This window comes from Benincasa hispida, chromosome 2 (genome assembly GCF_009727055.1).
Source record: "Benincasa hispida cultivar B227 chromosome 2, ASM972705v1, whole genome shotgun sequence".
NCBI classification, from domain to species: domain Eukaryota; kingdom Viridiplantae; phylum Streptophyta; class Magnoliopsida; order Cucurbitales; family Cucurbitaceae; genus Benincasa; species Benincasa hispida.
In genome coordinates this window covers 10,788,076-10,859,931 of record NC_052350.1, presented here as the reverse complement: position 1 = coordinate 10,859,931, position 71,856 = coordinate 10,788,076, and the positions used below count along the sequence as shown (strand labels likewise).

General features: G+C 36.5%; 5 protein-coding genes and 1 non-coding gene across 6 annotated transcripts; 3 read left to right on the top strand and 3 right to left on the bottom strand.

Annotated features, from left to right (window-relative positions):
• Positions 1–31,036: 31,036 nt before the first annotated feature.
• Positions 31,037–34,651, bottom strand: LOC120071004 (CBBY-like protein). Its single transcript, XM_039022987.1, has 8 exons — positions 34,273–34,651; positions 33,932–34,002; positions 33,600–33,758; positions 33,105–33,171; positions 32,788–32,883; positions 32,504–32,550; positions 31,623–31,703; positions 31,037–31,406 (listed from the first exon to the last, which is right to left on the bottom strand). Exons 1-8 carry the CDS (start codon positions 34,588–34,590, stop codon positions 31,283–31,285), a joined length of 963 nt encoding a protein of 320 aa, XP_038878915.1. The 5' UTR covers positions 34,591–34,651; the 3' UTR covers positions 31,037–31,282.
• Positions 34,652–35,046: 395 nt separating this feature from the next.
• Positions 35,047–38,891, top strand: LOC120072353 (elongator complex protein 3). Its single transcript, XM_039024836.1, has 9 exons — positions 35,047–35,578; positions 36,103–36,172; positions 36,245–36,417; positions 36,637–36,811; positions 37,237–37,403; positions 37,573–37,792; positions 37,912–38,016; positions 38,153–38,305; positions 38,557–38,891. The coding sequence occupies exons 1-9, from the start codon at positions 35,106–35,108 to the stop codon at positions 38,713–38,715; spliced, it is 1,695 nt and encodes a 564-aa protein (XP_038880764.1). The 5' UTR covers positions 35,047–35,105; the 3' UTR covers positions 38,716–38,891.
• Positions 38,892–39,797: 906 nt separating this feature from the next.
• LOC120071607 (heme chaperone HemW) lies at positions 39,798–42,409 on the top strand. Its single transcript, XM_039023956.1, has 2 exons — positions 39,798–40,823; positions 41,239–42,409. Exons 1-2 carry the CDS (start codon positions 40,018–40,020, stop codon positions 41,864–41,866), a joined length of 1,434 nt encoding a protein of 477 aa, XP_038879884.1. The 5' UTR covers positions 39,798–40,017; the 3' UTR covers positions 41,867–42,409.
• A 204-nt stretch (positions 42,410–42,613) lies between these two features.
• Positions 42,614–48,691, bottom strand: LOC120071608. Its single transcript, XM_039023957.1, has 9 exons — positions 48,432–48,691; positions 47,364–47,389; positions 45,919–46,003; positions 45,621–45,830; positions 43,797–43,919; positions 43,651–43,708; positions 43,447–43,520; positions 43,034–43,122; positions 42,614–42,953 (listed from the first exon to the last, which is right to left on the bottom strand). The coding sequence occupies exons 1-9, from the start codon at positions 48,537–48,539 to the stop codon at positions 42,887–42,889; spliced, it is 840 nt and encodes a 279-aa protein (XP_038879885.1). The 5' UTR covers positions 48,540–48,691; the 3' UTR covers positions 42,614–42,886.
• A 1,192-nt stretch (positions 48,692–49,883) lies between these two features.
• On the top strand, positions 49,884–49,955 carry TRNAE-UUC. The gene has a single exon. It is a non-coding gene; the product is annotated as a tRNA-Glu (tRNA).
• Positions 49,956–51,459: 1,504 nt separating this feature from the next.
• On the bottom strand, positions 51,460–58,429 carry LOC120071591 (kelch domain-containing protein 4). The gene is made up of 20 exons (XM_039023939.1): positions 58,298–58,429; positions 57,797–57,880; positions 57,628–57,696; positions 57,400–57,532; positions 57,267–57,313; positions 57,063–57,149; positions 56,918–56,979; positions 56,587–56,629; positions 56,400–56,480; positions 56,189–56,305; positions 55,510–55,615; positions 54,779–54,845; positions 54,572–54,614; positions 54,173–54,418; positions 53,913–54,074; positions 53,447–53,581; positions 52,956–53,102; positions 52,639–52,725; positions 51,869–51,937; positions 51,460–51,777 (listed from the first exon to the last, which is right to left on the bottom strand). The coding sequence occupies exons 1-20, from the start codon at positions 58,427–58,429 to the stop codon at positions 51,688–51,690; spliced, it is 2,007 nt and encodes a 668-aa protein (XP_038879867.1). The 3' UTR covers positions 51,460–51,687.
• Positions 58,430–71,856: the final 13,427 nt, after the last annotated feature.

The following is a 71,856-nucleotide window of genomic DNA, read 5'->3' as shown; positions in this document are numbered from 1 at the left end:
TATTCGTGAGTGCAAATGATCGCATAGCCTTGCATTAACGCAATCTCTTAATGCGCTCGGCCGTTGATTTCTGTGGATCACATTTTTCGCCTTGCATCAACGCATTTTCTGCACAAAAATACATGAGTTAACTGTTTTCATGCGATGGACGCATGCGATCGCAATATTGTGAACTTAATGCTTTTGGATGCAATATTGTATATTTTTATCATCGCAACCCTACATTGTTTTATAACTTTGCGTTGTAATAATGTGCATTTCTGCCCGTTATCACACCCTCAAATTTAAACAATGCTTATCCTCAAGCATAAGCTAAAGATTTCCTTTAGAAAGTCGACCGTCTTCTCTTTCCTAGATTTCTCAAGGATGCCTTATTCAGATCCTATACACCAAAATTTCCTTAATTCTTATCCAGGTCTCTTTTTAAAATATTTCTAAAATTTAGGGACCACAAGTTTAACCTTCAAAAATACTTTACTAGATTCCCAGACATCGCATGATTTATTTCATAAAAAAACTTTTTTACTGGGGTATTTTCAAATGATTTTTATCCTAGCATATTTTAGACATTTTTTTTATGATCTTGCACTGATCCAAGTGCCTAGCCTTCGTTTTGGCTTGCCCCTACATGTGTCATGCGGACATCTAACTACGAGAAAGGCGCTCTTTCTCAGTCTAAACTCATGCCCATTTGGCAACGAAGTTGCGATCATTTTATTTATGCGTTGATCACGATTCCTACCTTCGTTTTGGCTTGCTCCCATGGTTGTCATGCGAACATCCAACTACGAAGTTTCATATCGCATGCTATGATTTTCTTTAAATTAAAAATAGCAAGGTCGAAAAATGAATATCGCACCCCCAAATTTAAAATGTCCTCATTGCTAAAGGGTTGAAAAAAGTCATGTGATGCTCTTAAGAAGTTTCATAAAGGGTCATGTTCGCCGTTACTGGAAGGTACTCGACTCCTTCTAGAAAAGTCAACCAAACAAAGACCGTTTGAAGTGGTATATGGGTTTGAAAGAAAACTAACAAACCACTAACTTCTAGAAATATATCATGAGATGACTATCCTAAAATTAAGTTGACTTTAGCATATATGAAAAAAAATATAGGCATGCGTTTCAACATTGAAATCATAATTGGCAAAGGGAAATAATGCGGTGTCTTACTAAATTAATCAATGTTAAATGATTGTGCCAACCAAAGAGGATGCGGGGATAAAATTTTCAAAATTAGAATGCGATGCGATAGTGAAAAATTTGGAATAAAGTCAAGGAAAGATACAACCCCCAAATTTGCTCTATCGTCCGCATTATTTGTATATGCATCCTGCTTTGCGGTGATCTGCTTTCTTTTGATTGCGGTGAAGAAATAAGTAGTTGCATCTTCGAGTAGCGCCTCCGCAATCATTCACCTCGATCATTGCAAAAAAAAAAAAAAACATTGAGAGGGTCAAATAATAATAAAACAAAGTTAACAAAATCGTTTACCATGATCATTCAACACGATCGCATTCCTCCTTTTTTTTTATTTTTTTAATATAAAGACAAATATATGATAACAGTTAAAAGACAGGTAATGAAAGTTTATGAAGCATTAGTATAAAAAGGATATTTCCAAAAGAATGCATCCCTAATGAGTTTGAGTCGCATAGTAATATAGGGACTGCTTATTTTAGGCTAGACTTTTTACGTCCACGATGACTTTTTCTTTTTTTCTCGGTCCTCTAAGATTTTGACTGCCTTAATCCGTAGCTTTTCCTTGTTGACATTCATTACAATTTTCCCTTTGCGCACATCAATTTGAGTGCGACCGGTCGAGAGGCATGGTTGTCCCAATATGATGGGCGCATCTTCATCCGCTTTATAGTCCAAAATGATGAAGTCTGTCGGCAAGATGAATTTGTAAATTCAGATTACGACATCTTTCAACTCTCCTTCAGGATGTATTCGGGACCTGTCCGCGAGTAGGAGAGTCTCCATCGTGGGCGTGAGTTTACCCATATTCAATCGGTTGAAGATTGATAGCGGCATTACGTTTGTACTCGCTGGCCACTGTAGACCCCTCTAATTGAGCATGGTATTGTGACGATTCCTGGGTTGCACATTTTTGTGGGATCATAGCATTTTGCGTTACTGCCACTGTTGCGATCTTTTCTTCATCATTATGTTTCTTTTTCAGTCTTTGTAGGAATGGTGGTAGTTGGGCTTCTTCTATCTCATGTTTTAGAGGCTTAAGGGTTGACGCAACTTCTGGGTTCATCTTCTCGGGCTCTTCTGAATTATAAGTCAGAAGGTCCTTGGTTGTTACCGCATTCAAGTTGGTCGTGATGGGTTCCTCCCTTACTTCCGCGAACATTTTTTCGCTTAGCAAGGAGACTGTAAAGCATTGTTCCTTTCCCATACCTCTAGAGTTGCGCGGGAGCTTAGTTGAGCTCAGCAACGCTCCTTGCTGTCTATTTTTGAGTTTGCCCACAATCTGTCCTAGCTGAATTTCCAGATTTCTGATGGACGTTGCTTGATTATGAAGCACTGATTTGTTCTTCTCAATATATTGCTTCAACAAGCTCTCTAAGGATGAAGATTGTGGTGTCTGTGAACTGCTGGCTTGGTTATGTGCTGGACCGTTTGTTCGCGGGAAAAACCCTAGTGGCCCTTCCTTTTGCGCCACTAGTTGAAAGTTTTGTTGTTGATTTTTTGACGTGAAATTGGGGTGGTTTCTCCACCCGGGGTTGTACGTATTGGTATAAGGGTTGTTCTTTATGAAGCATACTGACTGCGGATTTCCTAGGCATTCTTCCATCGGATGTGCTTCTCCACAGATGACACAACTTGTGGTCGTTTGAGCAATTGCGTTGACCTGCCCTTTCTTCGCTCTCATGCTATTAATTGCAATGCCTTGTATTAAAATCATCATTGCAGTCATTTGGTTTTGAAGGGATGTGATGGCCCCATTGTTCGTGTCACTGTCTTTAATTCTTAATCTTTGATCGCTTTCTCTCTAGTCTTCGTGATTTTTAGAAATGCGATTAAGGATATTTTTGGCCTCCTCATAAGTTTTGTCTAACAGACCTCCAGCTACTGCCATATTGGCAGCCGTCTGCGATGCAGGGGTTAATCCTTGGTAGAAAATCTCCATCTGTAAGTAGTCTGGTAAGCCGTTATGCGGGGAATCTCTTACTAGCCTTTTAAACCTCGCCCAAGCATCGCTGAGCGATTCGTCAATATTCTGTTCAAAATTCGTAATTAACTTCCTCCTTCTTGCATTCTCCGTGGGAGGGAAGTATTTCTTCATAAACTTCTCTACTACTTGCTCCCATGAGGTAATCTCCACTGGTTCGAGAGAATAAGCCCATTTTCTTGCTTGATCGCGTAAGGAAAATGGGAACAAAGTTAGTCGAACTTCCTCGGTGGAGATATTAGGGAACACAAAAGTGTTGCAGATCTCTATAAAGCTTCGGAGGTGGGCATGCGGGTCCTCGCCACGCCTCCCACCAAACTGTCTAGTAGTCTGGATCATCTGCAACATCACCAGTTTCATTTTGAATCTCGATCCATCAAGAGCAGGCCTCATGATTCCTGGGGAGATCTCTTATACACATCTAGATGTGTATAAGAGACAGATCAAGAGCAGGCCTCATGATTCCTGGGGAGAAATCGTAAAGGTTGGGCGACGCATAGTCTCGAATGGGTCTATTGCGATCGTTCACCAATAGGATGGGATTCGCCATGACATTATTTTCATTTGGTGCTCCATTTCCTGTTGTTCCGTCATGTTATCTTTCTCTTGTTGTTGTTATTGGCGGCTATCTCTCAGTCTTCGTCGGAATGTTCTTTCAATCTCTGGGTCGTAATTCGCCAGAGATTGAAAGCTACAAACAAAAATCAGAAAATTACTGTTAGCACACTGTATTACCGAAGTCCCCGAAAACGGCGCCAAAAACTTGATGCATTATTTTATGCGATGAAATAATGATAGGGGTTTCGGTGATGGAAAATGCATTATGCAAATAAGTTTTCTCAGTAGAACCCAAGTATAAATCCTACTGAGTTTCCTGGTAAGCCCAGGGTCGAACCCAGGGACTAAGGAAAACAATATGCGGTGGTAATTTTTATATCACTTTGCGGTAACAATAAATCAAATAGTTAGTTGTTGTTGTTGACAGTATGAAATGTATGTGGCAGAGTTAAGAAAAGAGTTAATAATACGGAAGATGCGATCAATATGCAGGAGAACGGGTTGAGAAGGGGTTCAACTAACACTTCCTAGGATTTCGTTCATGTTATGCGATCATGCTACACACATACAATAGCAAATCATCTCTCAACGCAAATGCTACGGCTTCTAGTTTTAAACACATGCAATATATGCGATGATGTCTATAGAACCTACACATAAGCCTCTATTCTTGTCTATGCAATGACAATGGACACACATACATACAAGGCGACGACAACCTATCTCTAGGGTGCATGCAATGTATGTTGACAAACAGAGCTTATCTCTAAATCTCTATCTCTTGCTTATGCAGATCTAATCTTGCTCTCTTGAGTCTAGATTCTAACCTAGCTCTCTCAAGTCTTAGGTTCTTTCTTTAGACTCTCTCTCGAGTAGCTCTAAAGGGTGTTGGGCACAACATAAGACAAGATGATCGCATGTAATAAAAATCCTAGGTCACGTTAGCTAAGTTCTTCTCAACCCATTCGATAGATTTAGCTACTCATGTACGCTTTAAAGAGAGTGAACAGATGTAGATAAGCAAGTTCCATTTTATAGATATATAATCAAAATACAGAATGATAATACAGAATAAGAATAAAAAGTCTGGTAGCAATTTCTTGCTTCCCAAGGTTTTTACACTATTCTTCTCTACTCTACTCAAAAGATAATTTTGCTCTCGCAAGAATCAACCCTCTCTCTGTTTTTTCACGCCTCCTGGGTTCTCTCTCAAGCTGACTAGGGAAATGTTCCAGCGTCTCTTCCCTTCTCTCGCTTTGCCTTCTAAGTAAAAGAAAACTATGGACAAGGCTACTTCTATCTAAAGGGAAAATTATCTAATTGAACGAAATCTAAAAACTGGTTGAACTGTTGAACTCTTTTACTGAAGGTGGCCTTCAGTATTTATAGAGCTTCGGGGTGAAAGGCTTTTTCTCTCTTATGATTGCACTGATGGGATGGCATTAATTCTCTGTCTGATGCGCCGAATATTTGCCACTGAAAAGTTGAGTGTACTTGCTATAGTAGGTCATTAACGGCTTGTCAACTTAATTCAGAATCGACCGTCATCAGCTTTCTGTCCCATTAAGTAGATATTCGTGAGTGCAAATGATCGCATAGCCTTGCATTAACGCAATCTCTTAATGCGCTCGGTCGTTGATTTCTTTGGTTCGTATTTTCCGCCTTGCGTCAATGCATTTTCTGCACAAAAAATACATGAGTTAATTGTTTTCATGCGATGGATGCATGTGATCGCAATGTTGTGAACTTAATGCTTTTGGACGCAATATTGTATATTTTTATCATCTCAACCCTGCATTGTTTTATAACTTTGCACTGTAATAACGTGCATTTCAGCCCATTATCAACAGCTCAAGCATGAGGCTTTAAAATGCATCTTTAGCTCCAAAATAGAGGAAGGCACCTCTGTTTATGAACACGTGCTGAAAATGATGGTCCACTTTAACGTGGAAGAGATGAATGTGTCTAAAATTGATGAGGGCATTCGGGTTAGCGTTATCCTGCATTCATTGCCGGAGAGCTTCCTCCACTTTGTTAGCAATACGATTGTTAACAAAGTGGACTACTCTCTTACCACTCTCTTCAAAAAGTTACATACTTACCAATCCTTGCTGAAAAGTAAAGAGAAAAAGGGAGGTGAGGCAAATGGTTTCTCGTCCTCTAAAATTTCTATCAAGGTTTGACCTCAGGATCAAAGTCTGCACCTTCAATTTCTAACTCTGAAAAGGGGAAGAAGAAGAAGGGTGGTAAAGGGAAAGGGAATGCGCCTGCTAACCTGCCATCTGTCGCCCAGAAGAAGCGTCCACCGTCGGTTGGAAAAGGAAAATGTTTCCACTGTAACCAAGACGGACACTGGAAAAAGAATTGTCCTCGTTATTTGGAGGAAAAGAAGGCTGCCAAGGCTAAGGCCAAGGTAGAAAAAGGGGATTAGATCCTGCCGACAGTTAGAGGCTGGTGAGATGATGTTGGAGTAGGTACCGGGCACGTCATCTCAGTTGTGGCAGTGGGAGACATCCATACAGAATAGGTTTTTTATATTAAAAGATATCTTTGTAGTTCCTGAACTATAAAGGAACTTTATTTCTGTAAAGTGTATGTTACAATACAATTACACTATTTCTTTTAAAATGAATAAAGCGTTTATTCGTAAGGATGGTGTTGAAATTTGTACAGCTAAACTGGAAAATAACTTGTATGTGCTAAAACCTTTAGCTGTAAGTGATGATGAGAAATTAGAAGTCAATTTTACTCGACAACCAACTTCCCTTGGATGCGTTATGCGATGCATGTTCCTAAGATATGCGTTGATAGTCATGCGTCGATGGTCATGTGTTGGAATGAAAAATGCTTAACAAATGTATGCGATGACCATGCGTCCTGCCACAAGTTTTCTTGTGTTCACACCAAGTATAACATGAACGCAAGTTTCTCGGGTAATCCGAGGTCGAACACAGGGACTTGTAACTATATGTTTGCGGTGATTGTGCATGCGACGGTTGAATAAAAGAATGGAGGGGAAATTGTTAAGTTAATCCTACTTCTACTCCTATCTATCAGACAACGCAATGAGAATATGCATGAAAGGTAGAGATGCGGCAAACCTTGACATGAAATAAATGTGTGGGAAAATAGATAAAATGCTGAGATATTTTCATTGCAAAACTTAAGAGTGATCGCAAGGGTAACCCTAGTCAATGCAAACTAATGCGATCATGCAACACTCATACAATAGTAAACAACCTCTCGGTGCGAATGCTACGGCTTCTAATGCTAGAATGCATGCGATGTATGTGCAGAGGTGTCATAGGGCCTATACATAAGCCTCTAATTCTTGTCTATGCAATGATACACAAACAAGGCGACCACATATCTCTAAGTCCCTATCTCTTGCTTATGCCGATCTAATCTCACTCTCTCGAGTCTAGATTCTAACCTAGCTCTCTCAAGTCATTAGGTTCTTTCTTTAGACTCTTTCTCGAGTAGCTCTAAAGGGGTGTTGGGCACAACATAAGACAAGACAAACGTATGAACTTGGTTGACGCAAGATTGTTACTATCCCTAGTGAACAACGCATACCTTGCTTAATGCGTCCAATCACTTACCTTCCTGGGCAGTTGATTGTTGCTGACTTCACTCATAGACAAGCAATGTGTTAGCCTATAGACAGGCGTTGCAGTAGCTTCACACTAAGCAAATAAGATTACTCACATACTCGCACAACGCACACGTCTCGATTGGTTGCTATATACTTCATATCCCTAATCCACATGACTAAGTATGCAATACCCAAGCACTCCTATTAAGTGTTGCAATGAAAGTAAATATGCTAAACAAGAAGATGAAGATGGAGTCGAAGGAATAGAGAAATGCATTGAAAATAGATTGTATTAATTTCTTAAGTCAAAATGTCATACAATACAATATAGAAAAGAAAGGAAAAAGAAATGACCGGATGGAAGCAAAACTTTGTTTCCAGTGGATGCGCGTCAAGGCTGTCGGTGGTGCCATGGATGGGCAGAAGAGTTGACTCTCTCGAGATCTAACTTCGGTCGAAAGCTCCGGTCGTCACTCGGAATGGATGAAGGAGGTAAAGTACTCTTAGCCATCTTCTCACGCGTTTGTCTTGATCGCGGGGAAAATCCCCGGTTGAAGGATAATCTCTGGATGATCGAATTTCAGCTCTTCGAACTCTACTTACAGAGCTTGGGTCGCTGGCAACATTAATTGGACTGTTATGAGTCTGACGTTCGGCGCATTAGTCCTTTTCTGAACCTCTGCCACTAACGGCATGGTAAGTGAAATGTCAACATCAGCTTTGAATTTTCTTGAGGTAGATGCATTGATGCGTTCATTCCACCTACCTTACGTTGATCCCATTAGAATGCATTGTCACGTAGCCGCAATCACTTAATGGTCGCATTCGCTTAACACCATAACTCTACATGTTGATCGCAATCGCTTGTTGAGCGCAACTCTCATGCGATGGACGCATACGACTAATTACCGCAACATCCATGTGTTGATCGATGCGTTTGCCTTGCGATGGAGTGTTTCTCCATATACGGTCGTCTATGCGATGGTCCGGTTTCCACGTTTGCATTCATTTCCTGCATTGGCTATACAAATAGAACATTAAACGCATAATTAACGCAAAATAATGGGTTAGCTTAGATTCGACATGCTGATCGATGCAAGCTCATATTCTTGTGAATTCCTATCATGATTGATACATATTCTGCCTAACAACCTTCATAATTCTAAGTAAAAAGCCTAAGATGACATGCATTTCTACATGTCATCAGTAAGTTCCCTCCATAACATAGAGATGTTTAAATCTGCCGTAACTCAATCTAAATGCCAACAAATTTCTCTAGAACCTTGTTGGACATGGTTTGTTCAATGATGAGTTATGCTTCCTGACCGGACTCGCTTTGGGGTTTCGCAGTGGAGATTGCGGTATACGTTCTCAACTGTGTTCCTTCTCAGAATGTTGCAAGAACACCTCTGGAGTTGTGGAACGGGCGTAAAGCTTGTTTATGTCGCTTCCGCATATGGGGTTGCGCAGCACATGTGCATAAGTCAAATCCCAAGAAGTTGGAATCAAGATCGAGGTTGTGCCTCTTTGTAGGCTACCCCAAAGGTACACGAGGAGGTTACTTTTATGATCCATCCGAAAACAAGGTGTTTGTTTCCACAAACGCTACTTTCTTAGAGGAGAATCATATTAGGGAGCACAGTCCACGTAGTAAAGTCGTGTTAAGTGAGCTTTCCAAAGAAACTACTGAAACTTCAACAAGAGTTGTTGAAGGATCTGCTTCATCAACAAGAATTGTTGATGATAGTTCATCTAGTAGGTCGGTTCCACCTCAAGAGTTTAGGGAACCTCAACATAGTGGGAGGGTTACAAACCCGCCTGATCACTATCTAGGTTTCACGAAAATCCCAGCTATGGTGTGAGATGACGATGTTGAGGATCCATTATCCTATAAAAAGGCAATGGAGGATGTTGATCGGGATGAATGGGTCAAAGCCATGAATCTCGAGATGAAGTCGATGTACTTTAACTCGGTATGGGATCTTGTAGATTAGCCTTATGGGGTAAGACCTATAGGTTGTAAATGGATCTACAAGCACAAACAGGGTGCTGATGGGAAAGAGCAAACCTTCAAGACTCGGCTTGTGGCAAAGGGTTATACCCAGGTGGAAGAAGTCAACTATGAGGAGACTTTATCACCTGTTGCCATGTTAAAGTCGATCCACATGATAGTGCATCGAGGTGATGTGATCGTCACGGAGATCGCCTCGGAGAAAATCGTTTCTGATTCATTTACGAAGGCTCTCACGGCTATAGTGTTTGAGGGTCACCTTCAGAGCATGGGTCTACGGGACCGCCTGCGGTTGAACTAAGGCAAGTGGGAGATTTTGTTGCATTGGGTTTTTATGCCTTAGTTAATTGTTTTGTGCTTGTCTACTTGTACTCCCCACTTCACTTTAGGACTGGGAGACTGTTGGGGTTTGTGGCCTAAAGTCTCGTGTCTGGTACTTTGTAAACAACTTTGTACGAACACTTGTAATGTATAATAAAAATGATATTTACTTCACTACTTGACTTTGCACATTTAGATGTTTTTCATTTTACCATAAACTAATAAACTTAATATCCCTGGTTATCTATATGTAACTTAAGCATGTATGTGGTGACATACAAGTGGATCATGTCTTGAGTGATAACCAAAATCTGTCTCTTATACACATCTAGATGTGTATAAGAGACAGGGACATGCGAGTGGGGGCATCCTATACAAAGAGTTTGTATAAGACCTGACCTCGAAGTGTTAATGTCTTGTCATATAACACCGTTCATGACTAAGACTTCACTTCACTAGGATGACCATGAGTAACATGACCTCAATCCTGAGTGAGATGGGAACTCCTGTCATTGAGGGCGGTCATTTGATTTGCATGGGTGGGAGCCTGTCTCTTATACACATCTAGATGTGTATAAGAGACAACCGTTCATGACTAAGACTTCACTTCACTAGGATGACCATGAGTAACATGACCTCAATCCTGAGTGAGATGGGAACTCCTGTCATTGAGGGCGGTCATTTGATTTGCATGGGTGCGAGTGGCCAGAACGCCGACTTAAACCTACCATGTTGAGGATTCGTTTGATTTGGGAGCTGGGAACTCAGCTACACGATGGAATTCACTCCTTCCCTGAGGTAGGGGTATGTAGATAGATAGCTCCCTTAAGGGCTGATTCCAGGGCTTGAACGATGTGGTGCCATGCACCTTCTCATGGCTCGAGAGGTGTTCACACTTAGTAGGACTATGTTGTATTATTCATTAGAGGGATCGGTGGTTTTTAAGAGGAAAATTTAATTACAAGGGCAAAACGGTAAATTGGTCTACAGTAATTACGAGCATCTGTGAAAGGTCATCGTACTGATAATTGGTTATATCCAATGAACATAGAAATATATTTATGGCAAGAAAAGTTCAATTGTCGGTCTTTAGTAGAATGCCTGGCAGTTAATAGATGGTGGATATCATGACTAAAGAGTTTAGTAAGCTATTCACGTACCGTTGGAGCTTCAAGCCATAGGTCCATAAGGTCCCCTTGGTAGCTTGGATACAAGTTGAGAGTTAGTTTTTGGGTCAATTTGAAAGGTTCAAATTGACAAGAGGGAGTTCGATTATATATGATATAATTGAACGAGTTAATTAAATATGATATTGTTAACTTTATGTATGAGATATATTAATTTGGAGAAAATTGGATATAAATAAGATTTATATCTAGTAGAGGAAAAATATTATAATTAATATTTGAAGAAAATTGGATATAATTAATATAAGATCACATTCATTGGATGGTTATAAAGAAAATGGGAAGGCGCCTCTTTGTTCTAAATAACGGATGAGTGCATTATAAATAACAGACAGTGTGTTGATCTCGGGGTGCGTGGATATTGTGAAAAGATAGAGTCATCGTTTAGAAAATTAGTGCCTATACGATAGTGACTGCACGATCGCTTGCATATACAATATTGCTAAGCGATCGCATACCGATTACACCCTCACGCGCTATATCTAAACGATGGTTTACCTTTTTCCTAAGCGATCGTTTAGCTCCTGATATTTACTAAATGATCGTATAGACAATTGCTTAGTTTTTCCTACGCTATCGTTTGGACGATCGCTCACCCTTTTCCTACACGATCGTTTACCTTTTCCTACACGATCGTTTAGACGATTGCTTACTTTTACTACACGATCGTATACTTCACCTAAACGATCAAGCTGAAGGAAATCAGAAGTGTGATTTCCATGAGCAACGGAACAAGACTATTCCAAATTACAATCATGAATTAACAAAAATTTATAGTCGACTTCAAAACAAACGGTTATAAAAATAAATCTAGAAATTACAGCATGAACAATACAAATGTATAAAGGGTAAACTTTACGCACATAGGTAGCAACGTCTCCACGCTCCGTTGCACACTCTGATCGCTCGAACAATAGAAACCACAAATGCCCAATCTACACAACCGCAATGCCGTACGAACACCGCACGAACACTTCACACTCGTCCTCAATGATTTCCTCAGTCACGAACTCCTCCACAGCACGAACGGCCTCCACAACATCACGAACGACCTCCAAAAAACCTCGACGGTGTCAAGTTGAGTCTGACACCACCAACAAGGCAACCTTGGTATTCTCAGTGTGAGAATCTAGAGGGTGGGCTTTGTTCGGACTTGGTATGAGGAAGATGAACGGAGGAAACAACGATCACGTACATGACTGGGCAAGTGGGAGTTGATGGAGACCTATCTTATAGGTCGATGCCTAATCGTTTAGATAAAGCTATGCGATCGTCTAGTAAAAGCTATGCGATCGTTTAGCTCGCTCTGTCGCCTACAGACACTACAGGATCGTTTACCTTGGGCCATCGATCGTCTAGCAAAGCTATGCGATCGTTTAGTAAATATTGCACGATCATTTAGCTCGCACCTGTACGATCGTTTAGCTCGCCTAGCCGTCGTTTAGTAAATCTGAATTTACTTGACGACTTCGTGAGTTTCTTTTTCACGAGAGAAAACTCAAAAACCTTTTCTATCTTTTGTAAAAACCTTTTTTCAAAATAGGAAACCACTTTCCTTTTAAACTCACGGTTACCATGATCCAATAACCACTCACTACTTTGGTTATTTAAAAGAAAAAGAATTAATTATCTAATAATTAATATTATTAAAAACATAAATGATAACCAACTTATCATACTATATTTATAACCTATAGTTTTAATATTTCATCTCACGAAACATATAAACCATATTTCTTTTTCTATTCCATGGTACTTAATGTAAATCTCATTTACATCAATCCTCCACTATATGTATCTTATACATCATACCAATTATATCAAATATAATCAAAATACCTCTTGTCAATTTTAACATTTCAAATCAACACCAAGAACGGATCCTTAATAGAATCCAAGCTACCAAGGGGACCTCATGGACCTGTAGCTCTGAAGCTCCAACGGTACGTGAATAACTGACTAAACTCTTTAGTCACGGGATCCACCATCCGTTAACTGCCAGACACTCCACTAAAAACCGACAGCTGAACTCTCCTTACTACAGATATATTATGTGTCCATCTTAACCAATTAGCAGTGCGATAACCCTTCACAGATCGCTTGTAAGTACAGCTGGGCCAATAACCGTTATGCCCCTACAGTTACATCTGTCTTCTTAAGTACCACTGATCCCTCTAATGAACATAAGTCATAGTCCTACTATGACTGAGTCTTCTTTTCCAAAGAGAAGTTGTGGCCACTATGTTCAAGCCCCGAAATCAACCTTTAAGGGAGCAATCTCTCTACTTATCCCTACTTCAGGAAATGAGTGAATTCCATCTTGTGGATTGAGTTCCCAGCTCCCAGATCAGACAAGTACCCAAAAAGATAGACATGTTGATTTGGAAATCTGGCCACTCTTACCCATACTAATCAAAGAACCGCCCTCAAAGGCAGGAGTTCCCAAAACACTCAGTATTGAGGTCGTGTCACCTGTGGTCATTTAGGTGAGATGTAAGTCTCTAGTATCAACGACGTTATATACAGAGTCTAATCATCTTGTGGTCCAGGTCTTATACAAACTCTTTGTATAGGACACCCTCGCTCCACGTCTTCACATGAATGGTTAGGATCTACCATCTGTAGTTTACAATACTTGCAAACCTCTACGAAGCGGGCCGTATCCATAGTGTCACCAGGATTAGATATTCCACCTTAATCCTTATACTACAGACCGATTTAGGTTATCACTTAAGTCATGATCCACTTGTATATCACATATACATGCTTAAGTTTACATAAGATAACCAAGGAGCTTTGTTTATTGGATATGAGTAAATGCCAGAATTAAATAATATTTATTTTATTCACTGAACAATGTGTTTCTTAACAAAACAACGAGACTCCGGGAGAATTAAGACACCAATCCCAACAATTTCCCACTTATCCTAATGACTCGGGAGACTAATGTACAATACAATATAAAATTGTATAATATATAATAAACTATATAATATATAATAAACTAAGGTATACCCCAGTATCATTTCCCACTTGCCCTAGACAAGATGTCGCATGTCCCGCAGATCCAGAATATCTAGGTGACCCTCAAACACGTTAGCCGTGAGGGCTTTTGTAAAGGGATCAACAACGTTGTATTCCGTAAGGATCAGATCCTTAGCTCCATACATAAATATGTAGACCCTCGTTCTCCGAAGATACTTGAGGATCGTCTTGACCTATTCATCTTTGTCAACATCCTCCATTGCTTTCTTAAAAGACAATGAATCCTCGACCCCATCATTCATAATGACGTTTTGGGCTTTAGTTAAACCCATGTAGCGATCCGGTGGGTTCATAACCCTCCCACTACATCAAGGCAGTCTCAACTTTTGAGCTGGTTAACTAGACGTTCCGACTGCAACAACTCTTGTTGATCTATTGGCCTGTTCAACAACTCTTGTTGAACCCTCAGCAGTCTCAATCTCACTTGAGATCTCACGTAAAACGAGCTTACTTCATGGCTTATGATCCCTCATGTGATCTTCTTCCAAGAAGATGGCATTAGTGGAAACAAACACTTTGTTCTCACTTGGATCATAGAAGTATCCTCCTCTCGTTTCCTTGGGGTAGCCTACAAAAAGGTAAACCTTGAATGTGGTTCTAACTTCTTTGGGTTAGTCACTGGCACATATTCCGGATAACCCCAAATCCTGAAGTGGCGTAAACTACCTTTACGGCCTCTCCATAACTCAAAAGGTATTTAAACACTTTTCGAGGGAACGTTGTTCAAGATATAACATGCAGTCTGCATTGCATAACCCCAAAACGAGTCTGGAAGATGAGCATATCTCATTATAGACCGAACCATGTTCAACAAGGTTCTGTTTCTCCTTTCAGATACACCATTATGCTGAGGTGTACCTGGGGCTGATAGTTGGGACACAATCCCATGTTCTATCATATAGTTCTGGAATTGGAGGTCTATATACTCTCCACCATGATCAGATCGTAGTGTTTTTATCTTCTTACCTAACAAGTTTTCAACTTCAGCCTTATACTTCTTGAACTTGTCAAGGGCTTCAGACTTACGTTGCATTAGGAAGAGATACCCAAACCTTGAATAATCATCTATGAAAGAGATGAAATATTCATACCCATCTCGAGCTCTAACATTCATCAGACCACAGAGGTCTGAATGTACAAGCCCCAAGGCTTCCTTGGCTCTGTAACCTTTTCCAGTAAAAGGTCGTTTGGTCATCTTACCTTCGAGGCATGATTCACATACTGGCAAGAAGTTTTCTTCTAAACTCTTTAGAAGTCTAATTTTCACCAACTTCTCAGTCCTATTAAGGTTGATGTGACCTAACCTAAGATGTCAAAGATGGGCGTTTTTCTTTGGAGAAACCTTTGGTCTTTTAGTTGTTGTTATTGTACTGAACATTTCAATGTTAAACAAGGCTTTTATGACTAACGACCTTAGTACATATAAGTTAATTTCCATTGAACCATAACCAATCTCCATTCCATTCTTGAAAATAAACACTTTATTCTCATAAAAGAAGATGGTATAGCTTTGTTCAATGAGACAAGAAACCGAGATTAAGTGCTTCTTAATATGAGAAACTACAAAAACATTATCCAGTAACAGATAACGTTTCTTGTTAATAAATAACTTTAGCCTGCCTACAACAACAGCTGAAACAACCTCACCAGTACCGACTCGAAGAGTCATCTCTCCCTATGGCAATGTTTGCCAGGAATTGAATCCTTGGTAAAAGGAAATAACATGATTGGTAGCACCTGAATCAAGGATCCAGGCAGAATCATCATTCGTTACCAAACATATCTCCAAGACCAATAAATCATATTTACTGTATTGTCTCCTCTTTTGAAGAGTAGTGGGATGGAGGTCATTTTCCATGAAATTTGTTTCACACGATTCTTTCCACTGTAAGTAATCGGTCATTTTTAAAAGCTTTAAACAGAAACAGGAACGAGTTGCTGAAAAGAAAAACACATTGACCTATGTTAGGTTTTAAGCATATACCCATTATAAAACAAAACAACATCCAATAAGGTTTTAGCAAAACTAACATGAACCCTGTGTGACATCTAGTTTCGCAATGACGCTTCAAAGGTTTAGGACAAAAGCCGCCGAAGGGAGGTCAGTTATCCCTCCTCTGAATTGAGAACTTCTCAACCAGTCATTAATACCAGAACAACTCTTGCTCCTATAACGATTAGCCATCATTGATTTGGCCAAGAGATCATTAACTTACTTAACAATCTGCCGTAAGTGTGACTCGCCATTTTAAGCCCGAAAGGTCTGTCCCAAAAGGCCAATCCGAAGGGAAAAAATCCGATTGGGGCAAAACCTAAAGCGACCCTATCCATTTATGGAGTTTACCTTGATATTGACTAACTGCACAAAACCCATCCTAAGGGGGCCACTTCTAGGGCGACACGAGGGCGTACAAAATGATCTCACGGTGTGAACCAATAACAGAGACCATAGGACGTGTTGACACATACCGTTCACCCACTTACTATAAATACTCTCTCCGTCCACCTTGATATTGACTCATGCAAACACCATCCTAAGAGGGATGCATCCTGGGTATCTCGAGGCTAAGTATAAATCTCACGGTGTGAATATACAGGGAGAAACGTGAGTGGAATCGTAGACATATCTGATACGCCTCCTCCTCCCACTGAGTATTTTATAACCTAGGGTTTAGCTTACTTAGAAAAAACATGGCTAAGGATTTTAACTAAGTGACTTTTAGGTTTTCTCAAGAGTAACTTTTACCTTGGATAGTTAATAACTTTTGATCATCATCCATTAAACTATTTAACAGAGTCTTTGACCAAATCGTCGCATGCTTGTTGAAAATCTATCTAATTCACCTTTCTAGGTAGGTTCCCAGGTAGGGTGTTACGTTTCCGTCAACTTAAGAACCCCAGCCTAGCCAGAACCCACCTTAGACAAAAAGGTCCTTTATAGATAGGTTTACAACAAATTTAATCTTTTATTCCAACCAATTTAATCCTATTAAACCAGTTTTAAAAGACTAATCTAGGTTACTAAATTCTTTAGAACTATTTGAACTTAGGTCTATCTCAATCCAATTTTAAAACCCTTTTAAAAAAAATTAAGTTCACCCTAAGTTTGCATGCAACTCTGAATTATTGATTTTTAGGTCTAATTTCCTTTATAACACTTATAAACGGAAACAACCACAATGCTAAGCTAACAAATGCAAGGCCTTCATAACGATTATAAACAGCCTAAGTGTCATGCTCAATGCATTGTCCATTCATTGCTACTTCTTTTATATAACACTTATACAAAACCACAATGAAACAAGCAAAACATGCTTCCATTCACCCTTAGACTATAACATTTATAATAAAAGGATGATGCATGATAATGCTCACTACATGAAAAATATAACTCTTATATTTCATGATACATGTGCATGCTTTCAAGTAATTTCGTCATGCTCAATTATAACATTTATAATACATGATGCATGAGTAATTGCACAACCTAAGGTGAGTTTTTAACTATATGAAAAATACTATGACATATAAGTATCATACATCACATGTATAAGCTATAAAAGTTGATGAACCGAGTAAAATTGCCTTAAAAATACAAAAAGGAAAGCTAACTATTACAAAGACAAGGAGTCTCCGGTCCAAAAAGACGAACCGGATCTTCAATCGCTCAGCAAAGTATCGCTTCTCCAACCATCCATCGTGTACTAAGCACCCCGCGATCGTCTAGACGATAAAACAAACTCTTTGCTCTATCACTTACCAGCGCTCCCAGAGTTAAACGATCATTTAGCATTTTCTATACAATCGTCTAGAAAAACCAAAACGATTGTTTAGCTATTACAACACAATCATGTACCGTAACTAAACGATGAAGCCTAAAGTACATGATCGCTTAGCGCGCTATGCACGATGCCTGCGTCCGCGATCATCTAAGCGACTACGATGTCGCGAAGCACCATCACCAAAGCGATCGCTTAGCTATTGCCTTCGTATCGCATACGCACGATCGCATAGGTAGTAACTAAGCGATGAAGCTTGCTAACTACGTGATCGTCTAGCACGCACCTTCTACTAAACGACGAGCATCGCATGCTCCTACTACGATCGCCTACCTCTAGCGCCTATGCGATCGTGCCACCAACGCCACGTGATATGGTAAACGATTTACCCCATCACTTAGCATTAGCTAAACGATCGATTAGAAAATACACGATCGTCTAGAACGAAAAATCTAAATGATTGCTTAGTAAAATCCCTACGATCGTTTACCTGAGGCTACACGATCCGACCAAAGCTTGGTCTTCTTCTTCATTGAGAACTGCATCGCCATGCATCAAAGCTTCATCATGAACGACTCAACGAACTCGAACTTTTCGAATTACAGACTCGATTGCAAAGTTAATTTTGCCCAAAAACACAGCGGCCCTTACAATTAACAGTTTGTAATACCGAAAGATTTAGCAAAAAGGCAATCAAACCCGAAATGTTCATCAAAATGATCCACAAATGCAGAAAACGGTTAACCACAAATGCAGAAACCCACCGCGACTATAAAAAATGCTCAATTCAGATCTATAATTTGGAATATCAAAGATCCTGGCTCTGATACCAATTGAAGGAAATCGAAAGCGAGATTTTCATGAGCAGTGGAATAAGACTATTCCAAATTACAATCATGAATTAAAAAAAATTTACAGTCGACTTCAAAACAAATGGTTATACAACTTAATCCAGAAATTATAGCATGAATAATACAAATGTATAAAGGGCAAACTCTACGCACATAGGCAGCAACGTCTCCACGCTCCGTTGTGCACTCTGATCGCTCAAACAACAGCAACTACGAATTCCCGATCTACATGACCACAACGCCGCAACGAACACCGCACGAACATTTTGCGCTCATTCTCAATGATCTCCTCGGTCACAAACTCCTCCGCAACACGAACGGCCTCCAGAAAACCTCGATGGTGTCGAGTTGAGTCTAACACCACCAACAAGGCGTATTCTCGATGTAAGAATCCAGAGGGTGGGCTCTGTTTGGACTTGGTATGAGGCAGATGAATGGAGGAAACAATGATCGCGTACACGACGGGGCAAGTGGGAGATGGCGGAGACCTATCGTATAGGTCGATGCCCAATCGTTTAGATAAATGTTATGCGATCATCTAGCTAAAGCTATGCGATTGTTTAACTTTATCGTTTAGCTCGATCTGTAACCTACGACACTATAACGATCGTTTACCTTGGACCAGCGATCATCTAAATAAAGCTATGCGATCGTTTAGTAAATATTGCACGACGTTTAGCTCGCACTGCAGACTCGTTTAAGCTCGCCCAGCCGTCGTTTAATAAATTCAAAATTTAACTTGACGACTTCGGAGTTTCTTTTGCAAGAGAAAACTCAAAAACCATTTCTATCTTTTGAAAAATCTTTTTTCAAAATAGGAAACCACTTTCTTCTAAACTTCTACGGTTACCATGATCCAATAACACCACTATTTTGGTTATTTAAAGAAAGAATTAATTATCTAATAATTACATATTATTATAAACATTGCATGAAACTAACTTATCATACTATATTTATAACCTATACTTTTAATATTTCATCTCATGAAACATACAAACCATAGTTCTTTTTCTATTCCATGGTACTTAATGTAAATCTCATTTACATCAATCCTTCACTATACGTATCTTATACATCATACCGATTATATCATATATAATCAAAATACCTCTTGTCAATTTGAACATTTCAAATCAACACCAAGAACTGATCCTCAATAGAATCCAAGCTACCAAGGGTCTCATGGACCTGTAGCTCCGAAGCCCCAACGGTACATGAATAACTGACTAAACGTTTTAGTCACGGGATCCACCATTCGTTAACTGCCAGGCACTCCACGAAAGACCGGTAGCTGAACTCTCCTTACTACAGATATATTATGTGCCTATCTTAACCAATCAGCAGTGCGACAACCCTTCACAGATCGCTCGTAAGTACAGCTGGGCCAATAACCATTATGCCTCTGTAGTTACATCTGTCTCCTTAAGTATCATTGATCCCTCTAATGCACATAAGTCATAGTCCTACTATGACCGAGTCTCCTCTTTCAAAGAGAAGCTGTGACCACTATGTTCAAGCCCCGGAATCAGCTCTTAAGGGAGCAATCTCTCTACTTATCCCTGCTTCGGGAAAGAAGTGAATTCCATCTTGTGGATTGAGTTCTCAGCTCCCAGATCAGACAAGTCCCCAAAAAGGTAGGCATGTTGAGTTGGCAATCTGGCCACTCTCACCCATACTAATCAAAGGACCGCTTTCAAAGGCAGGAGTTCCCAAAACACCCAGGATTGAGGTCGTGTCACCTATGGTCGTTTAGGTGAGATGTAAGTCTCTAGTATCAACGACGTTATATACAGAGTCTAATGATCTCGTGGTTCAGGTCTTATACAAACTCTTTGTATAGGACACCTCCGCTCCACGTCTCCACATGAATGGTTAGGATCTATCATCTGTAGTAGTTTACAACACTTGCAAACCTCTACAAAGTGGGTCGTATCCGTAGTGTCACCAGGATCCGGTATCCCACCTTAATCTTTATACTACAGACCGATGAGTTCACCTTAATCTTTATATCCAGTATCACATATACACGCTTAAGTTCACATAAGATAACCAAGGAGCTTTGTTTATTGGATATGAGTAAATGTCAGAATTAAATAACATTTATTTTATTCATTGAACAATGTGTATCTTTACAAAACAGCGAGACTCCGGGAGAATTAGGACACCAATCCCAACACAAGCATATTACCTATGCGATAGACAACCGCATCTCCCACTTGCTTGATCATTGTGTACGGTCGCTCTTCCTCCTTCCCTTTACCAAATCCGAACAAAGCCCACACTCTGGATTCTCACTCTAAGAATACTTAGGGCTCTAAGTGGTGTTGTCTTCTTTGTTTCCTTCTATCCGAGTGGTGACTGTTCGAGGTAGACAGTTGGGCTTCAGACTCGCTGTGAAGAAGATATCTTCATCTGGTATGATTTCTTGATCCCTTTAGCATTATGAAAGTATGTTTGAATGTATATGCGGTAATTCTGTCACAATGAATTGGAAAGATCTGCTTCCGCTTGTAGGTACTCTTGAATAAGAGTTCCTTCACCAATGTTGATGAACTGGGTAAAATTGCCTGAAAAATACAAAATTAAAGCTAACTATTACAAAGACAAGGAGTCTCTGGTTCAAACAGGTGAACCGGGCCTTGAACTGCTCGGGGAAAGTATCGCGTCTCCAACCATCGTGTACTAAACTCCGCGATCGTCTACACAATAAACCAAACGCTTTGCTCTATCGCTTACCAACGCTCCCAAAGTTAAACGATCGTTTAGCAAATACTACACGATCGTTTAGAAAAATCTAAACGATCGTTTACTTATTACTACACAATCGTGTACCTTTTACAAAGCGATGAAACCTAAGGTACACGATCTCTTAGTGCGCTCCACACAACACTCGCCTTCCGGGATCATTTAAATGACTATGATGTCGCGAAGCACCATCGCCTAAGCGGTCGCTTAGCTAACGCCTCCGTATCGTATACGCGCGATCGTGTAGGTAGTAACTAAGCGATGAATGTCCTCTACTCACACTTACACGATTTATTTCTCTTTCTAAGCGGCAATTGCCTTTTACTAAACGACGAGCATCACATGCCCCTACTACGATCGTCTACCTCCAGGCCTACGCGATCGGGCAACCAACGATACGCGATAGAGTAAACGATTTACCTCGTCACTTAGCATTAGCTAAACGATTGTTTAGAAAATACTACACGATCATCTAGAAAAATCTAAACAATCGCTTAGTTAAATCCCAATGATCGTTTACCTGAGGTTACAGAATACGACCAACATTTGGTCTTCTTCTTCATTGAGAACCGCATCACCATGCTTCGACACTTCATCACGAACGACTCGACTAACTCAAACTCTTTGAATTATAGATTCGATTGCAAAGTTAATTTTGCCCAAAAACACAGGGGCCTTTACAAATTAACACTTTGTAATTATAGAAAACTTTAACAAAAGGAAATTAAACCCGAAATATTCATCAACTCCATCCACAAATGCAGAAAAAAATTAACCACAAATGCAGAAACCCACCGCGACAGCAAAATGAAGTTCTAAACAGACTTGTAATTTGGAATATCAGAACAACCTGGCTTTGATACCAATTGATGGAAATCGAACACGAGGATTTCCATGAATAGATCATTCCAAATTACAATCATGTATGAACATTACAAATTACAGTCGTAAACAAAACATATAATTATGCAATCAATACAGAAATTATAGCATGAAACAACAACTGAACAAGGAAAAAAGCTACGAACGTTTGTCGACTCATTTCCACGTTTCTTACTCACGAACGCTCGAACACAGCAACCTTGAACGCTCAAACAACATGACCGCTCCGCAGCACGAACACTGCGTACCCGTCCTTTGCGATCGCTTCAGTCATGAACACTTCAGCAAGAACACGAACGGCCTCCACAGAACCTCGACGTCGTTGAGTTGAGTATGACACCACCAAGAAGGCTACCTTGGTATTCTCGGTGTGAGAATCCAAAGGGTGGGCTCTATTTGGACTTGGTTGAGGCAGAAGAAGGAAGAAATAACAATCGTGTACACGATTGGGCAAGTGGGAGATGGTTGAAACCTATCGTATAGGTCAATGTTCAATCGTCTAGCAAAAGCTAAGCGATCGTTTAGCTCATCGCTTAGTGATGCGTGTTGTTATACGATGAAATAATGATAAAGGATGCGTTGGTGGAAAATGCGTTGTGCATGCAAATTTTCTCAGCAAGGTCCAAGTATAAACCCTACTGAGTTGCCTGGTAAGCCCAGGGTCGAACTTAGGGACTAAAGAAAACAATATGCGATGGTAATGTTTAGATCACTTTGCGGTAACAAATAAATCAAATAGTTGGTTGGTATGTTGTTTACAGTATAAAGTGTATGCGGCGGAGTTGAGAAAAGAGTTAATAATACGAAAGATGCGATGAGTATGCGGGGAACAGGTTGAGAAGGGATATAGTTAACACTTCCTAGGAATGTGTTCATGTTATGCGGTCATGCTACACACATACAACAGCAAGTCATCTCTCAATGTAAATGCTATGGCTTCTAATTTTAGAACGCATGCGATGTATGCGATGGTGTCTATAGGACCTACGTTTAAGCCTCTACTCTTGTCTATGTAATGACGAATGACACATACATACATAAGGCTACCGCATACTATCCTAACCTATCTCTAGGGTATATGCGATGCATAATGGCAAACAGAGCTTATCCCTAAATCTCTATCTCTTGCTTATGCAGATCTAATCTTGCTCTCTCAAGTCTAAATTCTAACCTAGCTCTCTCAAGTCTTAGGTTCTTTCTTTAGGCTCTCTCTCGAGTAGCTCTAAAAGGTGATGGGCGCAACATAAGACAAGTGATCGCATGCAATGAAGATCCTAGGTCATGTTAGCTAAGTACTTCTCAACCCATTCAACAATTTTAGCTACTCATGCGTATTTTACAAAGAGTGAACAGATGTAGAAAAACAAGTTCCATTCTATATATATATAATCGAAGTACAGAATGACAATGTGGAATAAGAATAAAGAGTCTGGTAGCAATTTCTTGCTTCTCAAGGCTTTTACACTGTTCTTCTCTACTCTGCTCAAAAGATATTCTTGCTCTCGCAATAGTCGGCCCTCTCTCTGTTTTTCCACGCTCCCTGGGTTCTCTCTCAAGTTAACCAGGATGATCTTGGCGTCTTTTCTCTTCTCTCGCTTCCGCCTTCTAAGTATAAGAAAACTAAGAACAAGGCTAACTATCCGAACTCTAAGACTGGGCGAACTAACTCACTCTCTAACTAACTAACTATTATGAAGGTGGCCTTTAGTATTTATAGAGCTTTAGGGTGAAAAGCTTCTTCTCTCTTATGATTGCACCGATGGGATGGCATTAATTCTCTGTCCGATGCGCCGAATATTTGTTACCGAAAAGTTAAGTGTACTTGCTACAGTAGGTTGTTAACGGTTTGTCAACTTAATTCGAAATCGACCGTCATCAGATTTCTGTCCCATCATGATTTATTATGCTTTCACCCAGATGTGCCCACCTTGATGCGCCGGCTCTATGCGGCCACCTTGATGCGCCGGCTCTATGTGGCCACCTTCTTGAGCAAATTTTCGTGAGCGCAAATGATCGCATAGCCTTGCGATCGCAATCTTTCAATGCGCTCAGACGTTAATTTCTTCGGATCGTATTTTCGCCTTGCACCAACGCATTTTCTACAAAAAAAAATATAGTTGTTTTAATGCGATGGACGCATGCGATCGCAATGTTGTGAACTTCACGCTTTTGGACGCAATATTGTATATTTTTACCATCGCAATCCTGCATTGTTTTATGACTTTGTGCTGTAATAATGTGCATTTCTGCCCGTTATCACTTATTACCGTGTCTATCGCTTACAAAACACTACATGATCGCTTACTAAAACAAGTTGTCGCTTACTAAATCTGTATTTACTTGACTAGCTCCATGAGATTCTTTTTTCCGAGAGAAAATCTAAAAAAAATTGACAAAAAAATTACTAAAATTAGGAAAATAATTTTCCTTTTATCTTACGGTTACCATGAACCACTAATAACCTCCCACTCAATTGGTTATTAAGAAAAAGATTTAATTATCCAATAATTAATATTAATTAATATTATTATAAATATAAATGATAACCAACTTATCATACTATATTTATAACCTATAATTTTAATATTTCATCTCATGAAACCATATAAACCATAGTTTCCTTTTTCTATTCCATGGTAACTTAATGTAAATCTCATTTACATTAATCCTCCATTAAATATATCTGGAATTTTTTCCATACTTCTTTTATGTATTTATGATATGAATGTTTATAAATTTCATTTGGATATTGTAATTTCTAGTAATCGACTTCGTTTGGATATTGTAATTTTTTACTTGTTATAAAAATGGACTTCATTTTCGTTTTTTAGTTATGTGAATCTTTATTTGGTATAATATGTTTTATAGGTTTTCAGATCAAATTTTAAAAAAATTACAAACGATATATTAAATTTTAATACTCCCCACGCATATAGGATCTCCCGACACACTTTAAAACGCAATTGGGAGTTATGTTGGAACTCCGGACGCCTACGTGGCGTCGGAGTTAGGGGACTCCCGACACCATTTAAAAGTGCGTCGGGAGATCCTCTCCTGACGGGTTTTCTCCGACCAAGCTACCGACGATCGTTTATGCATCGGGAGATCCTCTCCCGACGAATTTTCCACACTTTCCGACGAAATGTGATGTCGGGAGAAGTCAGATTTCCTGTAGTGTCTCATACATCAAACCGATCAATATCATATATATCGATTTACCTCTTGTCAATTTGAACATTTCAAATCAACACCAAGAATGGATCCTCAACTGAATCCATTAAGCTACCAAGGGGACCTTATGGACCTGTAGCTCGAAGCTCCAACGTATGTGAATAACTGACTAAAACTCTTTAGTCACAGGATCTACCATCCGTTAATTGTCAGGTACTCCCACTAAAGACCGACAGTTGTACTCTCTTACCACAGATATATTAATGTGTCTATCTTAACCAATCAGAAGTGCGACAACCCTTCACAAATCGCTTCGTAGTAACAACTGGGGCCAATAACCGTTATGCGCCTGTAGTTACATCTAACTTCTTAAATACCACTGATCCCTCTAATGAACATAAGTCATAGTCCTACTATGACTAAGTCCTCTCTTTTAAAGAGAAGTTGTGGCCACTATGTTCAAGCTCCGGAATCAGCCCTTAAGGGAGCAATCTCTCTACTTATCATTACTTCGGGAAAAGAGTGAATTCCATCTTGTGGATTGAGTTCCCAGCTCCCAGATCAGACCAGTCCCCAAAAATGTAGACATGTTGAGTTGGCAATCTAGCCACTCTCACCCATACTAATCAAAGGACCGCCCTCAAAGGCAGGAGTTCCCAAAACACTCAGGATTGAGGTCGTGTCACCTATGGTTGTTTAGGTGAGATGTAAGTCTCTAGTATCAACGGCGTTACATATAGAGTCTAATCATCTCGTGGTCCAGGTCTTATACAAACTCTTTGTATAGGAAACCCCCACTTGCACGTCTCCACATGAATGATCTGGATCTACCATTTGTAGTAGTTTACAACACTTGCAAACCTCTACAAAGCGAATCTACCTCTACAAAGCTCTACCACCTTAATCCTTATACTACAAACCTATTTAGGTTATCACTTAAGGCATGATCTACTTGTATATCACATATACATGCTTAAATTCACATATGATAACCAAAGAGCTTTGTTTATTGGATATGAGCAAATGTCAAAATTAAATAACAATTATTTTGTTCATCAAATAATGTGTATCTTTACAAAACAACGAGACTCTAGGAGAATTAGGACACCAATCCCTTTTAATTTTTAATAGCGGTTCACTTGTTTTGAATCGATTAAGCTATTAATTTTTAATAGTTAGTTGTTTTTAATTAATTAAATTGATATAAGTGTTATATTAATTTATTTAATTATTTAGGAGTCCAATCCCAGTCCATTAATTGTTTTCAATTATGTATTTGATGTATGGTTTATTTTTATTAATATATGTCATAATGTATGCCATATATTAAAAATCTCACCATAGGTTATGCATTATTCATGCATCTTTTATATTATAAATGTTATAATATATAGTTGCATGGTTTAATTTTATAACATGTTCATGCATCATATAATATAAGTGTTATAGTATATGTTTGCATGCATTAATAACATAGCTATGCATCAATTATATTATAATCGTTATAATATATAGTTTGAATGTATGGATGAATGTATGTTATTAATTATTTCATTACTTTATTATATGAGTGTTATGTATGTTTAGTAATGAAATGGAATTGCATGAAGCATGACACTAATTTAGGTAATTTTATAAATGTTATAATTTTACTAAGTATGTCGATGAATGCAATAGTATGGTTTTAATTTGTTTCATTATTTTATAATCGTTATAATTAAATGAAATTAGAAATTAAAATCAATAGTTTAGAACTGCATGCAAACCTTAGGTTAAAATCATTTATTAAAATACGATAAACATAGACCTAAGATCATATTTTTAATGAGATTACAAATAAGTTTAATCTTTTAGTCAAGTTAATAGAATTAAATTGGTTTTATTTAAAAGATTAAATTTGTAGCAAACATATTTATAAGGGACCTCTTGTCTAAGGCTAGTTATGTCTAGGTTGGGGTATGTAAGCTGACGAAAATGGAACACCCCTACCTGGGAACTAACTTGAAAAGATGAATTAGATAGATTTGCTACAAGCATGCAATTGTCGATTAAGGTTTGTTAAAGTATTTAATAAACATTAATCAATGTTGGTTAACTATCCAAAGTAAGCGTTAATTTTGAGCAAATTTAAACAATCACTTAGTAAAAATAATTAGCTGTATTTTTCTAAGTTAAAGAACCCTAGGTAAAACACTCGGTGGAGGAAAATGGGATATATGATACTTCATTTTTCCTTTCTCACGTTTCTCCCTATAATAAGTTCACACCTTGAGATCTATATTCAGTCTCGAGGCACCTTTGCTTGTGTCCCCCTACGAGTGGTGTTTGTATAGGTCAATACCAAGGTGAATTGAGAGAGTATTTATAGTAAGTGTGAGCGGGGCGTGTGTCAACATATCTCTCGGTCTCTCTCATAAGTTTGTGGTAAATTTTCATGCTCGGCTTCGAGGCACCCCTGCTTGTGTCCCCTGATGAATGACATTTGCATGACTCTTTACTCAAACTCCAGAAATGGATAGGATTGCTTTAGTTTTGCTTCAATCGGTATTCCCTACGGTTGATTCATTGGGGCGAAACTCTATAATCTAAAATGAGGGGTCACACTTATAGGAAAATGTTAAGCAAGTTAATAGTTTCTGGACCGAACAATGGTGACTGATATTTACCATAATTAAGGAGTTGTTCTGTATATTGGTTGAGATGGTCTCATTTCAATGAAGAGGTACATGATCACCCTACGATGGCTTTTACCCCTACCTCACTGAAACATCATTGCAAAATAGATATCACATATGGTGCATTAAATTATTTTGCTAAATTTGATTGGTTTTTCTTAATGGGAAATGCTCAATACTAATTTAAATAAATTGTATGTTTCAACAATTTCTTATTATGACTTCCGCAACACTAAACTTACTCGTCGCCGACAAACTTATCGACAAAAATTACGCTACATGGGAAAACACAATCAACACAATATTAATCATTGATGACTTGAGATTTGTCTTAATGGAGGGTTGTCCTCCTGTTCCTACTCAAAATGCTCTTCGAAACGTTCGAGAGGCATATGAGCATTGGATACGGGAAAATGAGAAGGCTCGAGTGTATATCTTGGCAAACCTTTCTGAAGGCTTGGCCAAGAAGCATGAGCCCATGATCACTACATGTGGGAACATGGAGTCCTTATGGGAGATGTAACCCAAGGGTAAAACAGTAATTTGACCCCGTTGGAGTTACAAACACTTGTGAAGGACTAACTCGGTGTTATTGGTCTATATCCGCGGACATAGAAATATATCTGTAGTGAGAAGTGTGCAACTATGGGTTTTTAGTAGAATGTACCACAGTTAACGAATATTGATTAACTTGGTTAATGAGTTTAGCCAATTAATCTCATATCGTTGGAGTTTCTGATCTACAGGTTCACCGGGTCCCTTTGTTAGCTCATTAAAGGATATTAAAGAGTGATGATTTGAATTGTTCAAATCAATTTGAGAAAATTGTATATTAATATGATTAATATGTAGTTAGTTATGAATATGATCTATAATTCAAATTAAGTTGGAAAGAAAAATTTGAATGAGATTCAAATAATTGATTCAAGTGAATTAGATTCACAAATAATTAATAACTAGAAAGGTGTTGCACATAGACATACGATGTTTATGTTAGTTAAATGTATATGCGTTAATTTAGATTTAATGTGGAAAAATACTAGGAAAAGTGGATTGATCATTCTCTATATAAAGTCTTGCCCTTTTGGACACATAACACACAGAGAATTGCAAGCATTCATTGTGCATTTTTTCCTAAGCCACAAAAGAAATCTTATCTACTCTCCCAAAAAGTTTTTCCTCCTCATCCTCTTTCAATAGTTGGATACCACCTATTCTTTTATTGGAATCTTAGAGAATAACAAGGTTATTCTCGTGGTCGTGTTCAAAGATGGTTCAAGGAATTGATTTGCAGGATGCAAGATGTTCACAACACTTTGCCGCGGGATTCGATCCCATTAGTTTGCAATCGAATCGTGCTTCAGAATATTCAACGCCCCTGTCATTGCAGTCGACTGAATATCCCTCAATTGATAGAGTTCCGACGAAAGGATAGAAGAGAGTCAAAATCTTTGATAATGACTTCTTCGACTGGCGACTTCCAGAAAATCGATGGCTCCAGGATTCTCGATAGTAGTGTAGAAGAAGATGATTGGAATATAATTATTGGACGGCGAAATCTGGTTGAGCAGTGAAAGCTTGAGGTTTCTGAGCAGCAGAGGAGTTGGAGAAGACGGTAAAATTATTTCCGAGGTCAGCGCAATACTTCTAATCACCATTTTCTTCTGAATGTGGAAGTTTACGATCAGATTCTTGTTGTTTTTATATGTGAAAAAAAATGGATCGTTTGTCTATAAAGTTATTTAAGGCTCGAGAAAGATGAAGTTGATGAGGGTGGTCGGTTGGAGAAGAGGAGAGGCTCAATCAAAAATTTTAAAAAAGAAAATCAACAAAATCGACCGACCGATGCCCAGTTTGCACTCCTCGACGGCGAGGTTAGTTTGAGTATTTACTAAATCGACCATTGTTAGGGTTGGTCAGAAAAAGCAAACAAAATCCAACATTGGTTAGGAAAGAAAGTGATCATAGGTATATAAGTGATAACAATTAAGTACAAAAAAATATAGCAATTTATTAGTCCATAAATTTCAAAATGTTACAATGTTATTTTTTATTTGAGTTTTGTTTTAATTTAGTTCTTAACTTTCCAAATTTACATTTTCATCTTTGATTTTTTTATTAAATACTGACTTTTAGTGATTAACATTAATGTCTAGATAAAAAAAAGTATATTTTTATTATTGCTTACACCAATGGGTTGATTTTTAAATATAATATGGTTGAAACTAAATAATACTAGGTCCTCTTGTGTTTTCCCCATTTTTCTAGTAGTTTGTTTTATCTTTTCTATGAGAAAAAGGAAAATCTATCGTATTAAGTTTGTGAGGGGCTGATCATTAATAATAAATGACTCTAGGAATAGATTAGAACTCAACCAACCAAGTAGATGAATATATTAGAACTCAACCAAGTAAATAAAACTGTATATAATTAGCTTAATGACAAGTACAATGGCTATAACAGAAACTAAATTGATCAACTAAAAAAATATTTAATACAATAAACTCTAACACATATATTTAATACAATAAACTCTAATGAATATTATCATTTCACTCATGCGATCTAACAAGTCTTTAATCTATAACATTAAAAAAAAAAAAAAAAAAAAAAAAAAAAAAAAAAAAAACTATAGATGTACGAAAATATATTGGAGTGTTTAGCTCACGAATTTTATAAATTGATGTTAAACTCAATTTTAATAATAAATAATATTGAAATTTTAACTCTACATTCCAAATACAAACTTCAAAATTTCAACATATTAGTCCTAGATTTTCTAATTCAACTCATTGCTCCAAACAACTCAAAATATAAGATTAGTATCCATATAAAATTCTAATAGAACAACTTAATTTTTTTAATATTTTAAGCGAACAAAATAAGCATAAATAATTTGGAGATAAAAAACATATTAGATAATTATAAAACTTAGGGACAATAAAATAATTATGAAAGTTCTAAAACTAAATAGTCACAATTTGGGTGTGTGTTAAATTATCGACGGACCCAAAAATTTAAACTTACGGGTGAAAAAAAATTTACGAGTAAATTAAGCAAAACTAGGGGGTTGGGAGGAAACAGCAACATGTCAAGCATGAGAATTCAAATAAAACGAAATCGCCCTCGTCTTGATTTACAAGGGGAAAACACATGATATATCAACAAATTGGCATACATGATTTAAATACAATGATCTAAGTCAAGAAGCATGACCTGGCATCTCTATATTTCGGTTTTCAGCACGTGAAAATTATGCAGTGGTGCTTGCATGGTCTAGCTGACATACTGCTTCTCAAGAAGGCTTCCACAGAATGCCAAGTCAAAACGCTCTTCTGGGGGATCTCCAATGCAGTCAAAGACAGCATCTGCATTTACAAAATCTTCCTCAGCCGTGTACCTGAAACACGGATTAACTCAAACATATTATCTTGAAGAAGAAAAGAAGGTAGATTCGTATGTGTTTTAGAAGAAAATAGTTATGATCTTTGTGAAAGAAATGAACTGAATACAATTCTGAACCAAAACAAGTATTGAGCTTCATCTGACAAACTTTCTTTACACATATGCAAAAGAGTTGAAGAATAATCTTGTGCAAAAAAATTTCTTAACTCACCCGCTCTTTGTTACTATGCACTTCATTCCTGCACTTTTGGCAGCTGCAAGGCCAATGGCACTGTCCTCCACCACAACACAACTGCAGAAAGAAAGTAAGAGCATAAATTTTCTGCACATGGATGCCATTTATACAAAGATTAAGTCATGGAAATAAAAACTTAAAAAAAAAAAAAAAAGGAAAGAAAGAAACTCTTTAGTTCATCAATACGATTTTATTAAGTTCCTTGTGACTATGCTTATAAAAGAAAGATACCTTTTAAGTAATCCTATCAAATTTTCATACATACTAGGCCCATGGAAACGTTAAGGTCCTATTTATTAGTTATTTTATTTTTTGAAATCAAGTTTTTAAACACTACTTCTGAATGTCACGAGATATTTTTAAAGTTCAATCCAAAATTTAAAACCAAAAGAAAATAGTTTTTAAAAAGAATTTTTGGAATTTAAAATTTAGCTATGAATTCATATGTTAACTCAAGAAAAATAAAGACAATCATAAAGAAATTATAAGAAAGAAGTATAATTTTCAAAACAAAAAAAATAAGGCCTCATTTGAGTCATTTGGTTTTTAGTTTTTGAAAATTATGTTTGTTTTCTTACATATTTTTTATCATGATTTACATCTTTCTAATTAATCACTTGATTTTTTAACCAAATTCCAAAAACAAAAGAAAGTTTTAAAAACTATTTTTTTAGGTTCCAAAACTTGGCTTGGTTTTGAAAAACACTCATAAAAAATATATAATAAAACAAAGAAATCAATGGATAGAATTAGTGTTTATAAGTTTAATTTTAAAAAACCAAATGGTTTTCAAACGGGTCTAAATAGTTATTAAAATGGACCTAAATATTCTCATTCCTGATTAATTCATGACATACCTTGAAGGATCAACACCCAGGGTGTTGGCTGCTAAAATATAGATTGCCTGCAATGGAGAAAGGCAATTTAGTGGCAACAGAGCACAGATTAATTAGTCAAAAATTTTATTTAACCTGAGTTAAATAGAAAAAAGTAGTTCTCCGTTTTAACAGTTAACGTTAAAATAAAAACTTTGATAATAAAGAAACTAAAATCAAGGTAAACTTCATTGTTCGTCTCTAGATATCTTGATCTTAGCAATCAACACTAGAGACTTGGGAGTTGAGAGGGATAGAAATTTTACTGGGTCAGGCTTTTTTCGAGGCACTACATCTCCTGCAAATATCTTGATCTGCTCAGCTCGTTGAGGTCCCAGTAAACATGATACTATCGCAGAGACCTACAATTGAATGGACGAAGTTCAGCTGTTACAATCATAAGCAGATGTAAGAAAAAATATTTCAATTAATCTATAACAAACAACAGAGAGTTTTATTTGCAGTGTATACAATTTTATATAAGCAAAACAATTGTATAACATTAAAATCTACTCAATATAGCAGGAATACGTGAAGATTACAACTACAAGCGACTAATATTATAGAACCTGATAATGCATACCGCCTTCTCATTGGAAGTGCTACAAACAGCAACTTTCACTCCTTTTGCTAATGCCTGATCAATCAGCCTGCATAATTTAAATACACCTCTCTCAATAACATAGAAAGGTCCATGTGCTTGTACTCACTTTAAAATTACCAATCACACATATGACAGTGCCGAATTTTCCAAGGGATAAAATTGAAGAGAAGTTTAATTGCATAGTGTAGATCAGTTAAAGGCTTAAAGCAGAGAAATCTGAGGACTATGTCAATGAGAACAGTACCACGTAAACCGGGTAGCAGAGGGATAGATATTGACTTGGAATTTTTCAAAAAAATCTTTACGAATTCAATTGCTTAAATCATGTATCTCAATCCTAAGTGACTTAACATGATATCAATGAGTATCATGTATCCCTTTTTTTAAATGTATTTTTTTCATGGTTCTGCATTTCCTAATTGCCTCATTATTACAATAAGCATCAAGGTCAATGGAGTTAGTAAGGTAACTAACTTTGCAACACCAGGTCGAAGGGGTAGCAATTGCTTCTCAATAAGGGCCATGAACAAATCTGTTTTTCGCTTGTGAAGTCCAGCAATGAATGCCTTTCTTTCATCTTCATTCTTTGGAGCCTTTTCTGGCCATCCAACTTTATTGAAGTACGCTGTCATCCTACAACAGTCAAATATCATTATCATATGATATCTGCCACCATTTTCTTCTAAGAACTCCAACTAGAAAACAGAACCTTAATCCAATACCAAGCGCTTACTGTGAGCGCAAATGAACTTAGATTATCAAGATCTCGCAGCTAATCAAATCTTTGAGGCCAAGAAGTTAATTACCTTTCTTTTCCACCTCCAATTTTGAGTAACTCACCATACAAATCTACATCCCAAGTAACGCCCAATTCTTTCTGTGGAATCATTTCAATTATGATATCGTTAGGATAGCTTAACCAGAAATCAAAACTAGTCTAAGCCCATGTTTCTTGATTCTCCTAAATCAACCAATTGAAACAGAAAACAAATTTAATCAACCAAATGCCATTCAGTTCATTAGAGTTTATACCATCACCAGGTACTAAATATAACCCTACTTTACCGTAAACACTAAATCAATAAGCAGTGTCAGAGACGCAGATAAACAAAAAAAGAAATAGCGAAGAAAAGAGGGGAAAAAAAACCTCATCAAATGTCTCATTGAAGGAAATCCGATGGCCATCCTTTTCAGTATCGACAAGAACCCCATCGCAATCAAAAAGAAGAGCAGAGGGAAGAACAGAAGAAGAAGCCTGGCAAGTGATCCCATTAGAAGAAATCTTAGCGCCTATTGGCCGAATTCTGGATGTTCGATACAAGCTTAGGCTTTTGCCCAAGAGAAGAGTAGAGAAAGTTCTGGTATGGGGTTTGAAATAAGCGACGGTGGTGGTGGTGTTGGGAAGACAAGGCGTTGTGGAACCAGAAATCGACGGCGAGGAGACGGAGAGTGTAGTCGACGCCATTAGAATCCAGTCTCCTTCTTCTTCCTCTGTTGCTTTTTTGTGAATTAGTGAAGTTAGAATTCAGTTGAGCATTTTAACGGCTTTTACGACACAGCTTATCCACCGGAGCACCACAGATTTGTGTTTTGCGGCTATCTCCATTAAACGATGTCGTTTCTCGAGGTTTAAACTTAGAATTAGTTTTACCATTTTATTTTTTTCGCAAGCTACCACGTCAGCATGCTAAATACTTAACGATTCAATTAATAAAGAGCCAAAATTAAGCAGTTTTTAAATGTTGGGAACTTGACGGTTAAAAATTGAAACGAACTTCAAACTTAATGGACAAAATTTTAAATTTTAAAAAATAATTAATAGGGATTAAAAGCAAATATTTATAGCTAATATGTATAATGGCATTTTCGTCTTTTCAGTTGATAAAGGGTTTAATATTCTAATGTTGAAAAGTGTTAGAACTCCGAAATCAGGGCTTTAAGAAGAAAGCCTAGCGTTACGGGGAAGGTTTTACTGTTCTTATGGCGACTGCAATGGTGGCGGAATCAAATCGGAAACTGCCTCGGCCTGGCCGGGGCGGCTTCGAAGGTCATGGATTTTCCGAGGAAGAAGCCAGAGTTCGTGCCATTGCTGAGATTGTCAACTCTATGGTTGACCTTTCACGTAAAGGGCAAAACGTCGATCTGAACGCTCTGAAATCCGCCGCCTGCCGGAAGTATGGCCTTTCACGGGCCCCAAAGCTCGTAGAAATGATCGCAGCACTTCCCGAGTCAGACCGCGAGGCTCTGCTACCGAAGCTTCGAGCCAAGCCGGTTCGAACAGCCTCCGGTATCGCGGTCGTAGCCGTGATGTCTAAGCCGCATCGATGCCCTCATATTGCTACGACGGGAAATATTTGTGTTTACTGCCCCGGAGGACCTGATTCGGACTTTGAGTACAGTACTCAATCTTACACTGGTTATGAGCCTACAAGTATGCGTGCAATTCGTGCAAGGTTGGTTGTAACTTGTAACTTCTAAGATTTTGTATTCACTTCTTCTTTGAGTCTCGAATTTTTTGCTCGGATTATTCTTTATATCTTCCTAACTATGTTATTGGATGCATTACATATCTATTTGGAGGAAAAAAAACGTTTATAGAGAAGAGTTTGAGAATTGAGGACGAGAATTTTACCAATTTATAAGGGCATGGGACAAGACTAGTTTTTTTGGCTAAGATAGTATTAAATTTATAGACCACTATGGAGATGAAGAAAATGAATGCGAGTAACTGGCAACTGCTTGTCCTGGAAAATTAACATCATGCGAGTGACAATCTTCCATGTAAATATAATCACTCTGCCTTTCACAAGATTTTTCTGGTTTAGAAGCGTTGTTATCCTCGGTAGTCTGTCTGCTTGACTAAATATATGAATATCATTGATGCCTTCGATCTATTTGTCAATTCTTACTGATATTGAGTTGCTTTGCATACGTTTTGATATCATTTTCATCTTTCCTGCCTCTGCCTTAATTGTAGATACAACCCATATGTCCAGGCTAGAAGCAGGATAGATCAGTTGAAGCGTTTGGGTCACAGTGTTGATAAGGTTCCTTTTTCTTCTCTGTAAAATTCTTCTGCGGCATGGTAAAGTATCATTAAATTTTCTGTTTATCTTCAGGTTGAGTTCATCTTAATGGGTGGTACTTTCATGTCGCTGCCAGCTGATTATCGTGATTACTTTATAAGGAATCTTCATGATGCTTTGTCAGGGCATACTTCTTCCAATGTTGAAGAGGCAGTTGCCTACTCAGAGCACGGTGCAGTTAAATGTATAGGCATGACGATAGAAACGTGAGTTTTCCCCCCCAATCTTCAAGTTATGAGTTCCATATTTCTTCATCTCTGTATTCTGCCAGTTGAAACTGTTTTAAACTTTTATCTTTGTGAAGTCTTCATTGAGTACATCTCCCAACTCTTTGCTGTGTTAAATATACTTTATAAGATCCTGACATTGTGTTTGTTTAATTAATGAAAAATAGTTTAATTATTTCTTTGGTTTTTCTCAACCAGGAGGCCCGATTATTGTCTTGGACCTCACTTGAGGCAGATGCTTTCTTATGGTTGTACAAGACTAGAGATCGGAGTTCAAAGTACATATGAGGATGTAGCTCGAGACACTAACAGAGGGCATACTGTAGCTGCTGTGGCTGATTGCTTTTGCTTGGCAAAGGATGCTGGTTTCAAGGTTTGAATATGTGGATTTGCAAATAATGAAGTTAATTCACTACCAAGAAACACTGTCTTTCTTTTAGTTGTTGAATCTCTCATTGATCAAATGTTGATATTCCGAATCCTCAGATTGAATTGAAAAATGGAAAGATTTGTACAAGTTATACCTTTCGTCACCGTCAGTACCTCAGTGTAGGTCTGGGATAAACGAGAAAAATTGAATTTGATTAATTCAACTACTCATAGGTAGACCATTTGCTAGCCACCTTATATCTGTGGCGGGTTAAGGATTTGAATTTACTGCTCGTGTGACATGATCGTCATTCTTCTCCTCTCTTAGTAGGATTTTTAGTTGGCAAGCATCACCATATTGCATCGGTGACAATGCATCTTTCCACATTTTTCCGTAATTTAAATCAAGTCTTTATTCTTTTCTTGTAGGTTGTAGCACACATGATGCCTGATCTTCCAAATGTTGGGGTTGAGAGAGACCTGGAAAGTTTTCGCGAGTTCTTTGAGAACCCTTCATTTAGGGCAGATGGGCTCAAGATATATCCAACACTTGTAATCCGTGGAACTGGACTCTATGAACTATGGAAAACTGGCAGGCAAGTAGCTCATCATGAAACATGTTATCTTCTCAACCTTGAGTAAAATGTTTGAATCATGGACATTGCCTTAAAATTTACATGTTCATTCTCCCATTTGAATTTTTTTTGCGAAAATAATGATGTTGATAACTATTGCAGATCATCATAAATTTTTGTTCATATGCAGGTATAGGAACTATCCACCAGAGCAACTTGTTGATATTGTGGCCAGAATCCTAGCTATGGTACCACCCTGGACCCGGGTTTATAGAGTACAACGGGATATCCCAATGCCTTTGGTTACTTCTGGTGTAGAGAAAGGTAATCTTCGAGAGTTAGCTCTAGCTCGGATGGATGATTTGGGCTTGAAATGCCGTGATGTTAGGACTCGTGAAGCTGGAATTCAGGTTAATGAACAAATCTATTTATATGTTTGTTCTTTGTTCACTCGTTAATTTGCCCAATTCAAACCTTGTACTTTACCCCAGTGAAGGATGTTAACAGTTTTCCCATTTTGCGACTTCAGGACATTCATCATAAGATTAAACCTGACGAAGTTGAGCTTGTCCGTCGTGATTATATGGCAAATGAAGGCTGGGAAACATTTCTGTCCTATGAAGATGTTCGCCAGGTATCTTCTTCCCCCACCCCATGACCCTCAGTTGCTCATGCAAGTACAAACTCAAGGCTAATGGCCATAATCCTGCATTGTTAACTCGCATGTACTTAAGACATGAAGTTCTTTCTCTGCCTTTTTCTTTATGCAGGACATTCTTGTTGGTTTGCTTCGGCTGAGAAGATGTGGTCGCAACACCACCTGTCCCGAACTCGTTGGGAAGTGTTCTATTGTTCGTGAACTCCACGTGTATGGAACTGCTGTTCCAGTTCATGGACGTGATACAGAGAAGCTGCAACACCAGGTACTAGGGCTATTTACTTCTTATGTGAACACCGACCTATCTGATCATTCAAATGATTTCTTTATAAACCATAAAGCATTGCAAGAAATTTCTTTTTGCGGTAACTATTACGATGTGCTGGGTTTAGTTTTATATTTATTAGTCATGTTCATGTTAAAGGGCTTTGTGTATCCATCATTTACCAACTGTATAAAATAGAAGAATAATCTTCTACGCAAAGGAATTGAAGTGTTCTTGATCACTTCACACAGGGTTATGGCACACTTTTGATGGAGGAGGCAGAGCGGATAGCTCGTCTGGAGCATCGATCAACAAAGATTGCTGTTATATCAGGCGTTGGAACCCGTCATTACTATAGAAAATTAGGCTATGAACTTGAAGGCCCGTACATGGTGAAAAGCCTTGACTGACGAGTTTGAATTATAATATGAGTCAATTTTGTTACGACGTTATCAGTTTAATGTTATGCTTGTATCCTTCTCTTTTAGTTTTCCTTTTATTGTCCACCCTCCCCAAGTTCTCCCCTTCATTTTTGTGGTAGTTGATAGTTTCTTTCTCGAGTAAAATTACAAAGCCTCTTATTTAATATTGATTGTCTCAGTGATATAAACATGACTAAATTGACATGTGTATACAATTTTGATCAAGAGGTCAAAAATAAAAAATAGAGATGGTGTCTCTTCATTCATCCTTGGTTACGTTTAATTGCAATTTGCTCTCAAGTGAAAATTTGATAATTGTCGAAAGAAAAAAGAAGCTAAGTTGGTGCAATAAATATCAATATCAATTGCTGCTTTAAATAAAATTATCCAAGAAAATCAAGACTTGTTTGGTAGATAATATGAAAATAGAAATTTGAAAATAAGGAATTCGATAAAATAGAGTTGTATTTTATATGTTTAGACATATATTTGATGGGAGATTTAGAAAAGAAAAATGATTTCAAGTAGTAAAACGGTTGAAAATATTTATAAGATATAGCAAATTTTTCGAATTATCAATAATAGATGTTCATAGACAATGATAGACTTCTATGTCTATCATTGATAGCTCTAAATTTTTGCTATATTTTATAAATATTTTTGTTTATTTTTCTACATTTAAAAACAACCATTTAGAAAATGTATTTAATAATATATTTATAAACTATAAAAGTAACTATAATTATCCACTAAATATTAGGTTGAACATAAATTATTATTATTTAATTTTTTAAAGTGTGTTATTAATTAATTTATGAACATTTTTATGTTAACCAATCAATATATATAATATAATTGGGAATTGGGGGAGTCAAACTATAAACTTTGTGATTACTAACTTACTTGTATGCCAATTGAGTTATATTTACTTTAACAAAAAAAAAAATATATAATTTATATAAATTATATTTTAATTTAAATAAAATATCATAACATAAATACCATATTTATTAGCGATTTTATCTTTTATATATATATAATTCTACCTTTTAAATTTTAAATGTACAACGAAAACACAATTGTCTACCATAATTTCGGTTTGAAACCTAATTTTTAAACTCAAACCAAATAAATAAATAAATAAAAGGGTGCCTGTTAACTGTTCAGATATTTTATGTGACCCCATTTTATGTCCTTCTGTTCCCTATAAAATTCCCTCGGTTGATTCAAATATCCACGACGGCTGCATCTGCAAAGCTCTCATTTTCGCTCTTCCCTCTTCTCGTTGCCATGAAGCTTCAGCACGTCATTCCAAAATCAAGCCTTATTCCCATTTTCATGACCTTATCAAGCAGGCCTAACATGCCTAAACTAGCAGCTCTGTGCACCATGCCCAATTTCTGTGCACCTACCACGCCAAGTGTTCGAGAAAATGCCTCAACCAAGACCCCCACTGCTACCCTTCCCCCTGCTTCAGCCTACGTCCACCTCCCCTTTTGCCGAAAGCGTTGCCACTACTGCGACTTCCCCATCGTCGCTTTGGGATCTTCCTCCAGCCAAACCGACGACGACCCTCGAATTCAGGACTATGTAGAGTTGCTTTGTCGAGAAATTAATGCTACAAAGTCAGAATTCCAAATCGACCAGCCACTCGAAACCGTCTTCTTTGGAGGTGGGACCCCTTCTCTTGTGCCGCCAAGGCTTGTTTCGGTGATTTTAGATGTGTTGAGATCGAAATTTGGGTTGGCTAAGAATGCTGAAATCTCTATGGAAATGGACCCCGGCACTTTTGATGCGAAGAAAATGGAGAATTTGATGAAGTTGGATGTGAATAGAGTGTCTTTGGGTGTTCAGGCGTTTCAGGAAGAGTTACTCAAGGCTTGTGGAAGGGCTCATGGAGTTGATGAAGTTTATGATGCTATCGAGATTATCAAGTCCTGTGGGCTTAAGAACTGGAGTATGGATCTCATTTCTTCTCTACCTCACCAGACAGCTTCAATGTGGGAAGAGAGCTTACGCCTTACTATCAAAGCACGACCAACTCATGTTTCAGTATATGATTTACAAGTTGAAGAAGACACAAAATTTGGGATATTGTAAGTAGTAGACAGTAGTGTTGGTTATGAATAGTTTAGATTGGGTTGAGATACTATTTTGGTTCCTTTATTTTTATTTCTGATTCATTCTAGTTCCTGTACTTTTAAGATGCTCATTTTGGTCCTAGTGCTTTCATCTTTGGTTCGTTTTTAGTTCTTGAACTTAAAAAAATTAACCATTTTGGTCTTTTCATTCTCATTTTTACTTTAATTTTAAGGGATCAAAATGGTCACTTTTTGAAAATTCAAGGACCAAAATGAACCGAAGATGAAAGTATAGGGACCAACAAGAACATTTTGAACCAAGTTGAAAATATAGACCAAAATAAATCAAAGTAAAAAGTACAAGGACTAAAGTAGTATTTAAATCTTTAGATTGGTACTATATGTGAAATTTGAACATGGGTATGTGCAGGTACAAGCCAGGGGAATTTCCATTGCCTTCTGACACAGATTCAGCTGGATTCTACAGAATGGCTTCCCAGGAACTTGCTGAGGGAGGTTATAGCCATTATGAGATCAGTAGTTACTGTAAGACTGGGTTCGAGTGTAAGCACAATTCTACTTACTGGAAGAACAATCCTTTCTATGGTTTTGGCTTAGGGGCAGCTAGTTATCTCGGCGGAATGAGGTTCTCGAGGCCACGGAAGTTGAAGGAATACACAAGTTATGTACAGAATTTAGAGAAGGGGCTGGTGGATTGCTGTGGAAACAATGATGTTGATGTCAAAGACATGGCTATGGATGTTGTGATGCTCTCTCTCAGAACTTCTTCGGGCCTTGATTTGCAATCGTTTGGAGAAGTATATGGTGGTCATCTTGTCCATTCTCTTTGCAGGGCCTATCAACCTTACATCAAAAGTGGCCATGTGGTTTGCTTAGATGAGCAGAGGAGAGCTCTAACAGTTGATGAATGTGATGGCTTGCTATTGAGCAAAGATGACAATCTTACAAGGCTGCGGCACGTTCGACTTAGTGATCCAGATGGGTTTTTATTATCAAATGAATTGATCTCCCTTGCATTTAGAGTCATATCTCCTTGAAGGTTAAAATTCCAATCTGCTTTGGTTGGACTTTCCTGATACCAAATCTTGTGTTCCAATTCACATTTCTGTTACCTCGTCTGTAAAGAAGACTAAAAGAATGCCAATTTTTTGAGACAATATAGGATCATGCATCTGGCAATGAGAATCTTGCAGATTAATCCTAGATGAAGTTCAAATTACTGAGTTCGAAATCAGTATTCTGATTATAAAGTTGAGCTAATCACATACCATAGAAAGGATTGCTCTTCATGGGAGTTGCGGCAAAGTGAAGCTCGATGAGACAATCATGGATGAAAAAACCACACAATCCTGAAAACAAGACTGACCTAGCATAGTCTTGATGGAGGTAAAGATTAATCAGAAAAAGGGAAAGAGATTTCCATACTTTTAGGACCCCGTTCGGGTCTTGACTTTCAATGTAAATCCTGACTGCTGCATTGCAATTAGCACGGCTTGGAACAAACTCATTTGGGAAAGATGTGATTATTGAGAGGAAAAAAAAAGTTCAATATTTTTCATATACTAAATTAAGTCTCAAAACTTGTCCAAATAGTTGCGTGTGGTTGGTAAAGTTGATTTATCCCGTTCCTGATTTATCCTGTTTAGATTGTATAGATGATGCCTTGACATTCACAGTCGTTGCTAACGTGCATGGAAGAATCCTAAAGAAACAATACATTCACACTGGTAATCAACCTCCTCTCTCCTTTAATTATCTTATTTTAGAAAAAGGAAAAAGAAAAATTGTAATAGAACAGAAATAAATTAGATAGCAGTTACCTCCGTACTCATTTTAATGACTAGATGGTGCCAAAGAAAGATGCAAATGCCAGGGGGGAAAAGTTCACTCAGCTTAATGCAAGATATATCCGATGTACATTTAGATGACGCCATAGCTATGGGGCATTTGGCTATGATATTCTACTCTTGGACATAAACAAAGTCCCAGAAGTTGACAAACTTAAAAATCTAATGATGTAGTCTTGATGGGAATAGGGAAGAAAAAGGTGCTACTAGTTACAAGGGTTTGCTTTTACGGGCTTTTGAGATTCGTCTAAGCACTTCGATTCCATTTCTTGATTCTCTGAAAAAGACCCCGATAAAAGGGGTTACCAATCATGGAAAAATCTTATTCCTAGGAGGCTACAAGGTAAAAGAGAGTACCTGCGGTGTAAATAGACAATGACATAGAAAATTGGTAGCAGCATCAAAATCAGTATTGAAGATGCCATGTAGAAGATGCCTGGTTGCCTCTGCAGGTATAAATAGTTTAATAAGAAACATCTAATGAAACTCAAAATGAGTAAGAAGAATATTTATATGGTTCCGAAAAGGAAAACTTTTTATATGAAATAATAAACAATTCCCTTCTTTCTCTTTCGTTCGTTCGTTCTTTCTTTCTTTTTTTTTTTTTTTGGAAAAAATAATAAAATCAAATTGAACAGTTCACCAGACCATGTCATTCCACAAGGGAGTGACATACTTGTAAGTAGAAACAAAATTTTCTTAAGCAGAAAACCAGCTTAACATATTAATTGTAAGTAATCAGAGCAAATGGTTTATGTTTAAAGGCTCACCGCCGCTCCTCTAGAAAATGGCTTTTGTTTCCCAGTGCAAGAATGAGCTCCACAGAATTGGTGAAGAAACAACTCTAGAGAGTACCTCGGTCATAAAATTAAAAATTATGAGCAATTTCATGGACCTTTGAAAATAACAGATATTATAAGTAAAAAGGTAGAAGGAGAAGAGATTGGTGGTGGGGGGAAGGGGAAGAAGCTTACCATGAAGACGGTTTGCTGATGGTCCCTCATTAATTGGAAAACAGCTATCAGCAAGACTCTGTTAAAGAACTTTTAGAAATGAACGACACTATTATGCAAAACAAAAGGCAAGAAATTAGCAAGCATTTTGTGTACCACTAAGCAACCTGACATAAATGTTTGTTCCTAGCAGCAGCTGCAGGATTGCATTTAGATTTACGTGACTTGATATCCATCTTTAGGTCACAATGTAATGCCCCACATAAATCAGCTAAGCACTTCCCGTGGCTCTGCATTTACTAATAGCATGGGTAAAGAACGGCAATCAAACTCAAAAGCAAGGAAATAAAGTACTCAAACTGAGTTGTAGTTACTCGAGTAGAATAATCCAAGCTAGCAAAAACCTGGCCCATCCCTTGTGAAAATGGGAGCCAATCTACATGCAAAGCCACTCTCTCTTAAGCTATTATTTTCTACATGCATACATTTTATGTAAAGTCTTGTGTCAAGAATCATTAGATGTAGGAAGACGTAAGATAAATATCTTTGTGAGAAGAACAATAGAACCATGAATATAAAGTATAATATAAATGTGGTACATATTTCGCAAATGAAATGCAACAACGTAAATTGGATACATATTGTACATGTGCCAACTAACGATATTTTTGAAACGTACATGTGCCAACTATAAGCATTGGAGTTTAACAACATTCATAAACTGGGTCGGCCAGTCATCAAAGGAGTGTACGGCCAAGGAGGTTCAGAGCAACACGAAACATGCTTTACACTTCAACTGAAGAGGAATGATGCCAGTTGAGATGCTACTGATGGGAAAATCTACCATCACTAAAAGCTTTCGGTCAAATTGAGAGGATGCTGGGGTGTGCAAAATCAACGACCAGGTTCCTTTCCTTCCAATCAATGTAATGTCTTGATAGATTGTGAAAAATCAAACTAAACTCCCTAGCCAAGTTCATTTGGAAATGGAAATCTCCTAAAATTCAGGTTTTTCCTTTGGAATCTTGCTCAAGGTAGTAAACACCTAGGACAGAATTCAAACCCTCGTCTTGTTTGCAACTGATGCACCTTACGTAACAATGCTACTGGAAAACAAAGACGCCTTTTCCAGGAATGCATTTCTCCACAAAATGTGAAACTCTTTCTTCAAAAAACTTCAATCCGCAATAGTGCACTCAAGCTTCAGAGTTATTGGGATTTTGTTCTTCACATCATTTCATGTCAATGCTTCAAGGGTGAAAGAAGGCTGCTTCAAATTATGCTCCATGTAGCAATTTTCAGGAAGCCATGGCTGCAGAGAAATTTCCTTGTTATTTTAGGTGAGAAGGATGGGTATAGATGAGCTGGACCATATCATGACTTTCTTGGTTTGAGCAAAATTTCTATGTTTTGCAGGAGAGATGGATGGTAAAGATGAGATTGCAGATAGCATGACTTTCTTGGCTTCTGCATGGGGACTGGGGTTACTTTGACTGAGATTTCATTGTAACTACTCTACTATCCTGATACAAACCAATAAGAACAACTCTTTGTAACTTTCTTGGGTTTCTTCAGAAAATATGTTATCCTCTCCTTTTCCGTATTCTTTTCTTGCTATTGTTCTTTTTCTGATTTCTAGTTTTAGGATTACTGCAATAAGAGTTTTTTAATTGTTAACTGATATTCAAATACTTGAGCAACAGACACTCACCCATTCATGTCATGAAAGTAAACCTTCTTAGTTAATTATAAGAGGGAGCAGAAGGCAGACATTAGTGAATAGCGAAATCCTACACATCCTGCTATGCTATAACATGAAATCCAAAAAAATATAGATGATGCTACGGCAAACCTATGTATTATGCAATGGCCAATTCCAAATAACAGCAGATACTAAGACATGACCCAAAAATGATAACAATGTTATATAGTAACTTTAAAGAATAAAATATAATTATGAACGATGATTATAACATGAAGGAAGAACATACAACATTCAGAAGATTGTTATGTCTGTTGTCAAAATGCTTATCAAGAAAATTTTCAGCACGAAAGCTTTTATGACAATATCCACACTGCCAATGATTTATATCAAGATGAATTTTGTGCTGTTCCTGATCTCTGAAGAGATCATTGTTTGGATGAAGCCTACACTTGGTTGAAACCTGATAATTTTCTTTCTCCATAAATGGAAGCAAGTGCTGCAATAGAAACAATCAGAACATCAATTAACATGTCTGTTTCAAATGCTGGAGTCCATAATCTTTAAGTAGTAAAGAAAACTCGTACCTCCTCAATAATATTCCAGGCTGTCCTACTTCTTTCTCTGGAACAATGAACTTCATCAACATGCTCTTTGTCTTGCGCAAGAGGTCTACATAAACAAATTCAAATAGTGATGCCAGCAGTGTCAAATAGTATGTTTGAAAAATAAGACACGCAAGGCAACAGCTTCTTGCTTGCCTAGGATGAGAGACGCACAAAAGATATCGGCTAAATAAGATGCATTGGTTAGAGAGAGAGATGGTGAGACACAGACACACACACACACAGGTTGTGATTAAAGAGAATGTAGAATACATTACAACGGAAAGTTGAAATACAAAACTGGGCAATAACACATCTTTGGGATCACATCAATTGCAACTGCAAATATAATTATTGAAAAAAGGAGGAAATTTGAGGAATAGTTTAGATTTTTAAAATTGAGTTGGAACAAGCATACATTTCATGGATTGGGAGTTTTACTAGCTGTGATGGAGAAAATAGAATGTGAAGGTGAAGGTAAATGGCTGAAATGACGACAGCATGTATTTCAGACACCCAGGGACATGCAATTCTAATTATATTCATTAAGGAGTCCAAGCAAAAGCTAGATTCTTTTTTTGACTTCTATCAAAGAAAGAGGAATGCATGGAATGAGGGATTAAAAGAAAGTACCCTTTCTCCTTGTTTATACAAATAAGAAATATTCTTAGCAGCTAGATCAGCTCAGAGATGCAAAAGGACTTATTGAAAAGTTTTCGCACTGGTTATGGGAGAATTCTCAAAACCCATCTTCAGCTGTCTGGCTTTATGATCATTTTAAGTGGGGATAACAAAGTTTTTACTGAAATTTATGCTTCAAGTAATAAAGTTGTTTGAGATAGCTTCAGGATTAGATCAACTCAGAGAAGTTTTCTATGAAATATCAACATTCAAATGGAGAAATTAAAATTAGAAGTAACCAACATGGGTATTACTCATGTGATCTACCTAATACATTTTTGGTACTGAGAAAGCTGTACAAGCGAAAGAATTTAATGAGAATGAAAAACAATGGGAAGAATGACGACGTGATGAATTTGGTTACGCTTCATCCCCAATACAACTAATGGTGTTACTTATCTAAGGTTTGTTGTAATTATACTGTTTCTGTATTAGTTCAAACTATAGTGCATTTTTTGAAATTGTAGACCGTTTTTTATAAGCTTGAAATAAAGGAGTTATGGTTTTGTCGTGTCTTTCCACCAAATCAATGAGAATTATGTTTCTTTTTAATATACACGTAAGTGTGTGTGTGTAGCTGCATCTTCTTTAGTGAACTGATACAAAGAAGATGCAGTATATCAGATGAATCCAGTAACTAATAGCGATTAACCAATACTCCCACATGTCAAATAACTTTGGGTTTTCACTAAGCTATAACTTGAGAGGGGGAGAGAGTGTCCACTGTGATGGGAGAAAAGAGCTACCTTGAAGTTGCAGATTGCTCCACGTCCTAAAATGAATGGAAAAAGACCAAGGTAAGAAGAGAATACCCAGACAGATATGTAGTGACAAAATTCAAAAGCAAGCAAATATAAGGAGCAATGAGGGATTGTCGATGGGAAAGAAACATCAGGGAAAACTGGAACCATCCGTTTCTCAAGTATTACTATAGTTCCATCACAATCAGATCAGAGTAAACAGAACTACAGAAGTCTAACTATCAGTTTTTTATGGTCAAAATGGCAGTTAATTTTTCCAGCTTATAGGTGAGTGCTGACCAAGCTTAATAATATCACCTCGCATGATGACTGATAAGGCATGTTCCTGAGGAACAGAAGATTGGTCTTGGCTTGAAGGTTCCTTTATATGATTTTTCTTTTTCTTTCTTTTTTTCCAAGAGTGCACTGATGGAAAATCTGGGAAAAGGGATTTCCTATGGCATTGTTAAGTGAGTGATTCTTCTTGTAAAGATCTGAAAATTCAGAGGAGCTCCTGGGTTTTGAGAATCCTGAGTTGAATTGTAAGATATTTTCTATCTATTTTTTATCTGCTGATTTGAGTCCAATCTTCAGTTGTTAAAGTGGATGTACATCCTAAAAGGACTTCCTCTGTGTTTATCTCGTTCTTTCTCCCAACAATTTTGTAGCTTATCATTGATTGATTCGTGGAGTTGATTAATTAGCAAACTGAATGATTTTGCTGATATTACTGACAATTTTGTTACCTATTGAAACAACTCTAACTGTCTAAGAGATGTATCAAATAACCAGATAGAGTACATTCAGGGAATGACTGTCTGGGTAGGAAAGCCGTTAACTCGATAGTTTTCAGTAAGGAAATCTTCCTCGAAAAGCTTATGCCAGTTACAAAAACAACAAATAGAAAATGTTCATTATCTCAAACAAATAAAATGTTAAAAATTTACAAATCCAAGAAAGATGGATTAGAGAAGAAACAAAAACGAGAGTAGGCATGGTTTTTGTTTTGCATCAAGATGAAGTAATACGATTAAATCAAGTGTTTAGGTATGTATGAGAAGACAGATTCGGTACCTGATTGCTGTTTGAAGGAGGTAGAGCGAAAGCAAAATGAACAACTTGTTGAAGAGAGAGTAAAAATGAAAGAAGAATTATGGTGCCTGCTGTTGCTTTCTTCTTCATTGCGAAACCCAGGCTCCAAGCCACTGTGCCCCCGGTTGGGGTGGTGGAGATTCGAATTCTGGCCGCGAACTCGAAGAATACCAACTTTGCCTCTCCAATCACGTACGCTTGCCGCGGAAATTCCACCGCTTATTGTTTACTGTCTAATACCAAACATTTGTACCTTTGGTCTTTTTTCAACAATTCACCTAAAATCCTTCCATCAAATCAAAACTAACTTTTCTAATTAATCTTTTGCCTAAATTTTACAAAATATTCACTTTAGGATAGAATTTTACTAACATCAAATTTCAAATTTTTTTTGTATTTTTACTCTTGTACTTAATTTATTTCATGCAAATTCTTATGTCAACTCGCCCATAAAATTGTCTAAACATGGAAAGAAAAAATTAAAATTAATAATATTTGAAAAATAGTTGTTGAGATGTGAAATATCATTATTCATTACAGCGTTGTTCTGGTTTTGGTATAACTCTTGAAACAAAATGAAGATTAATGTCATTAAGATGAATTGCACATCAATAGGTAGTAGAAAATTATCCAAATCTAATCATTATGACTTGTTTAACTACTATTTTTTTCCTCTAAAAATTAAGTTTATTCTAGTTTCTTAGGCATATTTTTAGGAGATTTTAAAAAATTAAAAAAATAAGGGAAACTATTCACACAAAATAGCAAAATTTAATCATCTTTCTCTTTTTTTGTCTTCTTCTTCTTCGTTCGATCTCGGTCTCTCTCTAACCCACGCACTTTCTTCTTCTTCTTCTTCGGTCTAATCTCGGTCTCTCTCTCTAACTCACACGCTCTAACGTCCAACGGCCACCGCACTCATGTCCAACCATTGATCCCCCCGCATTTTGGTCTACATCACATATCTAGTTGTATGTCATCGTCGGTGAGCCAATTTTTATCTCTCTGCCCGACTCACTCTCTCTTCCTCTAACTCTTAGATTCGTGCAGCCCAGTCCTTGTGATTGTTGTCTTGTTGCTGCCAACACTAGATTTCCCGAATTTTTGTTGTTAAAGGTAAGGTTTTGGACGTTTTTGGTTAATTTTGTTTGTTTCTTGAACACTCATTAAGTTTTGTGTTAAAATTGATTTGTCCATGAAGTTGGTGCTAGATTTTGAGTTTTGTTACTTTTAAATAGTTGCGATAGACATTATTATCGATAGATGTTGATAAAAGTCTATCAGTATTTTTTTGTTATTTCTATAAATAGTTTGACATTTTTATATTTATGAACATTTTTCCTTCTATTAATGGTTAAAATATAATGTTAATTAAATTTTACAAAGAATTATATATTATATAAATAAAAAATAAAAATCTCTATGAACAAATAATCCGTTGTCGTCCAGCGGTTATGATATCTGGCTTTCACCCAGGAGACCCGGGTTCGATTCCCGGCAACGGAACTTTTATATTTTCTCTCTTTATTTTTATTCCTTTAATTTCGGTGTTTCGTTATTTTTGGGAATCGATAAAAGATTTTCCATCTCTATATCTATTAAATAGGTATTTTATTCCCTTCTAAAATAATGAGTTTCCTTGTTTTTTTTTCTTTTCTTTTTGTTCAATGTGTCTTTTTTTTTCCTTTTCTTTTTGTTCAATGTGTGTACTTTTTTATTTTATTTACATTAAAAAATTAAGTTAATTAATACATTTAGATTAAGTTTATAAACAACATTTACTCAATAATAATAATAATAATAAACAACGAAGCTACATTAGAATTTTAATAATTATTTAATTGCAATAAATTGATGTATTCAAATATGTACTCAGCTTTTTAGAAATATAAAATTGATGTAGTAGCTTATGTAGTTTTTCAAAAATTAATGTGGATAATCAAGGATGAAAAAAAGCAAGAAAAAAGAGAGGAGAGAGGAGCAACTGAAGATTCAAAAGGAAAGAATATATTCTTAGTTTCAAAGTTTTGAGTATGATTTTTGTTAAATTCCTACCTAGGCTTCGTTACTTTGTAACTTTAAGTTATGAATTTAGTGTTTGAAGGTCTCTTCATTTCAAAACATTATACTTTCACCACTAAATTTTGAGTTTATTTCCAATTGTTCCCTTTTGAATTTTACAATGCTGCCCTCATTACTCTCTTTTGATACTTGGTTTCAATTAGTTAATTTAAATAACAATGAGGTTCATTTTTTAATTGATTTTAAAAATCGACAAAAATTAATTGAAAAAAATTAATTTTAATTTTAATTTTTTCCCCTCTTTCAGATTATTTACTAAAAAAACCACATAAGTTACCCTGACTATAAGCAGAGTTTATTTCGTAATTTAAAAATTATTATGCCACAAGTTCAAGTATATACTGATTGCTGAGTAAACTCATATCGGGGATCCTAAACGTTAGCAATCAAGATTGTTTTAGAGTGGGGTGATTCAATATTTAAAAAAAGAAAATTTTAGTCCCTATACTTTTAGCTTTTATTTATTTTAGTCTCTATATTTTTAAAATATTCATTTTGATTCTCGTACTTTCAATTTTAATTAATCTTTGTCCTTGAACTTTAAAAAAACAACCATTTTGATCCCTTAAAATGAAGTAAAAATGGAAACAAAGAAACCAAAATAGTCATTTTTTGAAAACATAGACCAAAATGAACATTTTGAAAGTCCATAAACCAAAATGAATCAAAGTTAAAAAGTATAGAGACTAAAGTGAATATTTTGAAAGTATAGAAACCAAAATGAACAAAAATTTAAAGATACCAGAACCAAAATAGTATTTAAATAATAAACTCTCCCAGCAACTTTCAACCATTGCTTTTGGAGAAAAAATTCCAGCAATTTTTTATTAAATAGATCAATCTTAATTTAAAATGACTGTAACATTCTGTCAAACAACAATTAACTAAAACATTAATTATCCATGCAAAAAGAACACTAAAACATTAATTTATAAAGAGATACAAATTCATATTTCTATAGAATAAATTCTAACAAATAAAAAATATTCCATCTCAATAATAAATAAGCACTGTGATCGTTATTAACTAACAACAATCTCTCCCCTTTATCTACACACTCATCATTTGCAAATGGCAGTTATATAAAATATGATTGATGATTCTACCTAAGCTAACAGGATTTTGAGTACTCTGAAAAATAATAATAATAACCCATTTACTTATTTTTCTTCTTGCCTCTTTTTCTTGAACTAGTTTCAGGAGCTTCTGCTTCTACTGCTTTCTGCTCTGCCTCCAATATGGCAAGCTTATTCAAAGGAACCAGTAAAAAGTAAGATTAATAATAAGAACAATCTGAACACTACAATTCTGGCTTTGAAGCAAGTCAAAGAACTTACCTCATCAAGGATGGGTTTAAGCTCCCTGTAACGAGATTCAGCAAGATCGAAACCATCCTTGCGAAGTTCCTATATCAAGACGTAAAGAACATTAATACTGTTAGATGATATGATATTAAATTTGTCTTCACCCATCAGCTCAAGCTTTTGAGTCAATCAGTGATTTAAGAAACACTCTTCAGCCATACACAAGGATAAGAAAGAACGAGAAATTTGGTTTTTGGTCCTGTTTTGTTGATAAAGTTTTTGCCCTTAAGCCCTGGTTTCTATTAAATCTATCAGCAAAATGCATTTATTCCTCTTTCCATTATGGAAATCATTATCTAAAAGCAAGGTAGAATGAATTATTGAAAACCTCAATTTCAGTTAACTCGGGACAAAAAACATAATGAGAATACATCCATATAATGATTCTGGCTCATTATCTTGAGAAAAAAAAAAAAAAAAAAAAAACCAGGGGACCTCACAGTATCTGCCCGTAATGTTCCAAAATATCAAAATGTACCTATATATCATTCTCTCATCCTAAATGATGTTACATTAAATAATTTCACAAATCAGTTTACGTAGCTTATTCCTTATTCTGCCGAGAAGGATTTGTACAATAGTTTGAAATGGAAAAATAGAACCGTATGATTTTCTTTCATGAGACGAGATTCACAGCAGAGAGAAAATCCATTCAACAAAAGTGAGCATAGAAGTTACGAATCACCAGAAAAAAGAGAAGAGAAGAGTAGAATCAATTTTTAAATGCAAAAGAAATTCCATACCTTTCCAGTATGTTGTGTATGCTCATGTGCCGCCATTTGCCAGTATAGATTTGTACGTTTATAGAAATCCCTTAGAGATTCTCCAGGCTATATCAAGATATAATCGAGATCGACCAATAATGGAGTGAGACAAAGGAACTTAACGGAGCATACAATTAAAAAACTAAAGAATCGCTATGATAGAAATTGAAGGCAACAACTATTAGACATTTGTTATATTTTAAAATATTAAATTTAAAAGCGGAAGCTTGCAAGTAAAAGACTCCATAATTGGTCAATCACATTATACTATAATGATTATAGATCATAAATGCTACCATAGGAGTTCTTTGTGAATCTGAAAGCCCAAGGTTAGCTCTGATTTGTTCGATCCTTGCCCGCTTCTCTTTCCTACGAAGATTCCTGCCCTCACCCTTAATCAAAGCTACAGCATCTCCTACTTTTCGCGATCCATTATTCCCAGCCTTCAAAAATAAACAAGATCAAATGAACAAACAGTCGATGAGAATACAGCTCTGGACAGAATTGTATCATTTGGTTCTATTTCACATGTTAGAGCCCATTAGCAGCTTTGCGTGATTCTTGAAGAGCAGTTATCTCCATAACATATACATGCTTTCTTGCCAAAACAAGAAGGCAAAACAATGTCCCATGCAAATGAAGCAAGAAATACAAGCAGAGTAATGGGATTAGCATGATAATAAATGGATGTTTTATGAGTTGGGAGAAACAAGGGGTATTTTGTTTTGCAACCAGAGATTCATTATCGCTACAATCCAATGAATAAGGAATATAGGATACGCTGCACCTCAAAATCCTCCTCATCACTATCCTCCTCATCACTTTCATTGCTTCCTTCAGAATTGTCATCATTCTCACTGTCAACTTCTTCATCTTCCTCATCTTCATCCTCTGAGGCTTCTACCCATTCAGAATCCGTGGCCTTCATCAGAAACAAGTGCCGAAGTGAGAAAAGTACAATGTAAAGAATTTTAGGCGCTTTACAAAATCAAACATGTCAAACAAATATAATTATCATTTGTCCAAATAGGGGCTGATCTTCATCTATCAATCTTCAGTTTACTTTAAAATATGAAGAGAACTAGAGAAGACTCAAAAAATTATGGTAACTAAAGGTTGCAAGTTGAAACAGAATAATCAAGAGTACCAGAAGATCACAGGGTGATGACATTTTACCTAGCAATCAACAAGACTCTGATAAAACAGGGAAGAAAGATTTTCATTTTTTGTTGGTAAAAAACAAAATAGCATACCGGTATAATGCACTTCCATTCATCAAGTTTACTGAGATTGAGAGCATACAAGTCATCAAGGGTGATTTCTCGATCTTTAATCTCCATCATACCCCCATATATGTACAGTGTATCTCTTCCAACAACCACGCAGGAGTTAATACGTCCACAGGGCTTAATCACCTATAAAGTGCAATACTTTAGAATATAAAAGTTCCACATTAAATCTTAATGCATGAAAGAAAGAAAAAAAATAATGAATGAACTCCAGCATGCTAGACCTCTGGCAAAATAGCATTTTTGTTTGAACCAGATTCTTCTTGGTTTTTGCAAGAACTCATTTCCAATCCACCATTGTTAATGGATACAGATGAAGATATGTGATGAGATATTTCATCAATGTCAGTTTCCATGTTGCATGCTTCTTCGATGTCTGGATTTTCAATTTTACCAACGTCAACAACCTCCTCATTTATATTATCATCAAACGCAACCTCATTGTCCTTTTGGTTAGAAATCTTTTTAACCTGATAAAGAAATCAAACCATCAACGATGTATCCTATTAACGACAATTTCATTGAACATTCAATCTTTAGAAAGTTGAAATGTATTTAAAGAAAGTTATTTTGCTTCTAAGAGAGTCTAGATATAGATAATTAGAAATTTATCAAGGTCTTACCTTTGCCTTTGTCGACTTTTCCTTCCTTAACTCTAGAGGATACCTACCAACAAGGGAAAAACATCTGTCAATTAGCAGAATAATGATTTTACACCGTGTGTATACCAATCATACAAGATTCAAACTTCACTTCAACAAGACAGAGAAAATTAGAGAATATACCCCCCGCCCCCCGATGCACATGAAATAATAATTTGTTGTGCTTACCATCGATGGTTGTCTATTTGAAATGCATAGAGTTCATTCAAGAATAGACTCATCATTGCATCACCGCCTACATTTGTAAATGACCAAGGATCACATTAGTGAAAAAATACGAAAGCCAACCCAATAAGAATCACAAATATAATGCACAATACATACACACGCACATACCAAAAAGAAGAAGTTAAAAGAGCTTCTTCACCTAAAAAAAGGAAGTCAGAAAAATAAAAGAAACCTAGCTGCAAACAAATAATTCATGACAAGTACAAATTTTTAACTTAATACATAAGCTGCAAACGAATATAAAATAAAATGATAAAATATGTCTGTCCTGCTGGTCATGGTTTTATGAGGCCTGAATTAGCAGTGACCTCTCAATCTCTACTTTAATTATATCAATATAAGACTAACCACTTTTTTTAATTTGATGAGAAAACTAGGAGACCTACTTTACATCAATCTTCAATTCTTAACTTATCATGATCATGTCCCTTCCAGTAAAGACAGGCTCCTTTTTTCCTCATAGGAATTTAGTTTGCCAGACTTGCAAGTTAATGTGTCCTTTCCACAAGTCTTCAGCCTTTTCGAAACCATATCCCCCCCCCCCCCACACACACACACAAAAAGAAAAAGAAAAAGAAGTTCATATTGACAATTATTCAATAATTCTTTAATTGTAGGCAAGTAGAGAGGATGTGCAGACTGTATTCCTTTCGTGGTATGTAAGTACTTGCCTTCAACTTCCATGTCCACCACTCCCCCAAATAGCAAGGCTCGCCTCTTATGAACACACATGGAGAACCCTGCACGAGGCCCAGGTGGCATCCCACCTTTCTTTACCTATAAAAGGAAATGCAGATAATTGCATCAGAACGAGTTAGTACTAGATGCATGATCCAAAAAGGAGATAAACAACAAAGAGCAATTAGTTACTCTTTTCTTCCAAGAATTATTCCAAAAAGATATCAAGTACTTGACAGGTTAAAAAATCTTGATCCCTATTCTATGTTAGTTAAGCAAAATAAGACTCGGTCGTTCCCTCTTTTATGTAAAAACACATGGCACTTAGATCATAAATGATGATTAGCCTACCCCCACACTCAACCCAAAGGCACGTTTTGTGTGTTGGGTTGAGAAGATATATAATACCTTTCTACACATGCAGTTTCTTTTCTATCTGGGAACCATTTTTCCCAGCTTGCCTAATTTTGAGCCTCAACTTAAGAATGTTAAGACTTAAATTATCATAGGATAAATATTAAAGAGCCGGAGTCTCATACAATATAGTTCTGATGGCCCTTTTTTCTTTTTTTTTTTTTTTGAAAGTTTAGAATATAGAAAGAGACAGAAGATGTGAAGAGTGGAACTCAACGTATGAACAAGTAAAGCTTGAAACCAGGGCTGAGTATACACCTTATTCCATTGCCAAGTCCTTGGATCAAGGGACCACATGTCTGCATGCACAACTCCTCTTTCAGAAGTGCTCTTATCAGATTGAATTTCTTTAAAATAGCCACCATACAAGAAAACCTGTAATTTGAATAAATATATGAGATGGTAAAGCAAAAAACTCATGTCTGTAATGTTATAACCAGAATGGTTAGATGCTACATGATCAACCAACCTCATCTTGGTGAACAAAAAATTGAAAACCACTTCGAGGACTAGGCCACATTGCACCAGGACTAGGCTTCACTTCTTGCCACTAATAGAACTTTTTGTCAGTATTCATCATTGAGCCGTATCAAGAGAATAATTAGAAGATGCTATCTTGAAGAGGGAGAGGAAATTTTGATATAAATTAGTTTCACCTTGTATTGATCCAGATCAAATACATACAAATCGTTATAGTATCTGCAAAATAATATTTGAGAAAAGTTTTAGTGAGCAGATTGAAACCAATATTCTTGTACATGGAATATCTTCACAATTGTTTATAAAAATTTATAGGAAATACATTTACACATGTGGAAGAAGACAAGAGGCAGAAAGATAGACTACGTAAGGTAAGTTTGACCTAAATATATGCAGAAATACCAAATGTACCTTCAATCTTAATATCCGCATATAGACACACACATACCCAGTTCAGAAGCTTTTCTTAAGAGATAATTCATATGATTGATTACAGAATTCACCAACCTCACTTCTCTTAAAGTGTCATAGAAGCCACCAAAAACAATAATTTTGTGCTTGTATAAGACCTGAAACACAATCAAGGAAAATGTTGTGAAAATAAAAAAGATATAAACTCAGCAGATATTAAAGAAGCATGCCACACAATTACCATCCGATGACCAGAGCGTGGACTAGGACAACCTTTTAAATTTATTTGTTCCCATTGATTTGTTTTCAGGTCCAGCACCCAGAAATCCTATAGGTGTGTGTAAAGCACCAAATCAAATAACAGTTACAGAAGCCAACAGGTTGCCTAGTTAATAATAAATAGCATGCACTTTCAAAAACTAAAGAAGGGAAATGGAAATTCTACCTTGTAGTGATGAAACCTCTCTTGGTTAGGAGATGTAAACTCTCCACCTAATGGTGCAATAAAGCAGTTAGCATAGTGCGTGTTAAATACTAGAGATGTATGTCTTTGCATTCGACCAAAATTCTTCACTAACCAAAAATATAGAGGTAATTCTTCCAAGCAACAGCTTGATGAGCACTACGAGGAGGCGGGCTATTGGGACTTGAAATTACTTTCCACTCTAGTTTCTCAACATCGTACCGATACAGATCACCATAGACATATGTCTGTGCCAACTCAAGTTAATGAACTGCAGGTGTAAGACCTGATTAACTACATCAAGTACGATGTGCAGTCACAATGTAGATTATTATGAACTTACCTTGGTACCATTGTAAAATTCACCCCCATAGAGGATCAACTCTGTTTCTTTCAAGGGATTGATAGTCAACTACACGATATTTCCAATAAATTACTGTTACCGATTTCCTCATAAGCGTGAAACACAACAGTTAGAAATTAACTTGATAGTCCATATGTAAGAGATGTACCGAACTGGACCGAGGAGATGGCGCAGGGACATTCTCCTCAACATGAACTTCCTTTTTCTTCGCTTCCTCCTTTTGTATACTCAACTACAAGAATTCAAATGAGAAAAAACAACTCACTTAACCGAGTTTTGACCACAAAAGGCAGATCATGTCAAGTTTCTCATTGAAGCCAAGCACAAGCATGGCCCTTGAAAGTTCGTTGGAATATGCGTGACTCTCAAAAGTACCCTTTTTATTATACTCGTTCCTTTTTATCTTTCTTCCTTATTTGGACATCTAAAGTGAATGAATCAAAAATCCCAATCCTCAAATTATCTCTTGAATAAAAGGAAGCTATTACAGTAACAAAATAAACTAAAATAACGAGCTGAAGAATGAACTAAGATGAATTCGGATAAAGAGCTGAAGCATTTAGTATATAAGTATTGATCTGCTTCCATTTGTACTCACTTCTCAGATACTAACAACGAATTAAAATTTGTAAAGAATGAAGGAACATACGAGAATTGCATCAATGTCATCCTCGGGAGAGAGCTTCTTGCTCTCCCTGCGAGCTCTCTTTTCCTCGGCTTTGGCCGTTTTCCTCTCGGTCTTCTCTTTTCCCTTTCCGGGTTTCTTCGTCTTCTTCCCCATTTGAACTGAACTCTCTGCTTGAGGACTTGCCTTTCAGGCCACAGCTACAATAGCAAATTAATGCAAGCGAAAAGCAGTTTCCGGTTCCAACTAGGAGCCCTGGAAGGGAACTTTGATGCGGCGCGTCGCCTTACAAGGGTAATTTGTAGAAAAAATTTGTAGGGAGGGCTCTATTTGGCGGCCACTCCGTATTTGGTCTCATTTTTATAAACCAATGAAATTTAGCTTTTGTTGATGTTATTATAATGTAAATTTATCATTTTAATCCATCTTTTTCTTTCTTTCTCCTTCTTCCTCCGCTCTTTTGGAGCAATTTTTCTTATTCTTTTAATTTTCCCTACTTTTCGTCTTTTTCTATTTTCTTTTTCCTTTTTCCGTTTTTGACGATTTCATTCGCTTACACTATCCTCTAGGCGATTTTCCTTTTTTTCTTCTCCGATAATTTCTATTTATGTAGTTCTCTTTTTTTTTTTCTCTCTCTCTCTATTCTTCGTTTTGTAGTTTTTATTGAAGAAAAGAGAGGAATAATCTGAACAAATGAGAAAAAAATTGTAGTTGTTGAAAGAATCTGTGAAGGTCTTGAGTGAAAACGTGGATTATCCCAATTTTTTTGTTTTTACATAATTGAAAAATATATAATACAAACTATGCAAAAGGATAGAATTAAAGCATGCTTAATAAATGAGAAAGAAAAATTAGGAAATTAGTAGTTCAAGAAACCCTTACCTCTGAAGATCCGATCTTCTTCACGAACTCCCTCTTCTTTCCAAATTGTCACGAACTCCAAACCCTCAAAGCAAAAACCTTGTGAACACCACCAGAAGAAGCCGTTTGTATTCTCTTGAGATGAGACCATAGGAGTTGTATGGGCTCTGTGAATTTTGAGAGAGTGAAAGTTTGAGAGGAGAGGAGAGAGTGAGATACAAAGAATTTTTTCTCGGAGACCTCTCTCTGTATTTTGTAAACTACAAGAAGAAGAAACCGTATCCCCCACAACCACCTTGATTGTGGGATGAAGAGAGAATTAAGGGGAGGGAAAACCTCCCTTTAAAATTCAAAAATAAAATTAAACTTAATTAATAATAAACAAATTAATTTTTATTATTATATATATATATGTATATAACTATATGTTATATCATATATAACATATAATATATAGTTTAATATTGTATCATATACAATATAACCTATAGTTTTAATTCTCTCATCAATGGTATTTAATATAAATCTCATTTATACTAAATTTAATTATATGAATCCAATTCACATAATTAATATTTGAATCATATTCAAATATTTATTTTCTCTCAACTAAACTTTATATTATAATGGATTAAATACATTATAGTAATTATATCATATATAATTAAATTAAATTAACTGTATCATATATAATTAGTTCTCTCATTTAATTTGAATAATTCAAATAAAATTCAAAAATGATTCTCATAAATCCCACTTGGGCTACAGAGGGGATCTCATGGACTTGTAGTTTAAAGCTCCAATGGTACTTGAATAATTAATTAAATTCTTCAACGTCCATTAATTGTTAGGCACTCCACTAAAGATCGATAGTTGCACTTTTCACACTACATATATATTTTTGTGTCCATTGGATATAACCAATCAACAGTGCGATGACCATTCACAAATTGCTTGTATGTACAGTTGGGCCAAATTTGTCGTTTGGTCCTATAGTTACATATAACTCCTTAAGTATCATTGATTCCTCTAATGAGCAATAAGACTAGTCATAGTCCAATTATGACCAAACCACTCTCTGGCCAAGAGAGGGTGTGGTGTCACATTATTCAAACCTTGAAATCAGCCCTTAAGGGAGAAATTTATCTACTTATTCCGACATTGGGAAGGAGTGAATTTCGTCTTGTGTAGCTGTGTTCTTAGCTCTCCAATCAAACGAATCCCCAAAATGGTAGACTTATTGAGTCGACGATCTGGCCACTCTCACCCATACAAATCAAAAGACTGCCTTCATAGGTAGGAGTTCACAACTCACTCAGGATTCATGTCATGTCACCTATGGTCATCCTAGTGAAATGTAAGTCTCTATTATGAACGGTGTTATATAATGAGACTAGTCATTTCATGGTTCGATCTTATACAAACTCTTTGTATAGGATACCCTCACTCACATGTCTTTACATAAAGATCAAGATCAGATTATTTGTAGTACTTTACAACACTTGTAACATCTACAAAGCGAGTCATATCCATAGTGTCACCAGGATAAGATACCCAACCTTATCTATCTACTATAGACCGTTTAGGTTATCATTTAAACATGATCCACCCGTATGTCTCTACATACATGTTTAAATTACATAAAATAACCTAGGATCTTAGTTTATTAGACTGAGTGTATGCTCACAAAATAAAATTTTGTTTATATAGTGTTTACAAATTACGAGAATACAAGAGAGATTTAGGACACCAATCCCAACAATTATGTCCTATGAGGATCAAGACAAAGGTGCGAGAAGTGAGAGCGGAAGCGAGGAGGAGGAACGGGAGTAAGGAGCTAGAAACAGGCCTTCACGCACGTTTTGAGGTCAAATGGGTGCTTTCACATGTGAATGACGCCAGCAAAAGACCAAATTTCGAGTGTTTTTTAAAGTGGGGCCAAATTTCGAGTTGCTCCTAAATAGGGGCCATTTGTACAAATTCCCCAAATTATTATAGAAGGCCTCCACATTTTTGGCCCAACATTCAAAATCAGGTGAAAAATGACATCTTGCTTGCGTCACCCCTTATGAAGTTACCATATTGACTCCGGATGCACGCGAAACCTTGCGTCTGGACATTAATCTCGCTTCTCATTCTTACGCCTCACAATTGACATCTCAATTCTCGTTCTCGTGCCACGTCAGACCTTTCCAAATGCATTTTAAATGGTCTTCTTGCGCCTCCCTACAGCCTCTCGCTTCTCAATCTTGTTCAAGGTCAAACGCATAAAATCGTTCTCACCAGCCTGGTTTCTACCATTAATTAATGATCCTGTAGGAATTTGCTTGAAAATGAAAAAGCTTCCGTCAAAATCCATAATTCTTTCAAATCAATTTAAGTAACCAACATTTACTACGTTGAATTAATGTGCATTTAAAATCAGATGAAAGATTACCAAAAAAAAGGAATTAGATGAAAGATTACCAAAAAAAAAAAGGAATTAGATGAAAGAACCCTTGGTTGGCTTTTAAAAACATGTTTTCTATTTAGCTGCCATGTATCAAAGACCAAAGAAAACCAAAGAAACTAACATTTATTATGTTGTAAAGGTTGTTGAATCATCATACGCACTCAGTTATACACCCCAAGTAAGTAAATGCTAAGTCTTCATTTTTTAATTATTTTTTAACACTTATACCAAATATAACAACATGAATGTATGTCTTAGAGTTACACGAGCGATGGACGAGAGAGATAAACAAGACAATAGGAGTAAGCATAGAGAGGAAGAAATGGTAGGAAGAAAAGTGAGAATGAAACGAGAAACACCAGCGAGAGACGAGGGGGAGAAGTGAGATAAAGAAACAAGAACGAGAAACAAGAGCGAGAGGTGAGAGATAGGAGCGAGACTTGGACATAATTGTAATTTGTAATTTTCTGTATAATTTTTTGTAGGATAGAAGAGAAGCAGCTTTTCATTTGGTATGGTGATATATGGGATGGTTGGGATTGGTATCATAAATCTCTTTATTATCATAGTTTGTAAATTTGTATAAATAAATTATTATTAATAAAATAAACATTATTTTGTTTGTGTATTGACTTAATCCAATAAACTAAGATCCAAAGTTATTTTATGTAACTTAAACATGTATGTGGTTGAAATACAGGTGAATCATGTTTAAGGAATAACCTAAATGGTCTATAGTAAATGCTAAATGGATAAGGTTGGTGTCTTATCATTATGACACTACGAATATGGCTCGATTTGTAATTGTTACAATTGTCGTAAAGTGTTACAAATGATTTGATTCTAATTGTTCATGTAGAGATATGTGAGTGAGATTATCCTATACAAAAGTTTGTATAAGACCGGACTGCGAAATGATTAGTCTCTTTTTATAATATCATTACTTAAAGAGATTAGCATTTCAATAGGATGACCATAGGTGACTCGACCTTAATCTTAAGTGAGTTGTAAACTCCTGTCTACTAGAGCAATCCATTAATCCCGCACATCCACAGCAATTTAACGATTAAACAGTATATAAATGCACCCACCAAGAACGTAAGTGTCATTTCGTTGCAATATATGAAATTGGAGTATCAGAACCTGACTCTGATACCAATTGAAGGATCTCTTAACAAAGAGTTCCATAAGCGCGTTCAGATTGCTCCAATTTCACAGTGACCAAAATACACCATATACATTCAAACGCACAGTTATGCAAACAAATATTAATTAACGGCATGCTTTGAACAACAAAACAAACAAGGCAGAGAGTTCTCATACTAGTTGAAGACGCTCTTCAAGCTTTGGAACTCAACGTAACGGAAGATCTCTACCCGATCAACCAACACCCAGCAGATGCGTTGGCTACAGTAGTATGAACAACCGCAAACACATGAACACAGTGAGGACAACACTACCAAAAAAGAGCCCTAGGTATTCTCGGATTGAGAACCCAAAGCGTGGTCTTTGGTGAGTTTGGTAGAGGTAGGAGGAAGAACTGATCATGTAGATGATAAGCAAGTGGGAAAGAATGAGAAGCTATCGCATAGTTAGATGCTTATCGCTTAGAAGAAACTACACGATCGTGTAGGTTTTATTAAACGATCGTTTAGAAAACAGTAGGCAATCGTTTAGCAAACACGACACATTATACGTGTTGCGATTGGTGCACTAATTCTCCTGGAGTTTCGTTGTTTTGTAAAGATACACATTTTTAATGAATAAAATAAATGTTATTTAATTCTGGCATTTACTTATATCCAATAAACAAAGCTCCTTGGTTATCTTATGTGAACTTAAGCATGTATATGCGACATACAAGTGGATCATGCCTTAAGTGATAACCTAAATAGGTCTGTAGTATAAGGATTAAGGTGGGATACCTGATCCTGGTGACACTACGGGTATGACCCGCTTTGTAGAGGTTTGTAAGTGTTGTAAACTACTACAGATGATAGATCCTAATCATTCATGTGGAGACGTGGAGCGGGGGTATCCTACACAAAGAGTTTGTAAGATCTGGACCACGAGATAATTAGACTCTGTATATAACACCGTTGATACTAGAGACTTACATCTCACCTAAACAACCATAGGTGACACGATCTCAATCCTGAGTGTTTTGGGAACTCTTGCTTTTGAGGGCGGTTCTTTGATTATTACGGGTGAGAGTGGCCAGAATGCCAACTCAACATGCCTACCTTTTTGGAGACTTATCTGATTTGGAAGCTGGGAACTCAATCTACAATATGAAATTCACTCATTTCCCGAAGCAGGGATAAGTAGAGAGATTGCTCCCTTAAGGGCTGATTCCGGGGCTTGAACATAGTAGCCACAACTTCTCTTTGGAAGAGAAAACTCGGTCATAGTAGGACTATGACTTATGTTCATTAGAGGGATCAGTGGTACTTAAGGAGACAGATGTAACTACAGGGGCATAACGATTATTGGCCCAGTTGTACTTACGGGTGATCTGTGAAGGGTTGTCGCACTGCTGATTAGTTAAGATGGACACATAATATATTTGTGGTAAGGAGAGTTCAGCTGTTGATCTTTAGTGGAGTGCCTGGCAGTTAACGAATAGTGGATCCCATGATTAAAGAGTTTAGTCAGTTATTCACGTATCGTTGGAGCTTCGAGCTACAGGTCTATGAGGTCCCCTTGGTAGCTCAATGGATTCAGTTGAGGATCAGTTCTTGGTGTTGATTTGAAATATTTAAATTGACAAAGTATTTTGATTATATATGATATAATCAGTATGATGTATGAGATACATCTAGTGGAGGATTGATGTAAATGAGATTTATATTAAGTACCATGGAATAGAAAAAGAACTATGGTTTATATGTTTCATGAGATGAAATATTAAAACTATAGGTTATAAATATAGTATGATAAGTTGGTTATCATTTATATTTATAATAATATTAATTATTGGATAATTAATTCTTTTTCTTTTAAATAACCAAAGTAATTGGTGGTTGTTGAATCATGATAACTGTGAGTTTAAAAGGAAAATGGTTTCCCTATTTTCAAAAAGAAAGTTTTTACAAAATGATTGGAAAAAGTTTTGAGTTTTCTCTCCGTGCAAAAGAAACTCACGAAGTTTTCAAGTAAATTCGAATTTACTAAGCGACGGCTGGGCGAGTTAAACGATTGTGCAATGGCGAGTTAAATGATCGTGCAATATTTACTAAACGATCGCATAGTTTTGCTAGACAATCGCTGGCTCAAGGTAAACGATCGTGTACTGTCTGTAGGTGACAGACTGAGTTAAACGATAGGCTAAACGATCGTATAGCTTTTGCTAGACGATCCATAGCTTTATCTAAACAATTGGGCATCGACCTATACGATAGGTCTCCGCCATCTCCCACTTGCCCAGTCATGTACGCAATTGTTGTTTCCTCCTTCGTTTGCCTCACACCAAGTCTGAACAGAGCCCACCCTTTGGATTCTCACACTGAGAATACCAAGGTCGCCTTGTCGGTGGTGTCAGACTCAGCTCGATACCGTTGAGGTTTTCTAGAGGCAGTTCGTGGTGCTGTGGAGGTCGTTCGTGTTGAGGAGGAGTTTGTGACCGAGGAGATCGTTGAGGACGAGCGCGATGTGTTCGTTGCTGTGTTGCGATCGTGTAGATCGGCGTTCGAGCTACTGTTTGTTCGAGCGTTCGTGCGCATCGGAGGCATGGAGACGCTTTTCCATTGTGCGTAGAGTTTGATCTCTTTATGCATTTGTTGTTCATGTTGTAATTTCTGCATTAAATTGTTATAACCATTTATTTTGAAGTCGACTATAAATATATGTTCACTCATGATTGTAATTTGGAATAGTCTTGTTCCGCTGCTCATGGAGAATGTCGCATCCGATTTCCTTCAATACGATTGTTTAGGAAAGCTAACCGATCATTTAGGACTTAGTGTGCGATCGTTTAGGCGCTAGATAGGCAATCGTTTAGGCGCGAGGTATGCGATCGTTTAGGCGCTGACAACTATCGTATAGGCTCTCGAGTTTAAAGCGATCGATTTACTTTTTCACACCAACACAAACTCTTCCAATCTTTTTCCGAATCATTCAAAATGAAACAAATTTCATTTTTATTCATCGATTACAATAATCGACGCTGTTCCCCACTAACGCATGTCCGAGCTAATTTTGGGTTAATTATCATATAATTAACCAATTAAATTTTTAATAAATATAATCATATTATATTTTACCCTACAGTTTGATATCACATATCTACTATAGTATTTTCTCCTCTACTTGATATAAATCATATTTATATCTAATTTCCTCAAAATAATGTATCTCATACATTTAGCCAATTATATCATATATAATTAACCAGTTTCAATTACATCATATATGATCGAACTTCCTCTTGTCGATTTGAACATTTCAAATTAACCCAAACACTGTTTCTCGACTTTATCCAAGCTACCCAAGGGACCTAATGGACCTGTGGCTCGAAGCTTCAATGATTCGTAAATAGCTTACTAAACTCTTTAGCTGCGAGATCCACCATCCGTTAACTGTCAGACATTCCACTAAAGACCAACAATCGAACTCTTCTTACACATATATATTTTGTGTCTGTTAGATATAACCAATCATGAGTACGATGATCTTTCACAGATGTTCGTAAGTACAGTTGGGCCAAATTACCGTTTTTGTCCTTGTAGTTACATCTCACTCCTTAAGTACCACTGATTTCTCTAATGAACAATACAACATAGTCGAACTATGTGTGAACACCTCTCGGGCCAAGAGAAGGTGTGTGGCGCCACATTGTTCAAGCCCTGGAATCAACCCTTAAGGGAGCTATTTATCTACTTACCCCTGCCTCGGGGAAGAAGTGAATTCCATCTTGTGTAGCTGAGTTCCCAGCTCCCAAATCAGACGAATCCCCAAAATGGTAGGTTTGAATTGGCGACCTAGCCACTCACCCATACAAATCAAAGAACCGTTCTCAATGCAGGAGTTCCTAACTCACTCAGGATTGAGGTCATGTTACCTATGGTCATCCTAGTGAAGTGAAGTCTCTGTTATGTACGGTTTTATATAACGAGACGTTAACACTTCGTGGTCAGGTCTTATACAAACTCTTTGTATAGGACACCCTGCCTGTATGTCCCCAATACGAATGATCAGGATCAGACCATCTGTGACAAGTCACATACTTGTGACCATTCCACAAAGCGGGCCACATCCGTAGCTTACCAGGATAAGGTTTCCCTCCTATATCCATATACTACAGACCATTTTGGTTATCACTTAAGACATGATTCATTTGTATGTCACCGCATACATGCTTGAGTTACATACAGATAACTAGAGATTTTAACTTTATTGGTTTATGTAAAGTATAATAAAAACATGCAATTGAGCAGAAAAACAAGATGTGAAGTAAATATCATATATTATACAACACAAGCGTTCGTACAAACTGTTTACATTCTACAGGACACGAGACTTTAGGACATCAACCTCAACAACTAGCTCACTAAGGATAAAACAAGAGATAGTTGTTTTTGAATATTTTGAATTGTTCAAATTAAAAAAAAATTTATATTAATATAATTAATATAAAATAAGTGTATATTGATACATTATAGTTAATTATGATATGATTTATAATTAATAAGAAGATAAATATTTGAATAAGATTCAAATTAATATAATGTATATTGATACATATTAGTTAATTATCAATATGATTTATAAACTTTATAATATATAATATGATTCATATAAATATTATAGGTTAACACAACCCTCCCCCCCCCCCCCCCCCCCCCCCCCCCCCCCCCTCCCCCCCCCCCCCCACCATTCTTCACATGTATCACTATTGACTATACAAAATTAAACGGAGAAGAATAAAATGTGAAATCCACAAGGAATTCTCTAAATCTTTCTCAATTATCTCTGAATTTCCCTACACCCAAGAACACTAAAAGAGCCCACACGTCTTCTTCTCTCATTCTGAGAATAGCAAAGGCTCCGAGTGGTTATGTCGAAGGAAGTTCGTTCTTGTTCAAAGGGAGAATTGTTGTACGTAGATTTCGGGGAGAGATCTTGTTCGTGGCTTGGAGAGGAATTACTGTGAAGAGGAGTCTTCAAGGGTGGGTTCTTCTCAATCTATTTTCTTCTTTTTCAGTAGTAGGCTTAACATATTTATTCTGTTCAATTCTCTATATTTTATGTTTTCAAATTTGAAAAATGTGTGGCACTCACATGTTTTCGCGATGAATTCGATTCCTCAATTGATATCAAAGATAGGTTGTGCAATTCAATTTTCAAATTTGAAATGAAAATTGGAGAAAATGTGGGTGAATTCTACATTATGAATATGGTTTGCAAAATAGATAATTTCGAGTTTGGCATCATAGATTATTGTTTTTGCGTGATTTGATCATGTAAGGGCTCATTATTTTAGGTTTTTTTTTTTAATTCACTAATCGAGTCTGTAAGTCCAGGTCATTCATGGTAAAGTGCTTGTTGTGAAGGTTCCTAGAAAATAGAGACAGAATTCACAAAAATAGAGAAAAATAGAACATCATTTCGTAGAAGTTTCTAGGTGATCAATCGCCTTATTTGTGGGTGATCACATAGACAACATTGGGCGATCGTGCATGTCACGTTAAGCTTTGTGAAAATAGTATTGGACGATCGCGTACGTTGCGTTGAGCGATCGTGCAAATTGCGGTAGGTGATCATACAAGCAAAACTGGACGATCACGTACGTTACGTTGAGCGATTGTGCAGACATCATTGGGTGATCATGCAAGCAGCATTAGACAATTGTGTGCATTGAGTCGAGCGATCAAGCGTTGATGCGCTAAATTTGTTGTGTGTTACGTTGGACGTGACTACGAGGTTGCATCGATGAGAGTTACGTAGGAGTTTTTCTTTAGTTTTTGTATTTTATCTTTTCTTTCTTTTGCCTAAGGGGTGCTAAAATTCAATTTATTTTTGCTATTTATCTAACTTACGCATTTGATGTATGGTTAGACAATATATGTTGCATATTGTACTCTATATAGATTAAAATCTCACCTTAGGATAAACATGTTCCATACATCATATTTAATATAAGTGTTAATTGTTATATTATATGGTAGCTATTTAATTAAGCATGCTCATGCATCATACTAGAATATAATTATTATATTATATGATAGCATGAGTATTATTTTCATTAATAATAATATAATTGTTATATTGCTTAATGAAAATGAATTATGCATTGAGCATGCCATTATTTTAGTAAATATAAGATTTATATTTATAACGTCATTAGAATACATGTTATAGATTTCAATATTTCATTAACTTATCATTTTTACAAGTTTAATGAATTAAATTAAAATCTATAATAAAAAATTGTATGCAAATATATCTCTTAATTAATTTTAAATAGTTTAAAATTAATTTACCTGGACTTCTGTTAAAGATGTTTCTAGTATGATTGGAAATAGATCAATCTTTTATTTTTCTTTTAATGAGATTAATTTGAACTATAAAATAATTATCTATAAGGAACCTTTGTCTAAAGAAGGTTCTGTCTAAGGTTCGAGTATTTAAGCTGATGGAAATGGAACACCCTTACCTAGGAACCGAATTGAAAGGTGAATTAGACAAATATTTTATAAACATGCAATACATAATTAAGTTTATTAAAGAGCCTAATAAATTGTAATCATATATTGTTATTTAGATTGGGCCAATTTAACAATAGACTTAGATAAATTTATTAGTCGCACTTATCTAAGTAATAAACCCTAGGTTTTAAAATACTTAGTGGAAGGAAAGAAATGTATATGATATATCGTTTTTTTCAAACTCATGTTCTCCCTTAAAGTTCACACCGTGAGACTCATGCTCGGCCTGGAGGCGCCCTGGGAGCATCCCCCTTCAAATGGTTTGTTTGGCATAGGTCAATATCAAGGTGAATGGAGAAAATATTCATAGTAAGTAGGAGAAGGATGTGTGTCAACATGTCCTACGGTCTCCTTCATTGGTTTGCATCGTGAGATCTTTTTGCACGGTCTTCAGGCGTCCTGGGAGTGTGACCCTTCAGATAGTTTGTGCATTAGGTCAATATCATGACGAACTCAAGAAAAAGATAGGATCACTTTAGTTTTTGCCCCAATCAATTTTTTCCTTCGGTTGGCTCATTAAGGTAGAACTCTAGGATCTAAAATAGAGGGTCACACTTATCGGAAATTATTAAGCAAGTTAATGATTTCTTGACCAAATCAATGATGATTAATTATTATAATGGTGACTAATTATTATAGGAACAAGAGTTATTTTGGTGAATAATTGGTTGAGTGTCTCAACAGTGAAGATCCCTGACCACCATTCGGTGGCTTTTGTCCTAAATCACAGAAACATCATTGAATAATTAGATGTAAAAGGGTTCATTAAAATTTTGCTAACTTGATTAAATTTATAAGAGTTATGCTAAAATCTAATGAGGATCAATTTGTTTTATTTCAGCAATATGTCAAGTAAATTCTTTCAATATTAGCCTCTATAAAGTTGACGAAAGATAATTATACAACATGAAAATTTTACTTGAAACTATTTTCTTAGTTGACGACCTAAATTTCATCTTGACTAAGGAATGTCCTCTAGTCGCAGCCCCTGATGCAACACAAAATCTTTGTGATGCATATGAAAGGTAGACAAAGGCTAATGATAAGGTCTGAATTTACATTTTAGTGAGCATATTTGATGTCTTAGCCAAAAGATACGAGAGCATAGTCACTATACTTCGGATCATGCAATCATTGGAAGAATTGTTTGGGCAACAATCCTTTCAGTTCAAGCAGAATGTGGTTGTTTTTTATGAAACCAATAATGTCAGTTCCCTAAATGAACTTCAATCCTTATTTAATGTCAAGGGACAAATAGGGGAGGCAAATATTGCCAACTGTAGTGAAGTTTATCAAAGTGGTTCGACCTCTGAGATAAAATTTGGAGTTTATGGTAAGAGGTTTGAAGCTGATTATAATTTTCTCCATAAGAGGAAGAAATCCAACGATAGTAAATCTGATTTACCCTATCTTAGAAACGTTTTAGTGGAGAATGATGATTCTGCCTGAATAATTGATTTAAAGACCACTAACCACAAATGTTCTTCCTTTCAAGGAATTAGTTCCAAGAGGCAGTTGGAAGTTGGAGAGATGACCCTTCGAGTTGGTACTGGAGAGGTCAATGCAGTTGTTGCTGTAGTAGGCAGACTTAAGTTAGTTTTGAACAAGAAACAATATATGTTATTAGATGATATATATGTTGTTCCTAATATTAAGAGGAAATTTAATTTTCATTTCTTGTTTGGTTGATCAAAAGTACTCTATTTTATTTTTTGAAAAATAAATTGTTTATTTTCAAGAACGGATTTGAGATCGACTTTGCTTCAATAGAATAAGGCCTTTAGTTACAAAGGTTGTTCTAAATATTGAAATGTTCAGAACCGCAACAACTACTAAAAAAATAAAGAATTTCTCCTAAAGAAAATGCTCACCTTTGGCATCTAAGGTTAGTTCTCATTCATCTCAATAGGATTGAGAGATTGGTTAAAAGTGGACTTCTAAATGGTTTAAAAGAAAACTTTTTATCTGTATGTGAATCATGCCTTGAAGTCAAAATGACAAAACAATCTTTTACTGGAAAAGGTTATAGAGCCAAAGAGTCGTTGTAGTTTATACATTCAGATCCTGTAAAAGCAATAGGAGGGTATGAATATTTCATCTCTTTCACAGATGATTATTCAAGGTATGGATATCTTTATCTAATACAACATAAGTCTGAAGTTCTTGAAAAGTCCAAGGAGTATAAGACTGAAGTTGAAAACTTGTTAGGCAAAAAGATAAAAACACTTCGATCTGATCGTGGTGGAGAGTATATGGACCTAAGATTCCAGGACTAAATGATAGAACATGGAATAACATCCCAACTCTTAGCCCCTAGTACACCTCAACAAAATGGTGTATCAGAAAGGAGAAATAAAAACTTGTTGGACATGAGTCGGTCTATGATGAGCTATGCTCGACTTCCAGACCTGTTTTGGGGTAAGTAGTGGAGACTACATTTTATATTTTGAACAACATTCCATCAAAGAGTGTTTTTGAAACACCTTTTGAGCTTTGGAGAGATGTAAAGGTAGTTTACACCACTTTAGGATTTGAGAATGCCCGACACATATGCTAATGACAAA

What these genes read in the sequence shown, in the direction of transcription:
- LOC120071004 (XM_039022987.1), bottom strand. Translation starts at nt 34,590, where the DNA reads ATGGCGTCGACTACACTCTCCGTCTCCTCGCCGTCGATTTCTGGTTCC. An exon ending in ATTGGAGGTGGAAAAGAAAG is followed by an intron (nt 33,759 to 33,931) that starts GTAATTAACTTC and finishes TGACTGTTGTAG; the next exon opens with GATGACAGCGTACTTCAATA. An exon ending in GCACTTCCAATGAGAAGGCG is followed by an intron (nt 32,884 to 33,104) that starts GTATGCATTATC and finishes ATTCAATTGTAG; the next exon opens with GTCTCTGCGATAGTATCATG.
- LOC120072353 (XM_039024836.1), top strand. Translation starts at nt 35,106, where the DNA reads ATGGCGACTGCAATGGTGGCGGAATCAAATCGGAAACTGCCTCGGCCT. An exon ending in TGGGTCACAGTGTTGATAAG is followed by an intron (nt 36,173 to 36,244) that starts GTTCCTTTTTCT and finishes GTTTATCTTCAG; the next exon opens with GTTGAGTTCATCTTAATGGG. An exon ending in CCTATGAAGATGTTCGCCAG is followed by an intron (nt 38,017 to 38,152) that starts GTATCTTCTTCC and finishes TTCTTTATGCAG; the next exon opens with GACATTCTTGTTGGTTTGCT.
- LOC120071607 (XM_039023956.1), top strand. Translation starts at nt 40,018, where the DNA reads ATGAAGCTTCAGCACGTCATTCCAAAATCAAGCCTTATTCCCATTTTC. An exon ending in GACACAAAATTTGGGATATT is followed by an intron (nt 40,824 to 41,238) that starts GTAAGTAGTAGA and finishes GGGTATGTGCAG; the next exon opens with GTACAAGCCAGGGGAATTTC.
- LOC120071608 (XM_039023957.1), bottom strand. Translation starts at nt 48,539, where the DNA reads ATGAAGAAGAAAGCAACAGCAGGCACCATAATTCTTCTTTCATTTTTA. An exon ending in GAGCAATCTGCAACTTCAAG is followed by an intron (nt 46,004 to 47,363) that starts GTAGCTCTTTTC and finishes TTGTTTATGTAG; the next exon opens with ACCTCTTGCGCAAGACAAAG. An exon ending in ATAACAATCTTCTGAATGTT is followed by an intron (nt 43,920 to 45,620) that starts GTATGTTCTTCC and finishes TAGTAAATGCAG; the next exon opens with AGCCACGGGAAGTGCTTAGC.
- LOC120071591 (XM_039023939.1), bottom strand. Translation starts at nt 58,429, where the DNA reads ATGGGGAAGAAGACGAAGAAACCCGGAAAGGGAAAAGAGAAGACCGAG. An exon ending in CATCTCCTCGGTCCAGTTCG is followed by an intron (nt 57,697 to 57,796) that starts GTACATCTCTTA and finishes AATATCGTGTAG; the next exon opens with TTGACTATCAATCCCTTGAA. An exon ending in CACGCTCTGGTCATCGGATG is followed by an intron (nt 56,980 to 57,062) that starts GTAATTGTGTGG and finishes ATTGTGTTTCAG; the next exon opens with GTCTTATACAAGCACAAAAT.